The sequence below is a fragment of the Notolepis coatsorum genome (assembly GCF_963971535.1).
Source record: "Notolepis coatsorum genome assembly, chromosome: 11".
In the NCBI taxonomy this organism is placed as follows: domain Eukaryota; kingdom Metazoa; phylum Chordata; class Actinopteri; order Aulopiformes; family Paralepididae; genus Notolepis; species Notolepis coatsorum.
The window spans coordinates 45,661,771-45,733,859 of NC_140175.1; the positions used below are offsets into that span (position 1 = coordinate 45,661,771).

At 43.1% G+C, this 72,089-nt stretch overlaps 1 protein-coding gene across 1 annotated transcript; it reads left to right on the forward strand.

Annotated features, from left to right (window-relative positions):
* Positions 1–1,656: 1,656 nt before the first annotated feature.
* Positions 1,657–54,126, forward strand: fkbp6 (FKBP prolyl isomerase 6; the record flags this gene model as incomplete). The annotated part of the gene is made up of 7 exons (XM_084324920.1): positions 1,657–1,777; positions 2,583–2,700; positions 9,407–9,496; positions 20,660–20,862; positions 21,081–21,200; positions 34,278–34,475; positions 54,013–54,126. The coding sequence occupies exons 1-7, from the start codon at positions 1,703–1,705 to the stop codon at positions 54,124–54,126; spliced, it is 918 nt and encodes a 305-aa protein (XP_084181046.1). The 5' UTR covers positions 1,657–1,702.
* Between the last annotated feature and the right edge of the window lie 17,963 nt (positions 54,127–72,089).

The window sequence follows — 72,089 nt, forward strand, 5'->3', positions numbered from 1 at the left end:
ACGCCCTACCCAAAGCTGTAAAGGAATGTGAATCCCTGCCCACATTCAAAACCGCCCTTAAAGAGCACCTACGGGAGGCTGCAATTCGAAACTGGCCACCGTAAATGCCCAAAACCCCCACCACCTCCTAATAGACAGTCTCCTCCCCACCGCATGTATATATTCCCTCCCCGCCGTATGTATATTTCCCTCCCACCCACCCACCCCCTCCTAATGTACAGTCCCCTCCCCATCATATGTATATACTCTGTCAGGATCTAGGGGTAACAGTACTGTATATTTGAATACCGCCTATGTCACAAATGTATCAGTACTAAATACCTATATGTCCCTATGCCATAAATGTCATGTATGTTGTGTATGTCATAAATGTCTATATGAATTGAAAATGGGGGACCCTGATGGAAACAAGACAAACGTCTTTCTCAGGTCTGCATCCCCTTAACAATTGTATGTATTGAGCCGTACTGTATTGTACCCATTCTGCAATCTGTTAAATAAAGTTTTCATTCATTCATTCATTCATTCATTCATTTACTGGTGGTAGATGGCACTAATAAGCGTGATTACGAAACCTAGCCGCATTTATCGGAGACGCTCTCTGATTGGCCGACGCCTGTTTCTACACTGGTTAAGTTTAGGCACTCTTCGAAGTTGGTTAAGGTTGTTAGAGTTTGTCTTGATTTAGAGCATGGCGATAGAACGCCAGGTAGTTTGCAGGCTGTTTGACGTGGAAATGGGCAAAGACGAAAGTCTTTCTCTGGTCTGCATCCCCTTAACAATTGTATGTACTGAGCTGTACTGTACTAGTCTGTACCCATTCTGCAATCTGTTAATAAACTTTTCAATCAATCAATCAATCAAGACGCAGCTCGTCACGAATTGGGCAAACGCGTCAGTGGCCAATCAGAGAGCGTCAGTCAGTGCCAATCAGAGAGCGTCTCCGAGAAATGCGGCTAGGTTTCGTAATCACGCCACTAATAATCTGAGCGTTCCATTGTGGGAATAGGGAGTAAAATGCTACATTCGTTTATGGTCGGAGGTGGGAAGTTGGAAGTGGTAAACACGTCATCTCCAACCTATTTGGCTATTATTTTCTTACAAATAGTCTTGCATCAACTACAACTCACAAATACAGTTTACAACGACATATAGCTAATACAGTATACTTATAAATGAATGAATGAAAACTTTATTTAACAGATTGCAGAATGGGTACAATACAGTAGCCTACGGCTCAATACACACAATTGTTAAGGGGATGCAGACCAGAGAAAGACGTTTGTCTTGTTTACATCAGGGTCCCCCATTTTCAATTCATAGTGACATTTATGACATACACAACATACATGACATTTATGACATAGGGTCGGGACATACATACAGGTAGTACTCTTACATTTGTACTATTAAAAAAGCTAATAACAACATTCACATACATGATGTCAGTCAGTGGCCATGTTGAAATTGTAAAATAACGTTGAGGCTTGAACTGGCGATTGAGAAATCAAATCCGTCTTGTAGATTTGTCCTAGTAAGAAGTCCGAATTTCCGACCTCCGAGTTATACTGGAATGCACCATAGGATCATCCACGGCACGTCACGTGCTGCTGAACCTGAACCTGCCTGGATATTTTGCGCGAAGCCAATAGCAAAACTTTAGCTAGAAAAACGAACAGTTTGATACTTGTTTATTATAACTATGACGGGAACAAACGGAATCGAAAAGTCTTGGGACACTGCTGAACAGCTAAGGGCACTTAGGGCAGGCATTCAGGTACAGTAAACTAGAGGTAGTTAGTTACCCAATTAATCAATCCACTCTTATTCTTAATTAACACAAAATGGAAGCTAGGATGGAAACCTAATAGCATGCTCAGGGTCACTCCTCTCTTCATATCTCCTTTGCAAACCACCTATTCTCAGATAGTATGTAAACATGAATTGTATATATTTTTTTGTTAGCGTTATATTTTGCAGAGCCTTGTCAACATTTACGTATTTTGACAGTCAAAGACTAAATTGGTAGCTAACCTAATATAGCTCACTAGTTTGGTATTAAGTCAACAATGGTCACAGTGGTTTAGTGAGCAGTCCCGTGTACAGCAAGCCAAGGTATTTGTTGGAAATGTACTGTAAGTCTGATAACTTCACGGACAGACCAGTCTTTAAACTAATCATGTTCATAATAATAGCCTGATGCATGTTTGGAAGACATGCAGGGTTTGGATTATAGTATCTGCTTACTTTTCAGTCAAGTCAATCCCTGCTGATGACAGGGAATTAATATCTTTGACCTCAACCCTGAAGACTGTTTATAAAAAAAGCTTTATAAAAAGCAATTATCTCTTTTTTGCTCTGTGTGTGTGTGTGTGTGTGTGTGTGTGTGTGTGTGTGTGTGTGTGTGTGTGTGTGTGTGAGTGTGTGAGAGTGTGTGAGTGAGAACTTGGTGCATAGTTCCAGATATGGGGTGTTTTGTTAGTTGTTACCCAATGCTTTTATGTAACCTCTGGATGATTTCCATGCAGTGTGGCACATACTGTAACGGTGTGGAATGAATGGAAGGCTGTTCTCTTCTCTAGAGCCCTTTCCTTCTGATGGGTCGATCGATGGAGGACATCATGGGAGATGGAGGGATTCTGAAAGAGCTTGTCCACCGTGGAGAAGGCCCACCTGTACCCAGAGACGCTTCAGTAGCAAGTAGGTAGAGAGCTGGTTCACCCTCAGGAGAAGGCCCATATGTACCCAGAGTTGTGTCAGTATCAAGTAGGTCAGTGGTCCTCAACCTGGTGTTCCTGGAGGGCAAAACTACAGAAAAGTATATAGCATTACCAACGTGTTCGGTAGCATTATATTCACTGAATGCCTTTCACTTGTGTAAGGATGTTAGGCTATTCAGCCAGTGGGCCGCTAGGCCAATAAGAACCCCCACACCCCCACCAGGCCAAAACCTTTTTTCATGCCTAAAATAACGCCAAATATCCATTCATTCCGAAATCAATAATAATTTGCGCTAAATATATATAATGTATTTATTTTTTTACCAATGTTGTTCAGCTACCTGATTATGGCAAAAGACATGATTATGGCAAAACTTAACTTAAATAATATTAATAATCACTATTATGGGTCCATATAACATTTATTCAGCACTTTTGAATGCATACATTAATTCCAGACTGACTGCTGAAAGATTGTACAATATAAACATTTTCTCTTTGCATACAACAAAATGGTCATTAAAGTCAAGTGCATTTTCTTTTCTCTGTAGGATAACTACAACAAAGTGCATTCAGAACAAAGTGCATTCAGAACAAAGCCAAGGTGCTTTAAAACTGCATAAAGATCTAGGCCAGACCATTAGATTATATAGAAAATAATATCTCTTTTCAAGTCTTACTGGACAAAATTAGGTTTGAGTTTTGAGCTTCCTAGTTGCCGTAGTTGATGATGTCACACTAGGATATCAACACACAGGTTTGGAAGCTGGAGGAGCTCGATCCATGCAGCAATATAAAGAAACGAATAGCCAATAAATGTGAAGTTATATTTGAACCTCTGTTGTTAAGCCTTGTCAATATAACCCCCCCCCCTTCCCCTTTCCTCACTAATGGAACTGGTGTCGTGGAGTCACTCCGCTGTCTAGGGTACGGCTAACGTTAGTTAGCTTGGCGGCTCGCGTCAATTCAATTCAATTGTAGGTCCGAGATGGTCTGTGTCTAATGAAATGCGTTTTGATTACGTCATCACAACAACACGTTAGGTTACGAACGTAATAGGGGTGTAAAGGTACACGTATCTGTACTGAACCGTTTCAGTACTGGACTAGGGATGCACCGATCCGATATTGGTATCGGTATCGGCTGCCGATATCAGTAAAATAGCTGGATCGGGTATCAAAAAGAAAATATATATATATATCGGATTTTTTCTTTTTTAAATAAGAAATAACCATTCAGTACAATTTATATCTGTGTTAATTTGTTACATTTAGTTTCACTAAGTTAGGAAAGTAATGTTTTAAGTCAAGCCTAGGGCTGCCGCGGTATTGATTTTTTCCTTACCGCACAAATTTGCGAAGCTATTCAAACCGCAGCAATAACCGAAAAAATAAAATAAAAAAAGAAAGTTTGAATGCATTTTTATTTTTTTTAGTAGTCTATTCTTTATAGTATATAGCCTGCCTCTAGTCTAAATGTCTATCTTTAGAGGATGACTTTGCAGCATGAATATTGTTTGGGATTCGGCAAGCACGCATTCGTTATTGAAAGTGAAACAGACAACATAGGCTACTGAACAGTGAACACTGTTTATTGACGCTTGCAGTGAGGTACAACGTGAGGCTCACTCGAGTGGACGGGTCTGTTGAGGAGCTGAGGCACGCGCCTCTCTCCCCTTCCCGTCGACCAAGAGTGAATACCTGTAGTCCCCAGGGCTCTGTCCCGACCGGTGTCCGGATCACCCCCGAAAGGATGGGTGAGCCACGGCCGGGGAAGACCGGGCGAGCCCGACTTAACGAGAACCATAAAACCTGAGCGCGGTGTGGCTCCGGCTCCTCGCGCGCCGCCGCGGTTCCCAACTCCCCTCTCCCGTGACGGGGAGAGGCGGGCCGCGGGGGGGATTCGAAGTCTCCCCTCTGGTCGTGCGCCGTTCACTCGGTGTCGCGGGCAGGGGTGGTAGCGCCCGGCGGTTACTCCCCCTGACCCTTTCTTCTTCTTCTTCTTCTTCTTCTTATTATTATTATTATTATTATTATTATTATTATTATTATTATTATTATTATTATTATTATTATTATTATTATTATTATTATTAAAAACAGTGGTGATGCGGTATTCAGCTTAACTCTGCGGTGGGCGTGATGTAACAGCGAGACCGCGGTAATGCGGTAACCGCGGCAGCTCTAGTCAAGCCTGATGTTGCCTTGCACAAAAGAATGATCCCAGTCTCTTCCACACAGTGACAGTGAGGCATACAGTTTATTAATTGAATAAATTAAGTTTATGTTCTGTCTTTGTTTACAACAAATCAAAAACACACTTGTGATCCTTTACAATTCTAAACAAATATATATATTTGAAAAAAACTTGGATTAAATTATTTTTTCTTTAACTTTTTTGGAGAAAAAAAATTTGACTATCGGTATAGGGAGGTGTAGTCTGACGTCACTGGTTGTTCCACCCGTATAGGGTTTTATCATTGGGAAAATGCATTATCGGTTATTGTAACAATTCTGCCGCATGGAAATTGAAAAGCTTTCTATTTTTGCACAAAATGAGTTCCCTTCTATCACTAACATTATTTTTAAAGCATTTTTAGTTGAAATAAAATATGGCGATTTCTTTCTAATGATTAATTGCGAATATTTTCATGTTGAGCTATATATTGTGGATGAATAAGCACAGAAAGGTACAGCATGCCAATGTTAATGCTTTATTTGTTTTAAACGAGACAATCTAGAAATGGGCAATGGGGAAATACATTGTGTTCCAAAGAGGGTGGAACACTAAAAACGACAATAACGTAACCACTACACCTCCCTATTGGCCGATACCCAAACCCAGGTATCGGTATCGGGACTGAAAAAGTCGGATCGGTGCATCGCTATACTGGACCTAAGGTTCAGTACGGCTGTGTACCGAACGAATACAACGGTACGTTAACCACTAACGAACGTACGTGTTTTTTGCGCGCAGAATTGAATTCAAAACTCGATTATTAATTTCAATATAGAATTGACAGCCATACAAGTACAATTAGTTACTGCACACAACATCACCCCTGAATGGAACATGGAAAGCCAAACTTTCCCCCACTGTACCGAAAACCCGTACCGAACCATGACTTCAAAACCGAGGTACGTACCGAACCGTGGCTTTTGTGTACCGTTACACCCTTGGAACGTAACCCTGTTCTTTGACATTTTGTGATATTTTTTTCCGTGCTAAAACTCCGCTGTCTAGCGGCGGCTAACGTCAGTTAGCTTGGCGACTCGCATCAATTCAATTTAATTCAGTGCATCCCTGCTGGGAACCTCTTGATGCTGTGACAAAATGGCATCCAATGTAATCAAAAAAGTCAACCAACGAACTAGATTCCTGTACCGGATCTCCTGTCTGGTAAACAAGAATACCCTGAAGACTCTGGCAGGAGCACTCATTCAAGGGTACTACGACTATGCTTGCACCTCATGCCATGGTACCAAAGCACCTTTTTTTTCTTTTCATGTCAACGTTCACACGCACAATATATGCTTACCTAGGATTTGACTTGATTCAACAACAAAGCAGTCGGAGCAATGACAAGCCGAAAACTGTTGAAATTGTAGTTATTTGAAGTTTGGATTTTTTTTTTTACGACTGAGGTAGGTAAATAAAATTTCTTGAGACTAAAGTACCGAAAAAAGGTACCGTTGGGTACCGGTATCGATTCACAGGTACCGGTATCGGTTCAAATGTGAAAGGTACCCATCCCTAGTTAGAGTAGACGACAGAGTACAGCAACTTGCAATGGGCCTGGTCTACAAGATACACTACACCACTAAGGTACCCATGTACATGTCAAAATACTTCCCAAAGGTCAGTGAATACCACGACCACAACACCAGAGGGAACTCCACAAATCATGTTAAACCCAGATTCGGCTCAAACAAGGGACTAAACACGTTTAGCAATTATGCCACATCAATGTGGAATGCCCTACCCACAGCTGTAAAGGAATGTGAATCACTACCCAGTACCCACTTTCAAAACCACTCTCAAAGAGCACCTACGGGAGACTGCAATTCGAAACTGGCCCCTGTAAATGTCTAAACCCAACCCCCTCCCATGTACAGTTTCCCCCACCCCGCCTACCCAACCCCCCCCCCCACTCCACCCACCCAACCACCTCCAATGTACAGTTTCCTACCCAACCCCCCCCCACCCCACCTACCCAACCTTCTCCAATGTACAGTTTCTTCCCCCTCAAATGTATATACTCTCTTTTTAGACTCCTTTTGTACACATAAACAGTACTGTATATTTGTAGATCTGGTATGTCATAAATGTCTAGATGCAACAGTACTGTCTACCTGTATGTCATAATATATGTTATGATGAATTGAAAATGGGGGACCCTGATGTAAACGAGACGAAAGCCTTTCGCTGGTCTGCATCCCCTTAACAATTGTGTGTATTGAGCTGTACTGTATTGTACCCATTCTTCAATCTGTTAATACAATTTCCAATCAATCAATGAATCTGTGGAAGTGCCACTCGTAAATGACTGCGGAGAGAGAACATAAGTGTATGGATGCAGGACAATTGCAGGTAATGATGGAGTGGACCGGAGATTAGGGCTGTCGCTAACAATTATTTTGTTATAGATTAATCTGTTGATAATTTGTATCGATTAGTCGATTAATCTTAACGATGCATTTACCAGAAAAATCAACAACAATTGATTGTATTTGCAATTGAATATTTCATGTTTTACTAGAGTCCTCGGGTCACATGGGTAGTTGCCTCTTTGACACCACCTACTGAATACCCAGAGTAGGAGATGAGCCATGACATTTATTTTGTCTATAAATGCTGTGTAGTGTAGATGCTTACTGTACATGAGTAGGGTGAGTAACCTACATGCCATTACTGCTTTTTATCTATTGACTCATATCTACATTATTATCTTGAAATAATATTAACACCTGCCTTAGTGATGCACCGATGTGAAAATTGTGGCCGATACCGATAACCGATATTAATATTGCTGTTCTGGCCGATACCGATATTTACCGATGTCGATATCTCTGTATAGAAAACACTTTTTTATGATAATCAAATAAAGAGCTATTTTCCAAAACGCATAATTTTTTTACTTTTGTAACTTATTTTCAGAAATGACTGATATTTTGAAACTATTTAAGGCCAAAACATGTAAAAAGAAAAGATTTTTTTTTTTTTTTTTTTTTTTTTTTTTAATATCGGCCCTATCTTGATATCGGTCCGATACCGATGTGTAAAAAAACGGCCATATCGGCCGATATTATATCGGCGGCCGATATATCGTGCATCACTAGTTACTATGACATTGTTCATCGTTAACATACAATGCATTCATGCCTGTAGCTAAATTCTGACACAGGGAACAAAATTAACTTTCTAGCTTTTAGATTAAAAAACGACCAGCCAGAGAGATCCCCCCCCCCCCCCCCCCCCCCCATTTCCTCACTATTCCTAGGGATGCGCCGATCCCGATCCCGTTTTTTGCCACCGATACCGATCACCGATCGTCTGAGTCATATCGCCAATACACTGCCGATACCGATCGTTTTTGGTTTTCTTATAGCAGCTGGCAGTATGTAGGTCTAACACAGGCATTCTCAAAGTCCGGTCTAAATGATCTAATCTAATCTTAGAAATTAAGTAAAGTGAATAGTACTGGCTGTTAAGCATAACAGTATCTAAGTTAATTTACTTCTGACCATTATAGTCAAAGTATTTTCCTATGAACTGAAACTTATAAGATGTTCTCAGTGTTCAGTTACAGCTATGAAGCACGATAGCTAATTAGCCAACAGCTGCAAAAACGAATGATGTCAAAAGACATTGATATCAGGAGCCATCTGTAGCTACTGCTAGCCAGCTAGATAACGTTAAACAACGCCTCATGTATTAAACTAAAGTGAATAGTTTACTGGGTCATTTTGTTTAAACGGTAATGTTAGCTAGATAGCTAACGTTAGCTCACGGAACGATATAGCTAGTTAGCCAACAACTGCAAAAACAAATGCCAAAATGATGATATCAGACGTTGATATCAGGAGCTATCAGTAGTTAGCCAGCTAGATAACGTTAGACAATGCCTCATGTATTAAACTAAAGTGAATAGTTTACTGGGTCATTTTGTTTAAACAGTAACGTTAGTTAGGTAGCTAACGTTAACTCACGGAACAACGATAGCTAGTTAGCCAACAACTGCAAAAACGAATGCCAAACTGATGATATCAGAGGTTGATATCAGGAGCTATCAGTAGCTAGATAACATTAGACAACGCCTCATGCATTAAACTAAAGTGAATAGTTGACTATGCCATTTTGTCAACAAGCACACACTAACTTCAGACTTGCCCAAACTATTTGGATATTTCAACTTTGATATTTTGGAAGGCATCATTTCATACTTTTTTTTCTGTCTTTAGTAGTCAGCTTTTTCTCAATTTTAATTGAATTTCGGGACGGTGGTGAAAAAAGTTAGTTTTGAGCCCTGGTACCACCAGGCCTGAAGAAAATTCTAAACACTGCTATCTATACAATCTCTATCTCTATTTCTATCCATCTGTCTATCTGTCTGTATGTCTGTGTCTGTCGAATTAACTACAAGTTATCAATCAGTGTGTCACTTAAACCTCTCTCTTCCAACACAGTTCATTTCTCTGCGTTTCTGGAATACTATGCCCAACCTCTGATGACCACCAAGAACCAGAAGCACCCTCGGATGATGAAGCTAGGGAGAGGTTAGTCATGTCTTACACAGCCTTTATCTGAGTGGTCATTTTCTTAAGCAGTCGCAACAGACCATGTGCATAAAGATGGCGGGCTCCTGGGTTGTAATGTATGCCCGATGAAGCTGATATAACTAGGTATGCACCTGCAGAGTATTCAACTTTTAGTATCGGCCAATAATGCGTTTGCTGATCCGATTCATTGCTTTTACTTACTTTAGTTTTTTTTTACACCAGCATCATCAGGGTTCCCACTCATCCTGGGAAACCTGGAAATTCAGAGACTAGATTTCCAGTCATGGAAAACCTGGAAAATTTACAAATATATCCTGGAAAGTATTTTAGCCCCTCACTCGCATCGCAATTACATTTATAAATATATACCTGAATATATTACTTGCCCAGGGCGATCGGGCAACAGTGTCAAGGGCCATGTGTAGAGCTGCCGCGGTATTGATATTTTCCTTACCGCACGAATTTGCGAAATATTTCCTACCGCCGCGGTAATTACCGCACAGTGCGCACAAAAAAAAAAAAAAGTTTGAATGCATTTTTTTTTTTTTTGGTAGTCTACTCTTATAGCCTGCCTCTAGTCTAATGGCGCTTTTCCACTGCATAGTACCTACTCGACTCGACCCGCTTTAGGCACCTGGTACTTTGTTCCTTTTCCACTGCAGCCAGGTACTACTACTCCGTTTGTCTCCGTGTGGGGAATGGGGATGCAGGCGGGGCCGCCGCAGCTCGCTTGTGTACACTGAAAGCTCCGTGGGCATAGATGTCCGAGGGCTTGCAGCAAGCCAGAGTTTAACACAGTTTCAATCAATCAATCAATAACAACATTAACCAGACTCTCGTTGCGTCTATTCTGCCAACGCTAACGTTACCTCTCATTGTGTATTCTACCAAGCAAACCCGGGTTTAACGTTACCTCTCTCGTGTATATCGGCTGACTGTAGTAATAACAACAACAAACTTAACACATCAGCGATCTTGTTGTGACACTAAACTCTCCGCTCGGTGGTAAATTGGGTTGATGTCGGTTTTGTTTCATCAATAAATAAGGCAGAATACACAGTGAATCCATTCTTTTTAGTTTATTGCACTTGGTTCTGTCGCAAACAAATCCTGAATGAAATGCATCCTTAGCGAGGCAGTAAAGATGGCGGCGCGGCGTTCTGTTTTCGTTCAGAGGCTACAAAGTGTGACGCGTCGAGTAGGGGGTATCTGCAGAGCCGCAGAGCCAGGCTGGACCAATAGGGTCGCTTGGAACCGAGTAGGGTATATCTGCAGAGCCGCAAGCCGCAAGCCAACTTTATTATTATGATAAAAAACAGCGGTGACGCGGTATTCAGCCTAACTCTGCGGTGAGCGTGATGCAACAGCGATACCGCGGTAATGCGGTTATCGCGGCAGCTCTAGCCATGTGAGTAATGTAGAGCTTGGTGCTCACTTTTTTCTTTTTTGAAAACATTTAGAAGCACACAATGAAATTTAGGAGCACAGTGAAACGTTTTCATACCATCACCTTTTTCAGTATGGTTGGGTATCGTTTGAATAAAATTATGGACCCCAGTTCTTATTGAATCTCTGTCAAGAACCAAAACTATTCTACCTTTCATTCTTGGCAGATTTAGGTTCTAGTCAGTAAATTGTGAACCATGACATTAATGTTTTTATCTTAATCTGCTGTAATTTAGGGTCATCTGTTTTTGCCATCCGTTTCTGATGCATTATGACTTATTAAATTCATTAATATTTCTGTATGATAATGCATTTTATCTCATCTTGTCTATTACCTAAGGAAGGAGACAACTGTTGGAATGTAATGGAAACAAGGAGTGTAAAATAACTTAAATCACTGCTCAGTGATATTCATCCACTCTTTCTGTGCTTTTCCCTTCATAGCTAAAGTGAAAGTTTTCTTTAATAGGGGGTGTCTCTGGGGATGAACTGGACATGGTAGGGTGCTTTGTGAACTTGCATTTAGGATTATCAATTAGGGATGCTCGATATTGGCTTTTTTACCGATATACCGATATTGTCCAACTCTTAATTTCCGATACCGATATCAACCGATACCGATATATGCAGGGTTTCCCCCCCCCAAAAAACTGAATAATTTCAGGTAATTAACATTACATATCTCTTGTCGTGTAATTAACACAACATTATGCATACTTTGACAATAAATAAAATAATAATTTGTTCTTACTTGCCTGGGTAAATAAAGGTTAAATAAATGTAAAAAAAAATTTAAGAATTTGTAAACCGATACCGATATTTTCCGATATCACATTTTTATGCCAATATCGTCCGATAATATCGGTAGGCCGATAATATCGGACATCCCTAATTATCACAGGCATTACAGCGTTCCGTCTCCAGGCGGATTTCCGTCAATTTGATTGGGAGATCCGTCAATTTGATTCGCAGTCTGACGGAATTGGCTACCTTGGTATAATATGATTTGTAGATGCATACAGATTGAAACAAAATTGAGCCAATCAGAGGCGCCAAATATCATGAAAAAGGGCATTTTTTTTTCTATTGCGGCCGCGCCAAGCAGTCATTGTCACTCAGCGACTCGAGAGACAGGATCAGCTGCTTGCTCCGCGGTTGCAGCTGGAGGCTATTGGGCGAGTGACATTTGCGAGGTCTGAGAGGTCTGTCAGCCACATGGCGGCTAACAAAATAGTCATGTAAAATAATTAAAACTGCAGTGTGTTTTGGTTTTACGAGTCGCCTTTTTTTCAGCCTCGCGCATCAACTCTCCTTGTTTACCGACGTCACAGCCACCACCTGCTTAGTAGCTGCTTGCACTGTAACGCTGCTATACCAATTAGCTAACGTTAGCTTAATAGCGTCGGTTAAATGGAAGGAGTAAGCCGGCCACTAAAAAGAAAAACCACCGCGGTTTTCTCAGACGAAAAGGATGAGCAGCACCACCCAACAAAAGAAAGTTTCGAGAGGAATGGAAGTTTGAAGATAGCGGTGTTTCAAGAGACTGGCTAGGCTACTGGGGGCTGTAGTGGTGAGTTGTTAACTTGTTCTGTGTGCCGCAACTATGTCAAAAAGAAAAACAGAAACAACACATTTGTCATTGTCGTGTTAACAGTTACTTCACAGTACAAATACGTGAGTCCCCTGTTGTGGTTGTGAGCTTAACTCCGTAGCAACATCACACAGGTGTATCTGTGTAGACAGTCTCCTCCCCACCGTATATTCTCTCCCCACCGTATGTATATATTTTCTACCACCCCCTCCTCCTAATGTACAGTCTCCTCCCCATCATAATGTATATAATCTGTCAGGATCTATGGGTAACATTACTGCATATTTGCATATCATATATGTCACAAATGTAACATTACTATATACCTGTAGTATGTCATGTATGTCCCTATGCCATAAATGTCATGATGTCAATGTTGTGTAATGTCATAAATGTCACTATGAATTGAAATGGGGGACCCTGATGATGTAAACAAGACAACCGTCTTTCTCTGGTCTGCATCCCCTTAACAATTGTGTGTATTGAGTCGTACTGTACCCATTCTGCAATCTGTTAAATATTGATTGATTGAACATTTTATTAACACTTTGGATGCCACACCATGTTTTCCTTTTTACCCCCTTGATGCCCAAACCCACTCCAATGTTAACTTAATAACGCCTAATCTATGTTTTAAATTATGGCTATGTGTCTAATCTGCCCATCGCTTATCAAAGACTCATTTTCCAGTCAACATTGTCAAGGCAGATTGTTTTTTTATCGCTTCATTTCCGTTTGATAGCATTTTGAAAATCACTCGTTTTCGCGGAAAAAACAACCCTATGAAGATAATAGTCTTTTACTGGAATATTCCAGAACGTTGTCATTTGTCGACAAGATGGCGCCGCTATGCCCGGCCGCCTGTCTGTGCGCTCCGTCGAGACTGTGCTTACTTTTGCTAATATTTATAGTTTTAAGAGTTTTGTCTGTACCAACAGTAGGTGCATTTAATGTGTATGACCGTCAGTCACTTATAGACATCGGATTACGGGAAAATTACCGACTAGATTACTCCCTGGATCAGCTTTCTGAACCGCAGCAATGGCCTGTTGAGATCTTGAGGACACCAGGACCAGGTCTTGACCCCAGGGACAAAGGAACCATCAGACGGCGTGGGAAGAGAGCTGGGATCCGTAACAGACTGAGAACCAGACGACACCGAACGCCACTACCCAGTATATTGCTAGCCAATGTACAATCGATTGACAATAAATTAGACGACATCCGAGCAAGGATTAAATTCCAGAGAGACGTTAGAGATTGTAATGTTCTCTGCTTCACTGAAACGTGGCTGTCGCCAGAAACCCCGGACCACGCCATCCAACCGGCCGATCACTTCTTCATCCACCGCAAGGATAGAACAGCTGAATCAGGCAAACAGCGCGGAGGTGGGATCGCCTTCATGGTGAACAACAATTGGAGCGATCCAGCCAACGTGAAGGAATTATCGAACCACTGCTGCACCAACCTGGAATATATAACAATCAAGTGTTGTCCTTTCTTCCTTCCGAGAGAGTTAACGGCGATCATCCTTGTAGGAGTGTACATTCCACCGCAAGCCAGCGATATTGTCGCGCTCTCCAGACTTCACGATGAGGTAAACAAACTCCAAGCCGCGAACGTTAACGCGGCCATTGTAGTAGTGGGTGATTTCAATAGCGCCAATCTGAGAAAGGTTGTGCCTGACTTCTATCAGCATGTGACTTGTAACACCAGAGGCGGTAACATTTTAGATCACTGTTACTCGCAATTCAAGGGTGGCTACAAGGCTCATTCTGCTAGTGGCTTTGGGAAGTCTGATCATGCGGCCATATTTCTTTCTCCAAAGTACAAACAAAGAATCAAGAGCACACCTGTAGTCTCGCGAGAGGTGCAGAAATGGGATGTGGAGTCGGAGGGGACGCTCCAGGCTGCGTTTGAGTGCACAGACTGGAGCGTGTTCCGCGACACAGATAACATTAATGTCTACACGGAGACAGTGCTGGACTATGTTCGTACTTTGGTGGAAGAAACAATCCCCACTACCACAATTAGAGTTTACCCAAATCAAAAACCCTGGGTAGACAAATCTGTCCGTGAAGCTCTGAAAGCGCGCACCAAAGCATACAACGACGGCCTGGTGGCAGGCAACATGAATGACCACAAGGTGGCGCGATACAACGTAAGGAGGACAGTGACAGAGGCCAAACGGCGCTACAGAGATCAAATTGAACTCTAGCTTGAACAGGCTGACTCCAGAGCTATGTGGCAGGGGCTCAAAACGATGACAGACTACAAAGGCACCTCCCTCAAACTGAACAGTGACATCTCCTTAGCAAATGACCTCAATACCTTCTATGCGAGGTTTGATGCTGGTAATAACAACACCAGCCCACAAGCCACGGCAATGGGGGGGGTCTGCTGCTGATGGAGACTCAGTGTTCAGGGTAACAGAGCATGAGGTGAGGCGGACCTTTAAAAAAGTGAATATCAGGAAGGCAGCAGGACCGGACGGCATCCCCGGCCACGTCCTAAAAGTCTGTGCCGACCAACTGGCCCCGGTATTCACTGACATATTTAACCTGTCCTTAGAACAGGCTGTCATCCCCACCTGCCTGAAGAAGTCCACTATTATCCCTGTACCCAAAAAATCCAAGCCTGCTTGCCTCAACGACTACCGCCCTGTAGCTCTCACCTCCATAGCCATGAAGTGCTTTGAGAAGCTAGTAAAGGGCTACATCTGCTCATCCCTCCCCATCAACATGGACCCCCTGCAATTTGCATACCGCCCCAACAGGTCCACGGAGGACGCCATAGCCCATGTGCTGCACACAGCAGCATCACACCTGGACAAGAGGAAGGGGAACTATGTGAGAATGCTATTCATTGACTACAGCTCGGCATTCAATACCATAGTCCCCTCCAAACTCATAGCCAAGCTCAGGGACCTGGGCTTGAACTATGACCTCTGCCAGTGGGTCTTGGACTCCCTGACGGGCAGACCCCAGGTGGTGAGAGCAGGCAACTGCACCTCCTCATCCATCACCCTCAACATAGGGGCCCCCCAGGGCTGTGTTCTGAGTCCCCTCCTCTACTCCCTGTACACACACGACTGTGTGGCTCAGCGGAGTAGCAACACAATCATCAAATTTGCCGACGACACAGTGGTGGTGGGCCTGATCTCTGCCAACGACGAGAGGGCCTACCTGGAAGAGGTCAAGGTCCTGGCGGGATGGTGCCAGGAAAACAGCCTCTCCCTGAACGTCAGCAAAACAAAGGAGATGATTGTGGACTTCAGGAGGTCGGGGGTCAAGGACTACAGCCCCCTCAGCATCGACGGGGCACCGGTTGAGAGAGTCAACAGCTTTAAGTACCTCGGAGCCTACATATCCGAGGACTTGACATGGACCACACACATTGACAGTGTTGTGAAGAAGGCACGACAACGCCTCTACTTCCTCAGGCGCCTAAGGAACTTGCCTAAGGAAGTTCCAAGTCAGTCAGAAGATCCTTAAGAACTTCTACTCATGTACAATAGAGAGCATCCTGACTGGCAACATCACCTCCTGGTTTGGGAATAGCACTGCACAAGACCGAAGCAGACTACAAAGAGTGACACGTTCAGCCGAACGCACAATCGGAGGGGGGCTCCCCACCCTCCAGAACATTTACAACAAGCGGTGCAGGGGGAAGGCTAAGAGAATTATTAATGACTCGAGCCACCCGAACAACTGCCTCTTTGAACTGCTGCGGTCAGGCAAGCGATACCGGAGTCTCAAGGCGAGCACAGAAAGACTCAGAAGAAGCTTCTATCCCCAGGCCATCAGGCTGATTAACGAACAATGAACACTACACAACAACAACCATCAAACGCACATAGCACACACATCCACACGCACACACTCACTTTAAACAAACACACTGTAGCACCCACTCCCCACACTTTATAGCACACATTCACTTTAAACAAACACACTGTAGCACCCACTCCCCACGCTTTATATTTATTGATGAAGGATTGCACTACAACTCGTACACCTTACTGTAAATTGTACCTAAATTGTACCTCATCCCATTTCTGCTTTGCACTATATAATATTGTACATTAGTACACTGCATAGTATTGTATATTATATGGTAACTCAGTTACGTCTATTCTGCATCGAACATTGTACATATGTCTATACTGAACACTGTGACCTCATTTTCTACTTCTAATTTACATGCTATACTATGTTATTTGATACTATCTTGTCTAGCACAGTCTCTGGAGCGTAACAGTAAGAAGCATTTTGTATGAAAGTATTCTGTACTTCTGTATGACAACTATTAAAGAAACTTGAAACTTGAAACTATTTATGAATCGTTTTCAAATAAACGCTAGATGACCGATAGTATATGTGTGCGCACGCACGCTCGTGCCGCGCGCTGATAATCGCTGCTCTTATTTCCTGATGGCTTTTACAGTGAAGCAATATCACATATAGTGGAAACGCTTATATCTCTGTGAAAACGAGTCTGATTGTCCTAAGACTGATAACATAGATTCCTTACCTGACATCAGATGGTATCCAAATGGTTTATTCCAATTTCCGATCGGCATTCGAAAAAATCGATAATTGTATTGATCCATCGTGTGTACAGTAGAACACATATTCGCCGTGGCACCAAGGTTCCAGAATGAACTCTGGTAGACCCCGGTTACATCAGTGGGAAGTAAAATGTGGAGTCAGAAATCCGTTCTCCCATTCACTTTCATTGAGTCCACTCCAAAAGGGTGATTTACCATCTGGGAGACGATATGGGGTGCTTTTTTCACATCTGAGCGCCGGCGGTGCCTGGATATCCAACGGTAGGCTCGCTTGATGCAATATGATTTCAGAACGTACATTGGATTATCGACAAAACCTTACTTGGTCCCAAGAAGAGGGTCTCGTGTATTAAATAAAGTTTTCATTCATTCACTCTGCATCTGGTAAATTCAGTAGCAATACACACAATTGTTAAGGGGATGCAGACCAGAGAAAGATGTTTGTCTTGTTTACATCATCAGGGTCCCCCATTTTCAATTCATAGACATGTATGACATACACAACATACATGACATTTATGACATAGGGACATACATGACTTACAGCCGGTATATAGTACTGTTACATTTGTCACATATACGATATGCAAATATACAGTACTGTTACCCAGAGATCCTAACAGTAAATATATACATATGATGAGGAGGAGACTGTGAGGGGGTGGGCGGGTGGTAAAAAATATATACAAACGGTGGGGAGGAGACTGTCCATTGTTGTTGTGGCATAATTGCGAAACGTGTTTAGTCCCTTGTTTGTATGATAACAAGCCGTTTAGTTCATGGTTCAAAGTAATGGGAAAAGGGTGCTAGCTCGCCATCAATCAGAAGCTAGCCACAAGACTTGCATTCACGCTCTCCAGCACACAGCCTCCCTGCCTGGCACAACAACCACAACAGTAGGGTCTATACAGTCACAGTCAGGACAGTAGGCTCTACAAGTAGGCTCCCTTAAAACGCTAATTAAAAAAATAAGAATATGACTTGGCCTGAAAAAAGGTTCAGTCAGGAGAATTTGTTTTGCTTTAATCCCTGTTATCATTCATCTGGGTACCTCAAATATAAAAGTCAGCTGTCGGTATATTCTTACACTTGAGTGTCCTCTCTCCACGTCCATATTGGAGGTGCTTCCTTGCTGCACAAAATACTCTTGCTGCAGCCTGCAGGTATTGCGTTTTTGTTAAGTCAAACATTCAAGCGTTTGCTGCTGTTAGCCACGGTCCAGCAAAAGTAAACGAGAGCCTCTGCTCACACAATGTTTTGCTGACGCAACCTACGTAACCAGTGAAATGACTTGAAATGACTTGAAATGATGGTCCAAGCAACAGATAAGATAAGATGATCCTTTATTAATCCCCTTTGGGAAATTCGAGTGTCAAAGCAGCATGGGGGGGGGGGGGGGGGGGGGAATGGATACTAGGGGTGGGCATCGCCAGTGACCTCACGATACGATACTATCGCGATACTTGCGGCACGATACGATAGTATCGCGATACTAAATATATCGTGAGTATTGTGATTAAAAAAATAAATAAAAAATGTTTGATCAAATTTTATTTATTACCTTTTTTTTCAACTGCAAGTTAAACTTTGTCAACATGTTTTATCTAATAAAATAAAGTTCAGTCTGTTCATCTCACTTCGTTCATCTCACTTCACACAATAATTTTTATTGCAGAACATGGTATTTTCTCAAGCAGACAGATGTAAACACTGTAATCTGTGTTGCATGTACCTGACAAACTGAACTGTTTGTATTACAGCCATATTCCAACTTAACTGAATGCACATGTGTGTGTGTGGACTACTGTACTATTACAGGTATTGAAATGAACAATGCAACTTCCTTATTAGGGGTGTAACGGTACGCGAATACGTACTGTACCGCCTCAATGTGGTCCTCCGGTACAGTACGCGCTGTGCACCGAACGATTGCAACGGTACGGAACCTTTTTTTGCGGACCTTAAATCCCCCCGGCCCTAATATAACGTGCACAACTAACCGGATGTTGTTTGTTCATCCCACGCAGCCACGCAGCCTCACTGAACGAGAGCTGTAATTCAGCATAGCATATTAGCCTTAGTATGGTGGGTGCAATACTAACTGACCAGCCAGAGCTAGAAGATGCTCCCACAACATTCAAGTCTCCCGTTTGGGATCATTTTGGATTCCCAGTTAACCACAGTAATGGACAAAGACGGGTGGATCGCACTAAAGCTACGTGCCGGCTAGCCCCTTTCGTGACTGTGATGCAAGCCTTGTGATGCAAGCCTTGCATCACAGTCACGAAAGGGGCTACGTGCCGGCATTGTTCAACTTTATTGCAAACTTTATCACGCATTTGAAACGGCATCACCCGAATGTGAATGTCACTGGTACACGGAAGAAGCAAACCCAGCTCCCTGTGGCATTCAAGCAGCATCTCGCTATTAATTCAGACCGGGCCAAAGCAATAACAAACGCCATAGGTGTTTTTATAGCAGCAGATCTGCGACCATACTCCGTTGTCGAGAACACAGGGTTTAAGCACATAGAGCATAGAGAGTAATAGAGCCCCGCTACCTAGTTCCCTCTCGTCCGTATTTCAGCCAGCAAGTCATACCACCAGCTCTGTATAAACAAGCCCCTTCCGTGACTGTGATGCAAGCCCTGCCCCTGTATTCAAGCAGGGCTTGCATCACAGTCATGAAAGGGGCTCTGTATAAACAAGCACACGCTACAGTTGTCCAAGGCATCTGCTATATAATAATCTTCAGATTTACTTTAAGTGTTATTAGTAGGTTACAGCAGTAAGCATAAGTTTGCTCAGTAAATTATGGCCAATTCGTTTTATATTGTTTAAGTATGCTTAGTATCTTAGCTAAGTATCGCGATACTACTACTTATCGATTCCCCCCCCCACCCCTAGTGGATACAGGGTGGGGGATCCATAGCTTCACAGTCCTATACAGTCCAGTATCTATATACACTATAGATACACTTAAAGTATAGATACAAATACAATATAATATAAAAAAGTACAAACACAAGATAGTCCAGTGATGAGAGTCCAGTGATGGGAGTCTCTAGTTCTCAAGTCCCGAATTCTGACAGTGATATTCTGGATTCTGGCAGCAGATCCGGCCGTCCGAGCCCTTTTTTGTAGAGCCTGATGGCTGCCGGTATAAAGGACCAGCCCAGACGGTTTGTGGTGTGTCGTGGGGGGGTATGAGTCTTAGGCTCAACGTGCTCTTCATTCTGGCTAGCTCCTCGTAGAGGGGGTGAGAGGGGTTCTCCAGGTCTTGGTAGTTGAGTAGATGTTTGTGCTCAATGCAGCCACTGACCTGTATATGCAGCGGGGAAAAGGATAATTGAACTGTTAGCTTGTAGGATATAATCTTTACTTTCAGCTTGTAGGATCTTTACTCGCACATGTATTCCTAAAAGATTTTTCTGGTTTGCACACTATTTGCATCTATTTTAGTCGCAAATGCAAGTGACACACTCGCACTGGCGAGCCCTCTAGTCTAATGGGTACTTTTTATTTCTTTTTTCCAATGACCACTGGGCCTACAGATGTATCACTGTATGGTCTGGAGCTGGGTCTGCTGACCATGCAGAAAGGAGAGTTCTCCCGGTTCCTCTTTCAACCCGAGTATGCTTACGGGGAGATGGGTTGTCCTCCACTCATCCCACCTCACGCCACCATACTGTATGAAGTGCAGGTTCTTGACTTCATGGACTCGGCACAAGTGGACGAGTTCGATGCACTGAGCCCGGTAGGTAGTCCAGCGATGCCCTTTGGTTGAACAGTGTAAGTATTGGCGTGCCGGCTTTCTGGTGCAGGAAATTACACGACATACAACAATCTGTTGGGAAAGCTCACACTTGGCATCATGGACTACCTGGAGAAGAGTTGCAAATGTGTTGTTTCTTTAATCGTTTTATTGGGTAATTTCTCCTCTCCTCTCTCACCCCGGCCTCTCTCTCTCCTCAGGAAGAGCAGAACACTGTGTCCCTGTCCACGCTTCTCCAAGTGGTCGACACCCAGCGCAGTTTTGGCAACCGCTGCTTCTACCAGAGCCGTTACGACGACGCCAAAAATCGCTATAAAAAGGTTGCTATAACAGGCCCTGGACTTAGTGTTCACTTGACTCCATATATCTATTTTCAGAATGGTGTTACATAAAGTAACAAAGTGGTAATGAATTCACTAGAGAGAGAGAGAGAGAGAGAGAGAGAGAGAGAGAGAACTGATTTTTACAGTCTATGGAACGCACTCAAGAACGTCAATATTGATAGGATGACAGACATCCTTTTATTCGTAATAGTGGATATAACTCCAGTCCTTGGACATAATAACTGCTGATACCAAGTACTGATCCAGTCCATAATGAACTGTATAGATTTAGACCATCAGTTTGGAGTCATTGGAAAAAGATGATTGAGATATATAATCAATGTTTCTCCATTAGAGAGATCTAACATGTTAAGAATGCCGCAAATCAAAGTCTGGACACTATTGTATCACCATATGTGTCTTCAGGGCTCCAGACTAACTTTTTACATTGGTTGCACCAGTGCACCTAACTTTTTCACATAATTTAGGTGCACCCAAACATTTTCACTGCGCCCACTTTGACTACCTAGGATGGCTTAGAGTAGACGACAGAGTACAGCAACTTGCAATGGGCCTGGTCTACAAGATACACTACACCACACAGGTACCCATGTACATGTTGAAATACTTCCCAAAGGTCAGTAAATACCACGCCCACAACACCAGAGGGAGTTCCACAAATCATGTGCACAAACGAGGGACTAAACACATTTCGCAATTATGCCACAACAATGTGGAACGCCCTACCCACAGCCGTAAAAATATGTGAATCCCTACATTCAAAACATCCCACCTACGGGAGGCTGCAATTCGAAACTGGCCACCGTAAATGTCCAAACCCCCCCCTCCTAATAGACAGTCTCCTCCCCATCATATGTATATATTCCCTGTTAGGATCTATGGGTAACAGTACTGTATATTTGCATATCGTATGTAACAGTACTATATACTAGGGATGCACGATATTGATTTTGACACCGATACCGATAACTTTATGCTCCTCAAGCCGATATCGATAACCGATATTTATTTTATTATAATTTTCTTTTTAAATGTATATATATATATATATATATTTTTGATACATTTTTTTCTTTCTTTTTAGTATTTATAAGCTCCGACGTCATCGGTACTGCTATCGGTACTTTGAGGAATTTAAACGTCGCAAACTAATCTTGTTGGCCGTTTTCTATATCTCTCCTGCCTCGGTGTCTCTGCCTGCGCGAGGAGCGGGCTGTGCTCACGCACGCACGCACGCACCGCACGCACGCACGCACGCACGCACGCACGCACGCACGCACGCACACACACACACACACACACACACACACACGGGTGCTGCCGAGTACAGACAGCTCTGCTCTCATCATGGCGGACAGAACGAAACGTTCAAAAGTCTGGGTCTATTTTACTAAAGTCGATGCTGACAACGCTCGTTGCCACAAGTGCAACAAGACATTTGCCAGTAATGTATAAGCGCTGGTACTTGTCAATGTGGCTGGCGGGGAGCTAACGTTATTAGCCTGAGCTCCGAGTAGAATAATGGCCGACAATCCGGAGGTAAATAAACGAACGAGAGCTTCTGATTGGTGGTAAGAAGAAGAGGTGGGTGCAAGCGGTGGGACGTAATTGGCAGATCGACTGTCTGCCTCCGAATGTAACGTGACTACATCACAGCCAAGAAAGGGAGCGCTGGATTTGTGAAAAACTCCGTTCCTAAACCACACGCTGTCAGTCGTACCACAGTACTGGCAAAACGGGAGGAGGCTATAATAAAAACAAGCGCCCTTCATCCAAATCCACCCACACCGGATTTCTTTTAACCAAAACATTTATTATATATTATCGGAGCTATCAATAACGTTATCGGGATGACGTCATAATTGCTGATATCGGCCCGATAATTATCGTGCATCCCTACTATATACCTGTATGTCATGTATGTCCCTATGCCATAAATGTCATGTCATGTATGTTGTGTATGTCATAAATGTTGCTGTGAATTGAGGGTGGGGCACCCTGATGTGGACAGGGCGGGCGACGGGCGTCTTTCTCTGGTCTGCATCCCCTTGACAGTTGTGTGTATTGAGCCGTGTGTTGTGCACATTCTCCAGTCTGTTGAATAAAGTTTTCATTCATTCATTCATGCACCTCCCTCGGGTATTTTATGGCCACTTCCGTCCGCGCCTCACTTGACTTGACTTACTCGCATTTTCTTTCTTTTTTTGCAAGAGTCTTGACTTTAGGCACATAGCGAATGATTGAAGGCTTTATTTGGCAGATTGCAGAGTGGGTACAATTAGTGTTGTCACGATACTGGAATTTCGACTTCGATACGATACCTTGAAAAGTATCGATACTTTCGATACTTTCAATACCAAAAAAAAAAAAAAAAAAAAATCTTTTTATTATAATTTTTCTTTTTTTTTAACAAATTTTGCTTTTGTTGCTGGTTGATTCTCCTCAGCTTCTCTCTGGTACTATACGAGAAGATAAATACACTTTTAAAACCCTTTGTTTATCTTTAGATCAGAGAGAGAGAAAGAGAGAGTGGCTGCTGGAGATTTTAGGTCTACTGAGCGCACCTTCCTAGTTATGACGAGAGAGAGAGAGAGCGAGAGAGAGAGAGAGAGAGAGAGAGCGAGAGCGAGAGATTTATCCGGAGCTATGCTCGGAGCATTTATTAGCGTTACGCGTGTACTGGTGTAGGATGGGCTCCGGCTCCGCTCGACCGAACGTTAGCAACGGGGTAGTTGTGTCGAGTTCATGCGTGTACTGGTGTAGTGGGCTCGGCTTGACGTTACTCCGTTTCCATGAAGTGATAGGTGGCCAGCTAGCTAGCATTAAGCTAACGGAGGAACGACAGCTAACGTTAGCTAATAATAGCGTTGTTTACAAACTGAAGACAGGGCTGCCTGCCCGGCTGTGAGGGGGAGGAGGAAGAGAGAGAGAGAGAGATTTCTTCGGAGCTATGCTCGGAGCATTTATTAACGTTACATAGCATAGCATAGCTCCGGAGAAATCTCTCTCTCTCTCTTCCTCCTCCCCCTCACAGCCGGGCAGGCAGCCCTGTCTTCAGTTTGTAAACAACGCTATTATTAGCTAACGTTAGCTGTCGTTCCTCCGTTAGCTTAATGCTAGCTAGCTGGCCACCTATCACTTCATGGAAACGGAGTAACGTCAAGCCGAGCCCACTACACCAGTACACGCATGAACTCGACACAACTACCCCGTTTCCAACGAGGAGGCTGCAGCAGGCAGCAGCTTGTGTCTGTTGCTCTGAGCGAGGAGGCGGAAGGGCAAGGCTCTGGCAGCGCGTCTGTCTGTCAACAACTTGCGGGAGCAGCCAGCTGGTACCGATACTGCAGAAAGTATCGGTACTTCGGGAAATGAGTATTGAAGCCGTTTTAAATATTCAGTATCGATATGTATCGATACTTCGATATTTTTGACAACACTAGGTACAATACAGTGCGGCTCGGTACGCGCAGTTGTTGGGGGGGGATGCAGACCGGAGAGGGATGTTTGTCTTGTTTGCATCGGGGTCACCCATTTTCAATTCATGGTGAACATTGCTGCGGTTGAGTAGTAGTACCTACTTACTGGTCATGGCGGAGGCTTCAATAACGTTTGAATGATAATCCATTTTGTGAATCCATTTGTTGAAACAACTTTGTTGGCCGACAGCTCCTGCTACCTTAACGTTAGCTGCGCTCTAACGTTACATAGCTTAATTAGCGTGCATAACATACCACTGTAACTAGGGATGCTCGATATTGGCTTTTTTACCGATATTCCGATATTGTCCAACTCTTAATTTCCGATACCGATATCAACCGATATCAACCGATACCCATATATGCAGGGTTCCCCCCCCCCCCCCAAAAAAACTAAATAATTTCAGGTAACTTAAATAATTTCACTGGATATATATATAACAAATATTGTTATTGTTTTATTTTCTTTTAAACCGATACCGATATTTTCCGATATCACATTTTACTGCCGATATCGGCCGATAATATCGGTCGGCCGATAATATCGGACATCCCTAACTGTAACGTTAAGCAGCTTGTGTTCCGCTGGGAAAGCATCACTGACTGCATACACTTTGTTTAATCCAAACGACCATTCAGAAACGTTGTATTATGAAACCAGTATGATTGTTCTCTTCATTTTTATTTTATTACGAGCTACTAAACTAAACATGTGGTGTCGCACAATGGAAGTGGACACGGTTTCAGGTTTCACAGTCGCGCATGGCTTTTTTTGTTTGTCCCGTCATTCAGTGAATAACGATCAGAGCCAATCAGAGGCAGATCGGCGCTGGTCTTTGCATAATGCACGTGTTAGAACTAGGGATGCTCGATATTGGCTTTTTTACCGATACCGATATTCCGATATTGTCCAACTCTTAATTTCCGATACCGATATCAACCGATATCAACCAATACCGATATATGCAGGGTTTCCCCCCCCAAAAAACTGAATAATTTCAGGTAACTAATAATTTTACTGGATATATATATAACAAATATTGTTATTGTTTTTCTTTTTTTTTAAACAGATACCGATATTTTCCGATATCACATTTTACTGCCGATATCGGCCGATAATATCGGACATCCCTAGTTAGAACCAATCAAAGGCAGAGTTTTTTTCAAATTTTTATTTTGACCGCACATGGCCGGGAAAAAGACGCTACACACATACACACAGACAGACAGACCTGCTGGGAGGTGCACCAGTGCGACGGAAAACATCCAGTCGCACTGCACTGATATTTGTGACCAAAACAGGCGCACTCTGCAGCCCTGGGCCCTATTCCCCGTACCTGGTTCAACTAAGTCGATCAAGAGTCCCATTATCCAGATTCAGTTAACCCGATGTTTGAAGCCGGGATTTTCCTGTTCCTCAAACGCTGATTCAGTCTCGTTAACTCGAACCAGACTTGAGACTCTGGATAATTGCGCGCGGCCGCTTCAGTTGAAAAGACAGCAGTGTCGATAGCAGAAATCCTGACCTTCTAACGGCATTGATTGATTGATTGTTTTAAAACTTTATTAACAGATTGCAGGCGGCTCAATAGCCTCGCCGACAAGTTAAATGCATAATCTATAGGCTAATTTTAAATCCCTCATTACCCCAATCAATCAGATTATATTTCTTTAAACTTGCCTGCTGGCAGTAGGTTTATGGAATGGATAATCAAATGAGATCTTGCTAGCGAAAATAATTAGTTCAACTGTTTCAGAATAAGGATACGGCTCTCTTACCCATTGATTGATGTATGGTGGATGTTTTACTCATCTGCACTGTGGTGTGACGGTTGGTCGTTTTGACTTTCACGCAGACGACCCGCGTTCGAATCCCCCCTTCTTCTAGTCTTTTTCTTCTTTTTGCAATGTAGGAATAATTCAATTTGGTGCACGTTGAGAGCTATATAAAGAATGACATCCTCAATGCATGTAGATTTATAATATTTTAACTTAAAACTAGGCTACTTTTGCGTATAATCATTAATATTATATTCCAAAAAAATTATATTGGAAACGCAGGGTTTCGAACTCGGGTCGCCCGGTTGACAGGATTAAGCACTAGCCGTTGGACCACTGTGCCAGACGGGATATATCCATTGTGTATCCATCAATGGACAAGAGACCCGTGTTTCGAATATTTTTATTTTTAATGAAGTTTTATCTCTTTATTCTCAAATGCATTAATGTGACGTCAACGGCTCATTCAATTTCTCAAATCCGTCAAACAGCGCATCTCATCAGACATTTTAATCCCAGTTACAATATCACAATAACGTGTGAGTGATGATACAATTCAACAATCCTCAGAGTCCTCGTAATTCATAATCCACAACCACAATCCACGCATAGACACTTCAATTTTATGCTTGAATGAAATACAATCCGGGCTCTCCGTTAAGCAAATCTACAGCGGAGAATATATGAAACTAATCAGTCATTAAAAATATCCCCGCGGGATTCACATTTGCAATGCACCGTTATTAAAATAACCACATGCAGCGTGTATCGCACTCCGAGCGCCGTATATGACGTGCATTATTTTATTTAGGACAAAGTAAATCTATAGGCTGAATATGATTTATTATCAGCATTTAGTTCTATTATTATACATTTCAAAAGCCCCCTCTAGGAAAACGAAGCACAGAAACATAATTCAGAATGGTATAATGCAGATCTAGACTGTGAGAATCATTTCAGGAAGCGAGCTGGCATTTCTTTGCGGGGGCGTGGCCATGGTTCATCCAGCTAACTGAACTTAACCCTGCTCTCGACCAGGCTCAAACTTTTTGATCTGTTGTCATGGTGATTTAGACAATCGAGCGTCGGGGAACAGAAAGGTCCGGCTTAAGTCAGGCTATGCTGGAAATTATCCGGCTAACTCAGTTAGCCAGGTACGGGGAACGGGGCCCTGGTCTTTGGTTTGACAGTATCACCATATTTGACTATTTTGTTTAACGGTACAAATTGCAACATGATATGATTTTTTTTTATTTACGTCATTAGCTTGGAATATAATTGTCATGGTGCTATTTTATTCAAAATGGTTAACTTTTTTTAATACTATAGCAAGAGACGCTTTTTTTTTTTTTTTTTTTTACTTTGACCAGTCAGCTGGTTCTTTTAGCGTTTATCGCTTTTTCTGGTCAAGCATGACCGACAGAAACAGGTTGAATGGGGTATAGATCGGGGGAAAGACACTCTGAGAAAATACGGCGAGTCCGGGAGTCGAACTCGTGTACCCCAGATCCGTGACACGCACGGTTGTCCCCGACGCCGAAATAGCGTCCGAGGTACGCGGTGAGCTACTGGAGCTCCCCTCAAGAGACGCTTTTATATATAGTATGTATATTTTTTTCATGTATATATTGTGGATGACTGTATAGTAAAAATCCATTCCTTGGCATGGATGCATGATGGTAGACCTCCCAGGCCCTTAAATCAAGTAACTTTGCTTTGAGTTCTAGTATAGTACACATTTATTGGTATTGGTAGTATTGGGGAGATTCTCTGATAACGATGCCCTATTTTAGCCTGGTATCGGACTGATATCTAGTACCAGTATGGGTGCATCCTTAGTAAATGCAGCGGGTGTTGTTCTCATGACCTCAGGGATTAAAGCGCTCCGCCTTGAGACGGATTTCCGTCAATTTGATTCAGAGTCGTGATGGATTTTCCGTCAATTGGCTACCTGGTATAATATGATTTGTAGTTGCATACAGATTGCAACTAAATTGAGCCAATCAGCGTCTTCAAATATGATGAAAAAAGGATATTTTTTTCTACTGCAGGATATTGGTGTGGGGGTGCATGGACTGATATTGACGAACAATAATGGACGCAGCGACTCGAGATACAGGATTCCACTAATAGTTCGTCGTCGGAAATGTATAATAATCGCAGGATACATTCAGACAGTGTTCGATCTAACTAAATGGATTTATGGACACATTTATGCCCGGACCACAAAGCTTATCGAAGGGTTAGTGCGACGCCTCTACCGGTGAGTCTCAGCCTGTAGTGCTGTCAGACCCTGATACGGGTTGTCTTTTCCTTTTAGCTAACGCTATTAAATAAAAAATATACAGTGGAGGTTAAAATAAGAATATGACGGGAGATGTTTTTTACATGACGCACCCCCGCGGGATTGACTTTACCATAAATCATAGGCTGATATACGCTACATTCTCTTTAAACATATAAATGTTACATGACAAAAGTAATAGATTTAATCACTTTTATTCTTTTAAACTTGGTCTGATCGACCTTCAGCATACATAGACAATGAACAAGCAGCTAGATCCAGTAGCTGAAACGCATTCACATCATCAGGCTGTCAGAAAACACATCCTGCATTAGGCCTGCTTTAGTGGACACAACCCAAACCAAACAACTTATTTCTCACGCGTTGATCTACCTCTGATACTCATCGGAACCCGTATGAGCGCGGAAACTTGATTTACGTTTAGCTAGTAATGCTATAAGCATGGACACGCGCAAGCTAGCCACAAGACTTGCATTCGTGCTCTCCAGCACACAGCCTCTCTGCCTGGCGTGACAACCACAACAGTAGGGTCTATAGTCAGTCAGGACAGTAGGCGCTACAACACAGTGGTCTATAGTCACAGTCAGGACAGGCTCTACAACACAGTGGTCTATACTAGTCACAGTCAGGACAGTAGGCTACAACACTGGTCTGTAGTCACAGTCAGGACAGTAGGCTCTACAACAGTGGTCTATACTAGTCACAGTCAGGACAGTAGGCTACAACACTGGTCAGGACAGTAGGTGCTACAACACAGTGGTATACTGTATAGTCACAGTCAGGACAGTATGCTACAACACTGGTCTGTAGTTACAGTCAGGACAGTATGTTCTACAACACAGTGGTCTATACTAGTCACAGTCAGGACAGTAGGCTACAACACTGGTCTGTAGTCACAGTCAGGACAGTAGGTTCTCTGGAGCGTAACAGTAAGAAGCATTTTGTATGAAAGTATTCTGTACTTCTGTATGACAACTATTAAAGAAACTTGAAACTTGAAAACTACAACACAGTGGTCTATACTAGTCATAGTCAGGACAGTAGGCTACAACACTGGTCTGTGGTCACAGTCAGGACAGTAGACTCTACAACACAGTGGTCTATAGTCCAAAGACTAGAGGAACCTCTGGATGCAGAAGACTTGTGGATTAAGTACAAGACACATACATTTGAAATCTATATTTTATGTTATGCGTGCATAAAACCCAGAATTATGATTTTTCTGTATGTAAGTTTCACTTTATTTTTTGTAAAATTGCATTATGTATTAAAGCACTGTTTCCCTTGTTTAGTTCCTTGTTCAAGTCATAAGCTTGTTCAGTTGTCACAATGTAAACGTGCACTGAAAAGTTACAGTATGTAGATTCAGTTTTATATGAATTGAAAACGGCATTGATATTACGTAAAAGCAAACTGGCAATAGAAAAGATGTTCAAAATAATCTAGTTCCCTTAACACTTTGAGCGCCAGACCCGAGTATAGTCGGGTTTTGGTCGTTATTTCTTTTATTCGCTATTCCCATTCATAATCCATCCAGGAAGACTGTGCAGGCTGTCCTGAATGGGTCTGAGATCGCAAACGTCCAATACCGCCGCCTGCCGCCTTGCAGCCGGTATTGCCCGTCGATCTAAAAAGTCCGGTCCGGGCTTTCCTAGTCGGGCAGGAGTAACGTTTATAACACATGGATTGAGGATAATCAAGCACTTCTGGTTCATGTTCTTTGGTGGATTATGTTGGCAACACGATCAACATCAATACTTGGAATGGCGATCGGATAATTGGAATATTCTTTTTGGAGCTCATCCTAGTCAAGGTAAGGGCTATATGGTATCAATCTTGCGTTGATCGAAGAATCCCTTCCCCGTGATCGCAGCTTATGTTTGTAATGTACTGTGTAACATATTCTGTTGGTGACGATCGAAGCATAGAACCCCCCCCCCCCCACCCTTTCATGCATGCATGATGAAACATAATACCGATAATATAGCGTTGATTTCAGATTGATTGTTGATCCAGGCGAGGAACGCCACGGTTTCTAGTGAAATGCACTATGCTGCGTTTTCTGGGATTACACAGGATTACTCTAAAACTATACTCATATTCACCACGGTATAAAACGGGAATGTATGGATGAGAAAATAATTTCTTTTTCACAAATTGAACGATAGATACTCAATGTCAAATGGGCAATAGTTTTATATCCATAGCTATGATATTTAATATAGTTTTAGCCCTGCAAACACCGCCATATATCCCTATTCTTTAAAGCGCTGGCATTCTTACTACACTGCCCACAGCGACCTCTGGCGCTGAAAGTGTTAAAACGCTAACGCTATGAAAAAATATATACAGTGGAGGTTAAAATAAGAATATGACTTGGCCTGAAAAAGTTCAGTCAGGAGATTTTTCTTTCTTTAATCCCTGATGAGTTGTCCTTCCGCGTTCGGTTTGCGCGGCCTGATTGGCCACTGACTCTTCTCTCAGCGCCCAATCGCGTTGCGCCTAGCTTTCAGTTCCACAGCCCAAGTCATCGCCCATTTCCTCGTATTGTTTCATCTCTCTATATTAATGTAACGCGCTATTCATATCAATCGACATCACATCAATATATAAATAACGTATTGTTTTCATCTCTCACATCAATAGTCCTCGCCCATTTCCTCATATTGTTTTCATCTCTCTATATTAACGTAGCCCATTTCCTCGTATTGTTTTCATCTCTATATTAACGTAGCCCATTTCCTCGTATTGTTTTCATCTCTCTATATTAACGTAACACGCTATTCATATCAATCGACATCACATCAATATATAAATAACGTATTGTTTTCATCTCTCACATCAATAGTCCTCGCCCATTTCCTCGTATTGTTTTCATCTCTCTATATTAACGTTAGGCTGTAAAGATCTGTTCTATAGGCTATATTTAGTCTAGTTTATTAGACATAAAGCATTTAAAAATACTTTGATTAGTCTACATCAATAGCACATTGTCAAGGTTGACAGAATAAAGTTCCAGCACGGTAGCTATTGAGTTAGTATATTGTGCAAGGCGGTAGCAGTTTTAGTATATTGTGCACGGCGGTAGCGAGTTGAGTGATAGTGAGTTGAGTGATAGTTAGTTTTAGTATATTGAGCGAGTGTATTGAGTGAGTAGTTAGGCGATAGTAGGGCTAACGCGATTGGGCGCTGAGAGAAGCGTCAGTGGCCAATCAGGCCGCGTAAACCGAACGCGGAAGGACAACTGCCTTGGGGAAAGTATTCACGCAGCCTGGCCGCGTGAATATTAAAGGCAACCAACTTGTGTTCGGCTTTTCTCTGATTGGCCGCGCCCCCCCGCCCCCACGCGCAGGCAAGCGCAGCCGTCCCACGTCCCAAATGAAATCCAAAGAGCAAGCGCGGCAGCGCGGGCAACCAACTTGTGTAGTGTTGGGCTGCTGTTCCAACGCACTTGTGTTGGGCTGCGGTAGCAGTGGAGCGCTGCTGACTGATTATTATGTTTCGCGTTTTTATACAGTTATGAAATAATAAACACTGTTAGGACTCGCAATAATAAACACTGTTACGACTGTCTGACTCTTAATAATAAACACTGTTAGGACTATCTGACTCTTACTAATAAACACTGTGTTAGGACTATAAACACTGTTAGGACTATCTGACTCTTAATAATAAACACTGTTACAGTGTTAGGACTATCTCGAGTCACGCGTCACTACTGTAACTAGAAACTCTGGGTGTCACTGTACATCAGTAACGTTATTTCGCGTTTTTAACGTCAGCGGGGCGATGCAGTGGTTTGTCCCCGGCTAACGTGCACCGCCGCCGGCTCTACTCGGTCCAGCTCCAGCAGCAGCGGCCGTTCCTCCGTTGTAGAACGAAGCCCTTCAATGACCGCGCTCTCATATTTTGCGAATGCATAAACTATATCTTAAATTATGGCTATGTGTCTAATATGGCTGTCGCTTATCAATGACTTCGCGACAGCCATATTAGACACATAGCCATAATTTAAGATATAGTTTATGCATTCGCAAATATGAGAGCTCTGTCATTGAAGTGGGTGGTGGCAGTGTAACAGCGTTCACCCTGATGTAAAGTAGCGATTTTTATTGTTTTGTCATGACAACCCAATTACATAATCCAACATATGTGTAAAGAAACAACATATTCCAGTTAACGGTATATTTTTTAATGATTCATTACGGTATAAATTAGGTTAACTGGAGCTGTGGAGGCTTCTTGCTGAAGAGCCAGCGGGGCGACGCGGTTGTTTTTTCCGCGGCTTGTGCGCCGCCCGCGGCTTGACTCGGTTCAGCGTTCACCCTGATGTAAAGTAGCGATTTTTATTGTTTTGTCATGACAACCCAATTACATAATCCAACATATGTGTAAAGAAACAACATATTCCAGTTAACGGTATATTTTTTAATGATTCATTACGGTATAAATTAGGTTAACTGGAGCTGTGGAGGCTTCTTGCTGAAGAGCCAGCGGGGCGACGCGGTTGTTTTTTCCCCGGCTTGTGCGCCGCCCGCGGCTTTACTCGGTTCAGCGTTCACCCTGATGTAAAGTAGCGATTTTTATTGTTTTGTCATGAAAACCCAATTACATAATCCAACATATGTGTAAAGAAACAACATATTCCAGTTAACGGTATATTTTTTAATGATTCATTACGGTATAAATTAGGTTAACTGGAGCTGTGGAGGCTCCTTGCTGAAGAGCCAGCGGGGCGACGCGGTTGTTTTTTCCCCGGCTTGCGTGTGCCGCCCGCGGCTTGACTCGGTTCAGCTCCAGCAGCAGCAGCGGCCGTTCCTCCGTTGTAGGAAGCCCTTCAATGACAAGCGCTCTCATATTTTGCGAATGCATAAACTATATCTTAAATTATGGCTATGTGTCTAATATGGCTGTCGCTTATCAATGACTTCGCGACAGCCATATTAGACACATAGCCATAATTTAAGATATAGTTTATGCATTCGCAAATATGAGAGCTCTGTCATTGAAGTGGGTGGTGGCAGCTTACTAACAGTAGCGATTTTTATTGTTTTGTCATGACCAAACATAATCCCAACATAGATAGGAGGTGTACTGTATGTCAAATGTCGGTCATGTGGTGGAAGAGTTTAGCACAGTCGCACAACAGAACACCAGTGTTTCTAGTAGATATGTTTATACATATACATACATATATGCGCATGCGCAGCCACTCTGCCGCGACTGCCGCGTCTCTCTTGTCTCTCTTGTCTCTCTTGCCGCAAGGCCGCGTGCTAGTGGATTGATTGATTGGCCGTGTGGCCAATCAGAGAAACGCTGAACGAAAAGCTGAACACAAGTTGGTTGCCTTTAATATTCACGCAGCCTGGCCTGCTTCTATAAGTTCAGTGGCCTGACTGCATAAAAAAAAACGTTAACGTGTTAAAACGCGACTTGGCCTGAAAAAAAGCAGTCAGGAGATTTTTTTTCTTTAATCCCTGTGACCTCTTCCAGGCGATGACCTTGCTGAACAGCTGGGAGACGGAGAGTGAGGAGGACCTGCAGACCATTAAAGGGGTACAGCTTCCCATCTACCTCAACCTGGCTCTGATCCAGATCCGTGTCCACAGGCCCCAGAAAGCCCTGGACTACGGCCGCAAGGCCCTGGACATGGACCCCAACAACACCAAGGCCTTGTACCGCTGTGGACAGGTCAGGCACATGAGAACTAGAACAGAATCAGTACATATCTGTACCGCTGTGGACAGGTCAGGCACATGGGAACAGAATCGGTACATATCCATAGGAGGTAGTTGACTTGATCCTCACATCCATTTACCCTATTATTCCCTTGGAGAAGGAGGGTGAGGAGTCTTATTAACCTTGTAAGCACGTCACAAATAGATCAATACAGTCCGTATTAAGTGATGTTGCACTTTTTCAAATGTAGCTAAGAGTAAAGACCCTAACCCTATCAAAACAGCAGTCAAATTGTATCTTTTCAGCACTATGTTTGTTTACCAATGATTTTAAGTGTTATTAGCAAAACATGAGCTTGTAAAAATCTCTGTGCATTGCACCGGAAACCGGATGATCCAGACATGAGGACATGGCGCGGCCATGAAATGTCCTAAGAAAGAGGAGACCCAGGGCTTTTGGTGGACGTTGAAATTTCATAAACCTACACTACAGCTGCAGCCGCTTGATGTGGAGAAAAAAAATATTGACTTGAAACCTCAACGTTATTGCCATAAAATACTTTCTTTACCTTTCTGTGAACGTCTAGGAAAGAAACGCGTCTCAATCCAGTAAAAAATGGCGGAGCTATTTGTCATGCAATTTAACACACACATGCGAGATGGGCGACACACAATCTATGGCCGGCCGCCGCCCTTGCGCGCACAGGGAGGGGTGGGGGAGGGCCTAGGAGGGGGGAAGGACATGTGGCACAGCAGGAGACAGGACATTGGACGAGAGGAGGAAAAGGGGAGGGATTTGCAAGTTCACTCACAGTATCCCCACATGAAGCTAGTTAGGGTTTCATTACTAGAATGAAATTGTGAAGTTGATTTATGAGGGGTGGAATGTTCTCTTTGACTGTGTGTGTGTTATTAGTGGTGTTGGAGGTTATGGTTCACTGCCTTCCATCTATATAAGGCTCATGCAGATGGGTACATTGCACCACTTCTGAATACAGTCTATGGTTAGTTTATGTAAGATGGCAGATGTCTTCTAATATGACCTCTTTGACATGCTGACGTGGCCTTATTAAATGAATGTTATTGTGAATAGGATACAGACGAATACCTTTGCGTTAATTATTCTTAATTGAAGGACAATGACATATTTATGCAGCCCATTACGGTGTGTGATTTTACATTATTATATTGCCATCTTGGGTCCTGTAATCTGATATGGCCCTCTTTGACATGCTGACATGTCTTATTAAATGACTCTTATTGTGAATAAGATACAGACGAATACCTTTGCGTTTAATTATTCTTTATTGAATGACAATGACATATTTAGGTATCACATTACATTGTATGATGTTACATTAATATGTTGCCATCTTGGGTCCTGTAATCTGATTATCCTCCCAATATTTTACGTTCTGGCGGACGATAGATGGAGGTTGACCGCCTGCACCTAGGTACAGACCCCCCGGTCCCGGGGTATTGGGAATGTAACCTGCCCAGTTCTGTTTTGTGTGAGGCGTCTTTTTGATCTTCCATAATATGGATACCTTTACTGTGCAGCTGACAGTTTGTGTCATCTGAGACATACCATCTACACCTAAGGTGGGGAGAACCCGAAAGAATACCTGTGGAGGCGGGCGTCTACATACTGGAACCCCCAGATTGGAACATGACACGTCACTGTTGGCAGGGGCCGGTTTGAATATAGGTCTGTTCAAGTCTATATCTCTGGTATCGGTATTGCCCACTCTACCTCTTGCACCGTCGGTATCCGCTGACCCATACGTCTTTACCTGGCCCACATCGACCGTCCTCTGTACCCTTATTGCTTGTGTGAGCCCTGCGTGATGGGATATACGTCCAGAGAACTGTGGATTGATACTATAGTTTGCGTTGGTATCGTCTGTGGTACGTGCATTCATCAGAAGTGTTCTGTTCTGGAACAGCATGGGGAATTTTGTCTTGTCGTCTAACTCCCCTACTACAGCGGTCCCTGTGCCCATCATGCCAATGCACTCTGAGGGATTAGCCCTTCCCGGTAGAAAAGAGCAGAGCTTCTGCTGGTCCTCTGTCATGATTTTATTGAGGTTGTCATCACTACATCTGTAGGTGTGATCGGGCTGCCATGGGGGCATGGTGTACATATTATTCTGTACCCATTCACAGTCCAAATCGTACCGCACCTTGATGTTCCCCTGCTGGTTGATAGCTTCCACTACACCTGCCTCTATCACTGGCACGCTACAGTCCATTTGTCTGGCCTTCACAGATGTTACGGGTGAATTCCACCACACGTTGAACATCCTTTCGGGTAGGTTGTCTGTGATGTTATCGGGCCAGTTCTTTTTCTTTTCCCATTCCCTAGTATGCTCATTATATTCCATCTGGTACCCTGTCATGACAAAGGGGAATTCGTCATTAGTTCTTCTGGCAACGGCGATGAGACCCGTAGGCATAGGGTTTGTAACCTTGGTCCCACCTATTTCGGTCTCCGTCACGGACTGGAAGTTTGCATACTCTGCTTCCACCATCATAGGCTTGTAACAGTCATAGTCCATTAATAGCTTTTGTATATCATTGGGCTGCCATTGTCCCTTCATGTTGTTATAGTCCGCATAGTACCAGTCATACTTCACAGATCCCTGTGTATGTACGGCTCCATTGGGCTGTTTGGGGACGGTGTTTGATTTCCATGACTGCATCGTGCTTTCATTTAAGAGTCTTTCATTGTGGAAGAAGAACCTCCTTGTGGATGTTGTGATCACCTATCCTCTACAGTGGGACGGTCGGTGGAATGTATCATGTCTTCTAAGATCCCGGACACTAAAGGAAGTATCCCGCAACTCCTATCTTTATACGGTTCCTCCCTGCGATTGGCCTATCCTGTACAGGGGGACGGCCGGTGGAATGTATCATGACTTCTAAACTATCTTAAAAACGATCACCCAACAGAGAACCATGATAGTCAAAAACAGTACACTATTGATGATGAATGTAACAGTCTGATATAATTATATCACACAAAACAGAACTGGGCAGGGTACATTTCCAATGCCCCGGGCCCGGGGGGTCTGAACCTAGTTGCAGGCGGTATCACCCCCTCTGTCGTCGCCCAGAACGCACAATACTGGAAGAGGGATCAAATCACAGGACCCAAGATGGCAACATATTAATGTAACATCATACAATGTAATGTGATACCTAAATATGTCATTGTCATTCAATAAAGAATAATTAAACGCAAAGGTATTCGTCTGTATCTTATTCACAATAAGAGTCATTTAATAAGACATGTCAGCATGTCAAAGAGGCCATATCAGATTACAGGACCCAAGATGGCAATATAATAATGTAAAATCACACACCGTAATGGGCTGCATAAATATGTCATTGTCCTTCAATTAAGAATAATTAACGCAAAGGTATTCGTCTGTATCCTATTCACAATAACATTCATTTAATAAGGCCACGTCAGCATGTCAAAGAGGTCATATTAGAAGACATCTGCCATCTTACATAAACTAACCATAGACTGTATTCAGAAGTGGTGCAATGCAACTAGCTTCATGTGGGGATACTGTGAGTGAACTTGCAAATCCCTCCCCTTTTCCTCCTCTCGTCCAATGTCCTGTCTCCTGCTGTGCCACATGTCCTTCCCCCCTCCTAGGCCCTCCCCCACCCCTCCCTGTGCGCGCAAGGGCGGCGGCCGGCCATAGATTGATGGGGGGGGAGAACAGAATCAGAACATATCTGTACCGCTGTGGACAGGTCAGGCACATGGGAACAGAATCGGTACATATCCATAGGAGGTAGTTGACTTGATCCTCACATCCATTTACCCTATTATTCCCTTGGAGAAGGAGGGTGAGGAGTCTTATTAACCTTGTAAGCACGTCACAAATAGATCAATACAGTCCGTATTAAGTGATGTTGCACTTTTTCAAATGTAGCTAAGAGTAAAGACCCTAACCCTATCAAAACAGCAGTCAAATTGTATCTTTTCAGCACTATGTTTGTTTACCAATGATTTTAAGTGTTATTAGCAAAACATGAGCTTGTAAAAATCTCTGTGCATTGCACCGGAAACCGGATGATCCAGACATGAGGACATGGCGCGGCCATGAAATGTCCTAAGAAAGAGGAGACCCAGGGCTTTTGGTGGACGTTGAAATTTCATAAACCTACACTACAGCTGCAGCCGCTTGATGTGGAGAAAAAAAATATTGACTTGAAACCTCAACGTTATTGCCATAAAATACTTTCTTTACCTTTCTGTGAACGTCTAGGAAAGAAACGCGTCTCAATCCAGTAAAAAATGGCGGAGCTATTTGTCATGCAATTTAACACACGCATGCGAGATGGGCGACACACAATCTATGGCCGGCCGCCGCCCTTGCGCGCACAGGGAGGGGTGGGGGAGGGCCTAGGAGGGGGGAAGGACATGTGGCACAGCAGGAGACAGGACATTGGACGAGAGGAGGAAAAGGGGAGGGATTTGCAAGTTCACTCACAGTATCCCCACATGAAGCTAGTTAGGGTTTCATTACTAGAATGAAATTGTGAAGTTGATTTATGAGGGGTGGAATGTTCTCTTTGACGTAGGTCCTCTCTCTGTCTCTCTGTCTCTCTCTCTCTCTCTCTCTCTCTCTCTCTCTCTCTCTCTCTGTCTCTCTCTCTCTCTCTCTCTCTCTCTGTCTCTCTCTCTCTCTCTGTCTCTCTCTCTGTCTCTCTGTCTCTCTGTCTCCGATGAAATCTCTCTCTGCACTTGACCCATCCCGTTATCCTTCCCCCCAAGGGCAGCCAGTAGCAGATAGGTGCTGCGGCGTGGGCCCGCCCCCGGGGACCAATTAAATTGCTCCTGTCTGTCTTCGTCAGGGAACGCGACAGCGTTACCGATCTGTTGTGCATGTTTTTCCATTGGGTTTATCTTATCGGGAGGGGAAACCCTTGCCAGCACGGAGAGAACATGCAAACTCCACACAGAAAGGCCCAGGAGATACCCCACCTGGGTACCTGGCAACGCGGAAACCTGGTCCCCAAGCGGGAATCGAACTCTGGACCTTCTAGCTGTGAGGCAACAGTGTTAACCACTACACTTACAGTGCCCTGTACCTTCTAACTGTACTTACAGTAGATTTCATTCACAGTCTTTGCTGCCCTGTACCGGACGCCTGGTGGTACTAAATCCAGATTTGACTCTGCTATTGGAAAGAGGAGAGTTGGGCCGATCCATAGATGTATGACTGATTTATAGGCCTGATATTCTATATTCATATTGCATGTGTCCGGATGGCAAAATTCAGTACTGTATCTACAAAAAACCCTGTAAATCATCTGCCCGTTGTTCATTTGCTTAGATATGTTGTACACTTGATCTCAAGAAGGTGCTGCATGTTTCAATTTTGGTCAATGTTAGCATGGTGTTATTCACCATCAAAGATGGAAAGAAACCCTAATAATAATAATAATAATAATTGATATTCTCCTTTTGGTTCATTACAATTTACTCAAGCATAGTAATGGAAACAATTTAGCTGACACTGGGAATACATTCCCTGAGGTCCATATATGTCCCTACAGTAGATACCAAGAACATGCACATGGACCTTGGAGAAGCGGAGCAATCTTCCATTTACTTTTAGGCGAATCTTCTGAAAATATGGCTAGGGCTTATATTACGTAACCATTGACTACAGGAAGGCTCGTTATCTGGTCAATGCTACATAATAAAGATATGGCAGCCAAAGTACCTAAATAAAGAATATTTAATTTATAATTACCATGGTTTTGTAATGGAAATGAACATCAAATAATAAACAGACAAACACAGAACTATACAGACAGGATCAGCACCAGACAGAAGGGATGACAGACTACTTATACACAAGGGAATGACGAGACAACACACACCTGGGGGAATGGTAATTGGGTACACCTGGGGGAGAACAATGGGGACTACACACCATGACAGAGGACTACATCTAGACATGACAACTCACATTAGGAGCGCCTGATCAGGGCACAAACATACCCCCACATAACACCCCCCCCCCCTCAAATTTATGGCTATAACCCCAAAGTGAAATGGGGAAATGGACATAAACAAGGAAAACCGTACATAAATAAATAAAGGGGAAGGAAAGTATAGCGGTCGATAAATGGGGAACCCCGATGCAAACAAGACGAAAGTCGCCCTCCGGACCGCATCCCCCCAACAACCGTGCACATTGAGCTGCACTGCACCCCGCAATCCGTCAATAAAGTCCTTGATCAACCAGGTAAGGAGAATGGGCAGCCTCAGCCTTACTCCTCATCACTCCCGACTCCTGGAACACAGAGCAAAATCAACAAAAAGCAAAAACAATACAACACCTCTCACACAACCACCCCCCCCCCCCCCAGAAACACAGCACAAACCCCACACCCCACCACTGACTACTAGGGCTGCAACGATTAGTCGACATAATCGACGACGTCGATTATAAAAAATCGTCGACGAGAAATTGTTGCGTCGATTAGTCATAAAAAAAAATTATTTAATTTTTTTTTTTATTTATTTTTTTTGTGCACTACCTATCTTTGTGAGAGTGGCTTCTCAGGGTTCCAGACAACATCATAACATGATGATACCATAGCAAATTTTGGACATTGAAAACATTGTTCCCCTGCAGGAGATGATGATCAGACTAGACACACAATACATTACACACGCACTCCTCTCACTCACACACAGCGATTAGAGTAAGACACACACATACACACTCCTCTCACTCACACTCAGCGATCAGAGTAAGACACACACACATACACACTCCTCTCACTCACACACAGCGATCAGAGTAAGACACATTCACACTCCTCTCTCTCACACACAGCGATCAGAGTAAGACACACACACATTCACACTCCTCTCACTCACACACAGCGATCAGAGTAAGACACACACACATACACAAATTACACAGTACACACCTCTCACTCACACAGCGATCAGAGTAAGACACACACACAAATTACGCAGTACACACACTCCTCTCACTCACACAGCGATCAGAGTAAGACACACACACATACACACACACGGACTCCTCTCACACACAGCAAACAAAAGTTATTTAAAGTACACTTCCACTTTAATTTGTATTATTTAATTTATTTATCTTGTTATGAGTGATTGCTGTATTGTTCTTCAAATTCATTTTCATTTAAAGTGGCTTAAAGATCCAAATTCAAATGTTTCATGAGTCATTATTTTAATTTGCTATGGGATCATCATGTTATGATGTTGTTGTTTGGTCCTGACAAGAGTCTCAAAGTCTGGGGTGATGGTAGACAAGCAACTCTGAGGTCATGCTCAATGTCCAATCTGTTCCTCTGCTCTGTCTTCAGCTGGACCAGAGCTGAGAAGCCACTTTCACAAAGATAGGTAATTAAAAAAAAAAAAAAACCTTTTTTTTGTTTTTTTGTTGTTGTTTACATTGGTTTTCGATTAGTCAACTAATCGAAAAAATAATCGGCAGATTAGTCGACTACCAAATTAGTCATTAGTTGCAGCCCTACTGACTACAGTCGTGACAACGCGTCGGCCAATACATTGTCCTTGCCCTTGACATGTACCACCTCCACATCAAAGGCTTGCAGGAAGAGGCTCCAGCGCATCAGCCACTGGTTCGAATTCTGCATCCTGCCTATAAAGACCAATGGGTTGTGGTCCGTGTAAATTCTAATCGGTGATTGAGAGGAGCCAACATACACCTCAAAGTGGGAGAGGGCCAGAATCAAAGCCAATGCTTCCTTCTCGATGGTCGAGTAGCGCCTCTGGTGTATATTAAACTTCCTGGAGAAGTACGACACCGGGTGCTCAATACCCCCGTCATCATCCTGCAAGAGCACTGCGCCAGCGCCCAACTCGCTAGCATCCACCGCCAATTTAAAAGGCCTCGTGAACACAGGCGCCGCAAGGACAGGGGCACTGACCAGAATGGACTTCAACTGTTGAAACGCGAAGGAACACCTAGGCGTCCACTGAAACGGGATCTTCGGGCTCAGCAGATCTGTAAGGGGAGAGGCTACCGCTGAAAAGTTCTTACAAAACCCCCTATAATACCCCGTCATCCCCAGAAAACACCGGAGATCCCGACGTGTAGCTGGCTCTGGGAAACCAAGTATAGCCTCCACCTTAGAATGGACAGGGCGGACCTCCCCCCGCCCCACTACCTTACCAAGATAGGTGACGGTCGCCCTGCCAAACTCGCACTTGGCCAGGTTCAGTGTCAAGTTCGCCCCAACAAGCCGTCCAAACACCTCCCGCAAACTAGCTATGTGCCCCTCCCAATCGTCAGAGTAAATGACGAGGTCATCGAGGTAGGCCTCACAACAAGCCACGCCCGACAGCACATGATTGACCAACCTCTGGAAGGTCGCAGGCGCGTTGCGCATCCCAAACGGCATCACCGTGTATTGCAGGAAACTGTCAGGGGTCACGAATGCAGAAATTAGTTTAGCCCGGTTCGTAAGTGGCACCTGCCAGTACCCTTTTAGCAAATCCAACTTAGTTACAAAATAAGCGCCCCCCACCCTGTCGACACAGTCCTCCATCCTGGGCAACGGGAAACTATCTGGCCTAGTCACATTATTTACCCGACGAAAATCAGTGCAAAATGTCTTATCAGATTTATCCACCAATAAGCACGGCGAGCTCCACGGGCTGAAGCTGGGCTCAGCGATGCCATTAGCGAGCATATATTCCACCTCTTTTTGTAACCGTGCGCGTTTGTGTGGATTCACGCGATACGCGTGCTGTTTAATGGGCACTGCCTCCCCCACATCAATGTCATGGTACAAGATACTCACGCGCGAAGGGATATCAGAGAAAAGTTCGCCATGAGTCCTAACCAGGCCCATGATATCAGCTTGCTGTAGCTCTGATAAATGGCCCAGACGACAGCCAAGAGTGACCAAAGACTCCACAACCGCCTTAGACGGGATAATCACATCATCCTCCAGCCCACCACCGCGTCTGAAAGAGAGAGACTGTCATTACTCATATCGACACTAGATGGGGCCAACACACAAGCCGACACCGGCATAGCGGCCACCACAGTACTGGCCACAGGACCCCTTGTATGAAACGGCTTAATCATATTAATATGACACAGGCGGGTCTTCCGCCCACGATCCGGTGTCTCAATAAGGTAATTCAGCTCCCCTACCTTTTCCCTAACCCGATACGGTCCACTAAACCGAGCCTGTAGACTGGACCCTGTTACCGGAAGTAACACCAAGACCCTCTCCCCTGGCACAAACGTCCTAACCCGAGCCTTCCTATCATACCACCCCTTCATCCGTTTTTGTGTGTCGATCAGATTTGTTCTCGCCAGATCACATGCCCTCTTCAGCTTTTCCCTAAAGCCACAGACGTAGTCCAACAGGTTTGTCGGCTCGCTCTCCCCCAACCACTTCTCCCTCAACAACCTGAGCGGCCCCCTCACAGAGTGTGCAAACACCAACTCTGCAGGGCTGAAACCCAAAGATTCCTGTACCACTTCCCTTGCGGCAAACAACATCAAATGCACCCCCTCATCCCAATCATCCTCTGTATCACGACAGAACGCCTGAAGCATAGTCTTTAACGTGGAGTGGAATCTTTCTAACGCCCCCTGTGACTCCGGGTGGTATGGACTAGAGAAGCTATGTGATATATCCAGCTGTTTCAAAACCTGCGAGAAGATACGAGATAAGAAATTCGTCCCTTGATCGGATTGGACCACGCAAGGTAAACCGAACACAGAGAAGAACCTCACCAAGGCCTGTGACACTGTTTTGGCCGTTATCCGCTTCAACGGAATCGCTTCAGGGAAACGTGTGTTGGCACACATAATGGTCAAAAGAAAGCTATTACCTGCCTTAGTTCTAGGGAGCGGCCCCACACAATCAATAATAACCCTCTCAAAGGGTTCCCCCATTGCCGTGATAGGATAGAGCGGCGCCCGTGGAATGACGTCATTGGGTTTCCCCACCATTTGACACGTAGAACACCCCCTGCAGTGCTGCGCCACATCCCGTTTTAACCCTGGCCAAAAAAAATTACGCAGCACCCTATCAAATGTTTTGTTGACCCCCAAATGCCCTGCGAGCCTATGATCATGAGCCAAACAAAGGATATCATGACGGTACTTAAACGGAACCACAACTTGCGTCACCACATTCCAGTCATTCCCCAATGACGCATCCGGATCAGGGGACCATTTACGCAGCAACACCCCGTCTCCCAGGACATAACAGCTTTTAAGGCCCTTACTCTCTCCCTCCCCCACAGCGGATGCAAAAAGCCCCGACAGGCTTGAATCCCTACCCTGTTCTGCGATAAGTTCCTCACGAGCGAAAGAGAACCCAGCCGCGCTACTGGCAACTTCAGCCGAGGGAATAGTAGGCAGCAACGAACCGGCTGAAACGGAAGAAACAACATCATCAGACTCAAGTTGGTCAACTGTAGGGGCAAGCTGAGACAATAACAACGAGCCAGGCTGCCCCTGGAGCGCCCCCTCCCTCTCAGGCTCCTCGCCGTCAGCCGCTACTATGGTATCGAACAAGTCCACATCGCCCTCTTCCTCGGCCCGAGCTCTAACCACCATGGCTCGCGTCACCGCACATGAAGAGAACACCCTCGGATACACCTCTGCCAGGGTGTCTACAGCACCAGACTGTGCTGGCACACAAGTCACATCTGCCTTCACGAGGACCCTACCCCCTGCCAAATCGTTCCCGAGGATTAATGACACCCCTGCAACCGGGAAACAACTTTCTACCCCAATGACGACCGGGCCCGACACCAACTCCGATGTCAGGTGGACAATGTGAAGCGGGACTTTCATCACATGCATCCCAAAAGACCTAACTGTTATCCCAGCATCCACCTCTGAACTACTGTCGAAGGGCAACACATCCCCCCGAATAAATGACTGGGATGCAGCCGTGTCCCTTAATATGGTCACAGGAACCCTCACCCCATCACTAGCCAAGGATACAAAACCCCGCTGATAAACGGTAGGTAAGCTTTAATATCCTCACCCCTTTTGTCGTACTCAACTGATGTGCGTGTGGGTGCCATCACCAACGAAATCTGCTTACTGGGACGAGTAAGGGCAAAACAATTTTCCTTTTTTATATGGCCTCTTTTCCCGCAGTTAAAACACTTGCGTGTTTCAGACCTCGCGCCCCGCTCAACCGTCTCGCCCCCACTGATACCACCAGTGCCCACAGTCCTGTCGCCGAAACCCCACCTCGGCCTACTCTCCACATTGCGTACAGGGTAACTTGGCCTGTCAAAGAGTGTCTTGTGCGTCAGCACAAATTCGTCCGCCAGGCTCGCAGCCACCGAACACTCAGTCCCCTTATGCTCATTCATGTACATAGCAACATTATCGGGCAAACAATACGATTTGAACTCCTCAAGGAGCACGAGCTCCCGCATCTTAAGCAGGGTGTTCACCTTCTCCGACGCGCACCACCGGTCAAACAACAGCTCTTTCTCATATGCAAACTCCACATAAGTCTGCGAGCTGCCCTTTCTCCGAGCCCTGAACCGCTGTCTGTACGCCTCAGGCACCAGCTCATACGCCCTGAGAATCGCAGCTTTGACCGCCTCGTAGTTTTGGGTATTCGGGCACAGTGACGCATATACATGCTGGGCTTTACCCGTAAGAGCACTCTGGAGCAGCAACGTCCAGTGTTCGGCCGGCCACCTCTGTGTCGTGGCTACATTTTCAAACATGGAGAAATATTTATCCACATCCTTCTCTAAACTGCGGTACGAGACGTAGATATTTGGTCACATCGAATCTATCCTCAAGGTGTGGGCGCACCTCTGCCCCAAGCCTCCTGAGTTCGAGCGTGTGCGCGTGAGTGTGCGCCGCCTCGGCTTGGTCACGGCCAACCCGCTCCAACTCGCGCGCATGCACCCGTGCCGCCTCCGCCTGCTTTAGCTGTTCAGAGGCTCGGTCTGACTCCTCATCGTCATCGTCATGCAACACCTCTTGAGTGGTCAGAGCCTCTACCAATATGCCTCGCTGCTGTGCCTTCCTACCCGGGGGCAGCTTAACCCCATAATGCTCTGCTATCCCCGCCAGCTCATCTTTCGTGCACACGCCCAACAACCCTACTGTCGGCCTATGCACAAAGTCTGTCACTGTCACTGGCATTTTTTAACAGGGGAAGAACAGGGGAGGAGAAAGAGAGATATCTATAGCCACCATATATAAAAAACGAAACAATCAACCCCTAAAGAACAACAACAACAAAAAAAAAAAAAAAAAACTGCTTCACCCTATGTCTGTATAGTCCTGGTCCCTACCTACTTCGGCCACCGCTCCACTACCAAAACACTGGTACTGTATGTAAGAGATATAAGTAGGGCTGGGGGATATAACGATAACGATAAATATCGTGATATAATTTAATAATCGATATCGAATATCAATTTTTTTTTTTTTTTTTTTTTTTTTTTTTTTTTTGACCTGCAACAGGGCAGTTTTAAAACCAGAGGTGGTGGACAGACTTGTCTTTCTTGCCTGCAACTTAAAGTAATGGCTTTGCTTGTCCAAATGACAATACTGACCAAATTGAGATTTATTTTTCTCTTGTCCATTTATTTTGTTTGCTTTCTAATTTAAAATACAGTTTGAAACCATCTGTACACAGTAGGCTATGTGTGCTAGCAGAACTAGACTCCAGTCACGAGTCACGGTGCACATGTGCGGTGGTTTGTCCACCAAAAAAGCGCCAAAAGATCGGAAATAAACGAGCAGAGCCAGAACTGTTCAACTCCTGGAGCCACAGCCAGCAGAGAAGGTTTACTTTCGCTTTTAAACCAGCTGCAGCCTGAGAACTGGAGTGTGAGGGGATGTAACACTAAAGATGGCGGCAATGACAAAGAATTGCTGCAAAATAAACATACATCTGTTAAAAAAATATATATATATATATTTTTTTTAATACTTATAACAATTCGATAATTATCGATATCGAGAAATATGATAACATTATCATATCGTTATCGCAATATGATTTCTTTCCATATCGCCCAGCCCTAGATATAAGCGAGCACTGGCATGACCGCCTAACGCCTCCACACCTAGAGATATTTGCAGATCAACCACTGTCATGTGTCAAAAAAAAAAAAAAAACCCATCCCCAAACGTTCTCAACCCTCACTATAGCACCCCTATATAAGTAAACACTATACATTACACACGCCGGCCTAGGAAGAGCCTGACAGGGTCCTTCTAATACCCCGACCGCATGTGGTGTGTCCCCAGGCGATGGAAGGCACCATATATAAAATGGTCCGACTGCCCTAGCTGGTTGAGAACGCTCCCTATTGGAGAAGTATTTGCCAAGGGGGTCTAAAACATGGGTCACACACACAACAATGTCAACCATACCTCACAGTGTGGATCCAGCCCAGCGGCCACCACCAAATGTTTGCTCCGAGTCGTTTGGCCGAGCCCCCATATTACGTAACCATTGACTACAGGAAGGCTTGTTATCTGGTCAATGCTACATAATAAAGAGACGGCAGCCAAAGTACCTAAATAAAGAATATTTAATTTATAATTACCATGGTTTTGTAATGGAAATGAACATCAAATAATAAACAGACAAACACAGAACTATACAGACAGGATCAGCACCAGACAGAAGGGATGACGGACTACTTGGGGCGGCGTGGCTCAGGGGTAGAGCGGGGCGTCCAATGATCGAAGGGTTGGTGGTTCGAATCCCGCTCAAGCCCATATCCATCCCATTGCCGTTGTGTCCTTGGGCAAGACACTTAACCTACTTGCCTCGTATGAATGTGTATGCATGTGAATGAATGTTGGTGGTGGTCGGAGGGGCCGTAGGCGTTGATTATTCGCCACGCTTCCGTGAGTCTGCCTCAGGGCAGCTCTGGCTGCAATTGTAGCTTACCACCACCGGTATGACTGTGTATGAACGAATAATGGACTCTGTGAAGCGCTCTGAGTCAGAGCAACAGTCAGTCAGAGAAGAGCGCTATATAAATCCAATCCATTATTACTTATACACAAGGGAATGACGAGACAACACACACCTGGGGTAATGGTAATTGGGTGCACCTGGGGGAGAACAATGGGGACTACACACCATGACAGAGGACTACATCTAGACATGACAACTCACATTAGGAGCGCCTGATCAGGGCACAAACATACCCCCACATAACAGCTTAACATGTTAAGACATAATGATATTGTGTCCCAGGCATGCAAGGCCAAGACCTGTTTTTATTTCTGGTACAGTACATTCATTTATTTATTTATTTCTAAAAATAGTTTTCTCCATTCCCTTACCTTGGAAATTGATTGATTGTTTATTTGATTTGATAAACAGAATAGTAGATCACAAATCAAATAGCTGATTCCACTCTGAGAACAGTAAGTCAGCAGAATTGAGAAAGAAATAGTAATAATAGAAATAAAGGAAGAAAAAGAGCAAAATATACTCGAATTCTTTATTCAACGTGGAGAATAAAAAAAAATAAACAAGATAAATGAAACGAACAACGATGACAGACGAACAATATGTGCTAAATTACTTGTCAAACACATGCCAGTTCGATGCCTTCAAATGGAACTTGTGTTTTCCATGTTCATGAGAAGAGTCCATATGAATGACCCATTATTGTGGTATTGACAACGATGTAAGTGGAAAATTGTTCCTGGCCCCCCCCTCCTACCTACCTTCCTGCTCTCTCCTGGCTCCTCCCGCCTACCTACCTTCCTGCTCTATCCTGGCCCCTCCCACCTACCTACCTTCCTGCTCTCTCCTGGCTCCTCCCACCTACCTACCTTCCTGCTCTATCCTGGCCCCTCCCACCTACCTACCTTCCTGCTCTCCTGGCCCCTCCCACCTACCTACCTTCCTGCTCTCTCCTGGCTCCTCCAACCTACATACCGTCTTGATCTCTCCTAGCCCCTCCCACCTACCTACCTGCTCTCTCCTGGCTCCTCCCACCTACCTACCTTCTTGATCTCTCCTGGCTCCTCCCACCTGCCTACCTTCTTGATCTCCTGGCACCTTGCACCTACTGTACCTACCTTCTTGATCTCTCCTGGCTCCTCACACCTACCTACCTTCTTGATCTCTCCTAGCACCTCCCACCTACCTACCTTCTTGATCTCTCCTAGCACCTACTGTACCTACCTTCTTGATATCTCCTAGCCCCTCCCACCTACTTACCTTTTTGATCTCTCCTGGCAACTCCCACCTACTGTACCTACCTTCTTGATCTCTCCTAGCCCCTCCCACCTACTTACCTTCTTGATCTCTCCTGGCAACTCCCACCTACTGTACCTACCTTCTTGATCTCTCCTGGCACCTCCCACCTACCTACCTTCTTGATCTCTCCTGGCTCCTCCCACCTACCTACCTTCTTGATCTCTCCTAGCACCTCCCACCTACCTACCTTCTTGATCTCTCCTGGCTCCTCCCACCTACCTACCTTCTTGATCTCTCCTAGCACCTCCCACCTACCTACCTTCTTGATCTCTCCTTGCTCCTCCCACCTACCTACCTTCTTGATCTCTCCTAGCACCTCCCACCTACCTACCTTCTTGATCTCTCCTGGCACCTCCCACCTACCTACCTTCTTGATCTCTCCTAGCACCTACTGTACTCTACCTTCTTGATATCTCCTAGCCCCTCCCACCTACTTACCTTCTTGATCTCTCCTGGCAACTCCCACCTACTGTACCTACCTTCTTGATCTCTCCTGGCTCCTTCCACCTACCTACCGTCTTGCTCTCCTCTGGCTCATCCCACCTACCTACCTTCTTGATCTCTCCTGGCTCCTCCCACCTACCTACCTTCTTGATCTCTCCTAGCACCTACTGTACCTACCTTCTTGATATCTCCTAGCCCCTCTCACCTACTTACCTTCTTGATCTCCTGGCAACTCCCACCTACTGTACCTACTTTCTTGATCTCTCCTGGCTCATCTCACCTACCTACCCCTTTGCTCTCATGGCCCCTCCCACCTACTCCTGCTCTCCCCTGGCCACACCCACTTACCTACCTTCCTGCTCTCTCCTGGCCCCTCCCTCCACTCTCCTCTGCTACTCATCCCTTGATCCCATCCCACTCTTGAATATTTTCTCATTCTCCTCACTTCTTTCACCCCTATTAACACATTGTGTGCCGGCAGGGGGTGCGCTATTTATCGCTTGGATGCCACCACTCTAGTCAATGAGAGGGCGAGCACATTTGCGAACGCATAAACTATATCTTAAATTATGGCTATGTGTCTAATACGCCCATCGCTTATCAATGACTTGCTTGCAGTCAACATGTACGACACGATGTATGTATGTAGTTTTTTCATCAGTACATTTCCGTTTTATACCATTTTGAATAAGAGTATAGTTTTGAAGATTTCTAGTGAGTCCAGAAAAATCCGTGAAAATAGCCATTTACTGAAATACACAACATGTTGTAATTTTTTGGCCTATTTATGAATCGTTTTCAAATAAATGCTAGATTATCGATAGTATATGTGTACTTATGCACGCTAGAGAAGCGGGCTGAAAAATCGATTATCCATGACCTGGTCAGCGCTAACGTCATACACGCTAGGGCTGAACGATTAATCGATTTAAAATCGAAATTGCGATTTGGAATGATGCAATTAGCAAATCGCTAAAAAAATAAGATCTCAAAATATTTTTTTTTTTTATATTTTATTTATTTTTTTACCAGGACGTTTGGGAGAGGGAGGTAAGGGGTTTTAGATTGTGTGTTGTGAAGTTTAGACTTCAGAGAGGGAGAGTAAAGTACAGAAAAAAAGGTACCGTTGGGTACCGGTATCGATTCCCAGGTAAAAAGAAAAATTTTCAGGCTCGGTGTCCCGAAAAGACCCACCGCGTAGGCCAGATGCAAGCCGCAATTTACAATAAACCTCTGTGGCGCTGCTTACATTTAAAAAAAAATTTAAATCGCAAATTTTATCGCAATCGCAATATCTGTCAGAAAAATTACAATTACCGTAATTTTCGCACTATAAGCCGCACCTGAATATAAGCCGCAGCAGCTAAATTGAATGATGTGTACTGTACATATATAAGCCTCACACTACACTATACGCCGCAGGTGTTTTAATGTTTAATTACCATATGTAATTAGCATTGGGACACAATACTGTCGGACAAATAACAAGAATTAACTCATTTACAAGTTGTAATAACACTTTAATCGCCGGGAACGCCGTAACTCGTCTTTGCTCGCCATGCTCATTCTGCCGAAGACGCCGTAACTCGTCTTTGATATCAATATTTCAAAAATCTGTGATCGAAATCATATTTCTCCTCCGGAGACATGAGATGTACTGGTGAGCTCCACTCAACTGTCTAACGGTTCAAGAGTGCCATCTGGTGGCAGATTGGCCAACAGGACGTGACGCGCCAAACGGGAAGTGCTCATCCATATTTCGTCCGCGCACTCGCGATCGTTAGCCGGACTCCATCTCAACACACTGGATAATCAATCGCTCGCCCTAACTCAATAAACAACGTTATTTGGACGTATATAGTATTATACAACCTGGAAATGGTTCATCTATATCAACATCCCATAATCGAAAACTGTCTACTCCAAGCTGATCGTCCAACGGCGCGAGGAAGATATGGTAAGATCCAGCGTTATTTTCTAACGTGTTCCATATAAACTGCTCTGATGACCATATGACCCACACTAGACGAATGATATAACGTTGCCCACGGAATTATAAACGACCCCCCGCCCATCCGGTCAATATCAGATGATACGTAGTAACTTCTAGAAGTACCTCCAGTTGACATTTTTCATCTGGCACCGATCGCTACCAAACTGTATTTGATCATCAATATAATGCATTTGGGGCTATAAATCAAGTTCTGGAGAAAGCTGCAGAAAACGATAAAAACATACTTATACTTTAGACCATATTTTAGTATGAATATGTGAATGAAAAAGTATAACGTTGCTACACCCTGAACAATGGATATAGGACATTGAATGGGCCATAATAATGTCAATTTAGCAATAGAATTTAAAAAGTTATAGCCCTGCAAAGAAGGGGAACTTCTCCATAGACAAATAGAGCTGGCTAGGGATGGTAAATTATGAATGTAACCATGGCGATCAAAGTGTTAAGTTTAGCAAATAAGGGAACAGATAAATAACATTTCAATGCAGTCAAAAAAGCAATATTTCGATTTTTACATTTTCGGGTTTGGTCACGTCGAGTCACATATAAGCCGCACCGTTATATAAACCGCAGGGTCGAAAAATGGGGGGGAAAGGCGCGGCTTATAGTCCGAAAATTACGGTAGATTATATCCCAAAATCGTGCAGCCCTAATACACGCACACACAGCCGCACACACATACACGTTGTGAATTATGTGAAAAAAACATCTGATTACCCCAAAACTGGTAAAATAGATTCCTTACCTCAGATCAGATGTTCTGCAAAAAGATGATTCCAATTCCTGATCGCCATTCCAAATATCGATTGCGTTTATTAATCCAACGTTGGACCTCGAAACAGATAATCCACGCTGCTTTCAGTTGCCTCAATGAATGCAATAGTCTCAGGTTACATGCCTGAGAAGTAAAATGTGGAATCCGGAGGTTTTTTTTCTCATGCATTTCCATTGAGTCCATTCCAATGGGTGCATTACCATCCGGAAGACGATATGGGGCGGTATTTACCCTTTTCGAGCTCAGAGACAATCAAACGATCATTATTTTTGTTTCTTTATTTACACAAATAAACATTAAATAAAAAAGAAGATGCGGAAAGTGTGGCAAAAGCAGCAGGATTAATTCTGAAGTGTTTTGGACAATACTATCTGCTCATATTCAGCCAAATGCTTCAGAACTCATTGAACGGTGCTTCACAGTGCAGATTGGCAATGACCCGAAGCATACTGTGAAAGCAAGGCAAAGCGGTGAAATGTTATGCAATGGCCAAGTCAATCACCTGACCTGAATCCAATTGAGCATGCATTTCACCTGCTGAAGACAAAACTGAAGGGAAAATGCCCCAAGAACAAGCAGGGACTGAAGACAATTGCAGTAAGGCCTGGCAGAGCATCACCAGGGACGAAACCCAGCATCTAGTGATGTCTATGGGTTCCAGACTTCATCATCATCAACCTTTTATACTCGAAAAGACAATAAGGTCACCCTCATTTTCAATGTCGTCGAGACTCCACAGACATTTCAATGCACACATTTCTACAATATAACAATAATAAATATGAATAACTATCTATATAGTATAAAATTAACATAGGAATAAAATCCGATGCTAATTACTAGATTGTATAATGGAGCTAATGTGCCATTATAATTCCATTGCGAGGGGAACACCTTGAGTGTATTTCCTGTCAGCAAACCGAAGTCATGTGTATTTGTATCATTTGTAGAAGTCATGTGGTGTGGTCAACAGGGGTCAGTAAAGGTTTATCTCATCACTGATATCTTTCTTCGCAGGCCTGCCTGGAGATGCATGAGTATGAGCAAGCCCAGGATTACCTCATGAAGGCTCAAGCTAATAAGCCCTTCGACACGGACATTAACAACTTATTGAGGACACTGGCCTTGTAAGATGATACGTTTCTGTCATTCTCAGTGATTTTATAGTAGGTTCTGTAATGGGCTTTTGTAAGAAGATGGCTGAGTGCTTCAGTGGGAAATCTGAGCCAGCCCCAATATTGCTTTTCAGGCTTTGGATGTTTTTAGTTTTTATGACCGAATATCTAGACATTGGTTTACAAAATGGCCATTAAACAATGACGCACTTTGTGATGGATTCAAAACATTGTCGCATGAATTGAACTTACACAAAGTGCCATGCCTGTGAGCTCCCACTAGGGTCAGAGTGGATGAATGAATGTGGAAGTGAGTTAGTGATATTGCTTCACATCTAGACATATACTGGTAGCTAAAATATCTATATCTAACTCATGTTTGCATGTTGGGCTATGTTCAGTTTTTCTGTCCTGTCTAATCAATGGCAGCTTACTTTCATTTTCACTCTCAAGCTGCATTGTTCTCAGAGAAACCTTATTTTTATATGCAAAGCATTTCTATGACCAGCAATGTCTCTAACTCACTCACATTTAGCCGCTCTGCCCCCTAGTGGTGTCCCACAAGCATTTGGTTGACATTATCGTCAATCACACTTCCATAGATGTAGACACAACGACCCTGGTATGAGGGCTCCTGGCAGGAAAACACCATTACATTTTATTGACATTCTGGCCATGTGTTTATAGGTGTAGCACATTTTTCCATTTGCCCAAAACCAGGGGTGATGCACACTGAGTTTAAGTTAAGTTACTGACATTCTGAGCCGTGTTCATACCATAGCTATGTTGGCTAAGAATTTAATTAAGTTACTGAAGTGTTGCATGCTAAGTATTGAAGTTAGACATTCTGAGCCGTGTTTATACCGTAGCTACGTTAGCTACGAATTTAATTAAGTTACTGAAGTGTTGCATGCTAAGTATTTAAGTTAGAGATTCTGAACCGTGTTTCACTATTGGCTGTTTCATGATTTGGAGGGGAGAGAGGGAGCAAAGGGCTCAGCCTCTTGCTCATGTAGGGCAGTGATTTAGAAGAGAGAAAGGGCTCAGCCTCTTGCTCACGTAGGGCAGTAATTTAGAAGAGAGAAAGGGCTCAGCCTCTTGCTCACGTAGGGCAGTGATTTGGAAGAGAGAAAGGGCTCAGCCTCTTGCTCACCTAGGGCAGTGATCTGGATGAGCGAGAGAAAGGGCTCAGCCTCTTGTGCCACTGTGTGTGTGTGTGTGTCAGGCATGTGAGTGGAATGGAGGAGTGTGAGCAGTGCTGTGATTGGAGCATCCAATAAGTTAAACTGTGCAAAGAGCTCATTTTAATATCAGCCTCTCAAACCGCTCAAGGCCACTCAAATGCTCTCCATTCTACTCATGATGCTGCATTGCCAAAGCCCATTTATTATCCGGCTACTATGGACAAGTTAATGGCATATTAATTATAATGTGTGGGAAATGTGTGTGTGCATGCTTAATTTTTACATTGGTATTCCAATATTAAGATCACGACCAAGATCATATTGCTAGCCTACATTTAGCCTTTGAAGTGGATACATTTCAGGACAAATGGTCTTGCTTAAGGGTTCAAACCACAGACTGGTCTGATTCTAATTAATTAAGCAACATTCTCCCTGTGTCGAAGAACTCCAGAGTGCAGGCAGACGTAGATTAGTATAGTATAGTGCTTTGTTTCACAATGGGCACAATTACACACCTCAGCCACTGTAGCGACACAAGAAATCACTATCATTTTAAAGACATTATTTAAATAATTATAATTTTAAAGAAATTATTAGGGGGATGCTACCCATTTAAAATAGGAGCTTTTTGTTCCCCCAGGGCAGTTGAGTGTTAATACACACCATAGTCTCCTTAAGCCAGGAATCAGACATCTGTGATGTGCCTGGGATCTGGGGCTGCTTCATAGACAATGAATGGGGCTCTGACTTTATGAGGCCATAAAAGGTTTGTGTGGGTTCTTACACCCAAATATTTCTGGTAATGGACCTTCAAGCAATGCTATAATATAAACCTAATTTGGGTGTAAGAGCTCACGCAAACATTTTATGTCCTCATAAAGTCAGAGCCCCGTTCATCATTTATGGAACAGCCCCAGATTTTGCATCCCCGTCACATCACAGATTGGAAGGTTCTCTCTCTGATGTCTAGCTTTAGGAGAGAGTGGTGCGTGTTCACAAATACTGACTTGACTGTCCTGGGGCACAGGAAGAACATATGTGAATTCTTAAAATGGGTGACATTACCTTTTAATAAATCATCATTGTTGTTAATAAATCATTAGCATTTTAAATGAATTATCTTAAATAAATGATCATAAGAAATGAATGAGAAATCATTCTAATGAAGAAAACTTAATTTTGCAGAAGCTTTCAAGACTTCTTGGACAAAGAGAAAGACATGTGCTCCAAGATGTTTACAGAGTTCAATAGCCTATTGAAGAAATGAAGGTAAGTTAAAAAATAAAGATTGCTGCCCATGTGATGTGAAGGTTACTGGCTTCAAATCTATCTGACAATGGTTGTGTTGCTGGTGGTACTTGTTGATAGACAACGGGTACAGTACCACCCGAATTCGGTTACACGTAACCGACGAGAAATGTATTGGCTTACAAAACCCTCCTTGGTTGACCTTTCCTTATTTCATACACCTGTTCAAAGGGGGCCACGCCCGGGGACCAATCCAAGTGCTCCTGTCCGTCTTTGTCAGGGACGCGACAGCGTTACTGATCTGTTCTGCATGTTTTTCCATTGGGTTTATCTTGTCGGGAGGGGAAACCCTTGTGAGCACGGGCAGAACTCCACACACAAAGGCCCGGGAGATACCCCACCTGGGCAACTGGCAACCTGGTCCTTAAGCAGGAATCGAACCCTGGACCTTCTAGCTGTGAGGCAACAGTGTTAACAACTACACCACCATGCCGTGGTGGACGTTAGGGGTGTAAAGGTACACGTAGCCGTACCGAACTGAACCGTTTCAGTGTACCGTACCCTACCGAACGGCTGTGTAGTGTACCGAACGAATACAATGGTATGTTAACCACTAACGACCGCCCCACCATTCGATTATTAATTTCAATATAGAATATTCATTGACAGCCTTACAAGTACAATTAGTTACTGCACACTACATCACCCCTGAGTGGAACATGGAAAGCCAAACTTTCCCCCACTGTACCGAAAACCCGTACCGAACCTTGACTTCAAAACCGAGGTACGTACCGTACTGTTGTTTTTGTGTACCGTTACACCCCTAGTGGACGTACTCAGGAGAGATGTGGGAGCAGAAAGCACCGGCGAGCTAGCCAGATGCATGGAGGATCGGTATGACTGGAAGCACCGATGGAGGGCCCGTCCGAGAGACGACCTACTGTAGATAGATGCTCACCATATATCGCTAGATGTTTCCCGTGTTAACACTTCCTTTGGTCAATCTTTCCAATTTGCTGCTCCCAGTTGAGATGCAAAATACTTTTTACATATTATAAATTTACAAATTGACCCCCCTCACTGTTTTCAAGTTTACACACACCTGCAACTATCACCAAGCCTTTTAACTGACGTGTAAATTGTCTGTTCTGCTTCAGAAAAAATATGTAATTTTATTTGGTTTGTTTGATGTGTTTTAATTATTTCCCTTACCTCTGTGATGTACAGTATGTATAGTCTGTCTCTTTTCTATTTCATGTTATAAAAAATAAAAATGTGTGTGCCATTTCCCTGTTATCCTTTGAGAGGCCCTTTTGTCCTCTCACCAGGCCGTCATTGTAATAAAGAATTTGTTCTTAAAGGAACACCAATTTTTGGGTAAATTAGCTTATTTACCATCTACCCTGGAGTTAGACAAGCAGATACATACCCTTTTCTTCTCTGTGCATGCATTAGGCTTAGGGAACAGCCGCACCATTAGCCTAGCTTAGCGTCATTCACTAGAAGTAGTTGTGCCAGTGTAGCCTAGTTCCCAACAGTCACTCAATACAACTCCAAAACTTTTCCTGTAAACATGAAAGTATTTACCACGTGGAGAAAATGTAATTTACATTTTCGTTTTCTAAGCAGATACTCTGGGGAAAAAAATTGCCGAACCACTGCTGCTTGGGCGCAGGGATTTCATCACCTCAAAAGCCCCGTTGTAACTTCCATCAATAAAACCAATGTGACTAAGTTAGTAGCTAGTGACTAAAGATCCGGACCGGTTGAAGCTATGGCTTCTTGCTCTGAACATAGATTCCAACACACCAATAGATACAGTACTGCATTTTGCAATGCAGCACCTTCTTGCGATCAAGTGTACTAAAGATCTAAGCAAATTAATAAACCAGATATACAGGGGTTTATATACAGTTTTTTTTGTAGACATAGTACTGCATTTTGCAATGCGGACACATGCCATTTGAAATATGAATATAGAATATCAGGCCTAGGAGCAAAACACGATGGTTCTTGATTTGCTCCTAGGCCTGATATTCTATATTCATATTTCAAATGGCATGTGTCCGCATTGCAAAATGCAGTACTATATCTACAAAAAACCCTGTATATAAACCCCTGTATATCATCTGGTTTATTAATTTGCTTAGATCTTTAGTACACTTGATCGCAAGAAGGTGCTGAATGATCTCTGGCAATCTTTCACTTCTGGTCAATGTTAGCATCGTATTATTCACTGTCAAATATTTTAAAAAAAATATATAATTATATTCTCCTTTGGTTCATTACAATTTACTCAAGCATAGTAACACACAATAATTCTGGTTATAATATAATACATTCCCTGAGGACCATAGATGTCATGAACATGCAAATGGACCTTGTAGAAGTGGAGCAATCTTTTAGTTTTTACTTGGTTATGTACTTTTAGGCACATTTTCGACTAGGGCTTAAGATGTTTGATTTGATTTGATTTAATTTTATTGACAAACATATACAGATCACATGTGTATTTGCCTTGTCAGGGATTGAACGAAAAGTCCAGGACTTATTTCCATCGTTGTCCCTGTTGTCAAAGGATGCTTGGTTCATACACATAACTCATTATAGTAATATTCCACAATCATTACATTTGATAGTAATAATGGCACACAGTCATAAATTCACCAACATGCGCATTGATACATGCAGGACTAGCCTTGAGATATGTTAAACAGCGATATGGAGTTTATCATTAAATGCTAATCATTAGACTGTTTAATATTGAGATATTGTGTTGCAGGTGATGGGGCAGAGAGCGAGGTACCGGGTCGACACCAAAAGGCTTCTCCAGGATCACAAGTTTTATGTAACAGCTCTAGTCATGTTCTTTTCAATGTTACGAAGGCCAGAGCTGTTTTAGTTAGTATAACTTTTTGCACATGTTCTTGTGCTACTAAAGAACTAAGATACATGTAGGCTTTTGTGTTGCACCTACATGACCTGTATAAGTGAGTGACCACATGTGTCCATGTATAGCCCACTGCAACAGTGGGGGAAACCAAGGGATTGTATACTCTGAGGAAGTCATGTTTTCTATAAATTTTATATTGTAAATGTTTCTTTTCAACTTTGATATAATGGTGCACTTTGTGTAGAGACTACATCTTGTGTATTAAAGTTGTATCACTTCTTAAATCCAATAGGTGTATATTATTATTTCAACCTCCTTGGTCCTGATTATATGAACAAAATCAAATAAACCCATGTTACCTCTTACTGATACAGTTCCTGTTTTTCTTTATAAATAGTGGTAGTCTGTAGTCATTCCTAATGAACCCTTAGGAAACGGAAGATAATTAATTTTAATGATCCAAAAACAAATGATCCAGTCATTTGATCCAAGGTGTTTGAAGTAGGATTTGTCCTGAACACAGTTGTCAATGTTTGTTGTGCTTTCAGCTTTTAGAGTTTTCTATAGGATTATTTCATTAGTACAGTCATCGTGATGGATAGAGTGATGTCATAGAGATGGATACAATGACAGAGTGATGCACTTATGAAGTGTCCTGTTCCTCACCACATGTTACCATTTGAGTCGGACGATATTCTACAACATGCATTGTGGAAATTAGCTGTACTCCATTGTGTGCATAATGTGTATATCGCCACCTAGAGGCTACATTTATTCTGTATGTAGGTTACTGAACCCCATCACTCGTCATTAACACTTTCAATGCCAACAACGAGATATCCCGTTTGTTCATGGCGACCGTTCATTGCCAACGACGATAGATCTTGTTTCATATGTTTCATATTTCATCAATCTAGTCTCACGTTAGTGCTGCAAACTCTCTCTGAGCTCCATTGGGAAAATACCGCCCCCTACCGTCTCCCTGTGGTACTGCACCCCTTTGGAATGGATTGGATGAAACACATGGGGGGGGGGGGGGGAAATCCAGCGTCCTCATTTTACTTCTCAGGCAAGTCATCCGAGAGGATCGGATTCATTGCCGAGCCCCAAAACAGCGTGGAATACATATTTCCAGTACCCAGCGTTGGATCAATAAACGCGATCGATATTTGGAATGGCGATCAGGAATTGGAATAATCTTTTTGGAGAACATCTGATCTGAGGTAAGGAATCTATTTTACCAGTCTTAGGATAATCGGATCTTTTTTCACAGAGATATCAACGTGTGCCCTATGTGTGTGTGTGTGCTGATCAGGAAATGAGAGAATAGATTTTCAGCTCGCTTCTATAGCGTGCATAAGTACACATATACTATCGATAATCTAGTTTTTTTTTTTTTTCACTTTTTCTCCAATTTTTTTAAATTTTTCTTCCATCCCAATTTCGTATCATCCAATTCAACCCTCCCCTGTCTTTGAACGCTGTTTCATGCCTCCCACAAGCCGGCTGCAATGTGGACTAAGTCACCAGCCTCCAGTATTCGTGGTGAGCGCCTTGCCCACTGCACCACGTAGCCGCCCTGTTCCACTCGACGGGGTCGGTACCGACCCCTTTTGACCTTATTAAATTATAGCCATATTTTTATGAAGATGCAAAATAATTTGTGATTTTAAAATCAACCGTTTTCAAGTATTAATATCACTACTATGTCACAAATACATGTAGAATGTAAAACGTTAGGTTGGCAATAGTTTAGCAATAGGTTAAAAGTGTACTTATATAATTTTAAGTTTTCTATTTGCGATCGTCTATTTGACCCGGAACCGGAAATGGAAATGTTGAACCATCGGAATTGTAGTTTTTTTGCGGCCATTTTGTAGAGGAGATCGCTAGCTATCGGCCTGAGTTGGAATTTCTCCGATCTACACTTCCTGTCACATACTATGGTGGTTCAAAGTTCAGCGTTCTGAATGAATCATATCAATAATTGTTATGATTCGCGATAATAAGCTACAAAAGGTAACGTTTTTGACAAATATTGAAACGCAGTCAGTTTCTCCACACTATTGTTATCATGTAGGAAGTTAGTTTAGAAATTAGTTTCAAAATGGTTACACTGTGGGGGAAATAAAATAGTACAGTCGATTACAGTAAATATCAGTATCTGTTATTATGCAAGCCTGGTGATACTATATCCAAATTGAACTCGGCCATTTGAAAGATACTATATGTATATATATATAAATGTGCGAATTGGCTATAATAAGGTAATGTATAAGCATATTCTATAATAATATTTCAAATTGCATTGGTCCGGATGGGAGAATTCAGTACTGTATATACAGAACCTTCAGTTTGATCATTTTCCCTTTATCAATTTCCTTAGATCTTTTGTACACATGATCTCAAGAGGGTACTGAATGAGCTCAGTGGCAGTTTTTTAAGTTTGGTCATTATTATCATGGTTTTATTCACTGTCAAAGATGAAAAGAAAAATCATAATTCATATTTTCCTTTGTTTCATCACAATTTAAGCAAGCCTAGTAATAGACACAATATTTCTGACACTGAGAATACATTCATTGAGGTCCATAGATGTTCCTAGATACCAAGAATATGCAAATAGCCCTTGTAGAAGTGGAGCAATATTCCATTTACCTAGGTATACATTTTATGCAGATTTTCACCTGGGGTGGAACAGGTTAATCTAGCGTTTATTTGAAAAAGATTCATTAATAGGCCGAAAAATTACAACCTTTTTTGTGTATTCCAGAATATTCCAGTAAAGGGCGATTATCACAGAATCTTTATATTTTCCTGAAACTTAAAAAAAACTAGCGTTTTTCAAAATGGTATAAAACGGAAATGAACCGATTAAAAAAACAATCCGTTTTGACAATGTTGACTGCAAACAAGTCATTGATAAGCGACGGCCAGATTAGACACATATCCATAATTTAAGACATAGTTTATGCGTTTGCAAATATGAGAGCTCTATCATTGAAGTGGGTGGTGGCAAGGAAGCACTAAATCGTGCACAGAGCTCCGGCAGTGAAAGTGTTAAGTGTCAGTAATGCATAAAGTTCAGTGTTTGAACCGCGTGATTACCAAACCAAGCCGCATTTCTCTGAGACGCTCTCTGATTGGCCGACGCCTGTTTCTACACTGGTTAAGCTTAGGCACTCTTTCGAAGTTGGTTAAGGTTAGAGTTTGTCTTAGAGCATGGCGATAGAACGCCAGGTAGTTTGCAGGCTGTTTGACGTGGAAATGGGCAAAGACACAGCTCATCACGGATTGGGCAAACGCGTCAGTGCCCAATCAGAGAGCGTCAGTCAGTGCCAATCAGAGAGCGTCTCCGAGAAATGCGGCTTGGTTTGGTAATCACGCGTTTCAACCACCACTGAATGTCTTCTGGGTAGAAGATAAGATATACCGTAATTTTCGCACTATAAGCCGCACCTGAATATAAGCCGCAGCAGCTAAATTGAATGATGTGTACATATATAAGCCGCACTGGACTATAAGCCGCAGGTGTTTTAATGTTTAATTACCATATGTAATTAGCATTGGGACACAATACTGTCGGACAAATAACAAGAATTAACTCATTTACAAGTTGTATTAAGTTTAGCAAATAAGGGAACAGATAACGGAATTGTTATATTGTTATATCACATGAGGATACTCACATGTAATGTATCGTGTGTGTGTGTGTGTGAATAAATTCATTCATTCATTCATAAATAACATTTCAATGCAGTCAAAAAAGCAATATTTCACATTTTTACATTTTCGGGTTTGGTCACGTCGAGGGCCGGACTGGGGAAATAATTCATACCGGGAGATATAGCGCGAAATATAGCCCCAATCAGGCCAATTTTTAAGCAGGGGGTCTGGGGGTCCCCCACCCGGAATTTTTTTGTTACAAAGACAGCATTCTGGTGAATTTTAGTGCATGTGAATCACAAACTAATGAGCCAACAATTGTTTAGTACAATGTACTCTTATGAACCTCAAATAAAACTACTCTCTCCACCTTCAAAAAGAAAAAAGCAAGCGCACAACATATTTTTCTATTTACTATTATAATACAGTTAACCACTCTCTCCACCTATTCAAACAGAGCAAGAGCACAATACCATATTCACTTTACTGATGCACTACCCATCAACAGTTAAAATAGCCCTTTACACAAACATTAAATAACATACCTTTCATTACAATACTATAATAACAGTAGCCACTGCCAGAATAGTGACACATGCACAACAAAGACAGAAGATTGCGTTGTCTCAATCATTTTAACTATAAAATGAGCTCAAAGTATGAGCTCACTGACTGAAATTTCCAACAAAAAGCATCAATTGTCAAATAATATTGATCACATTAACTAGACTAGATGTTTTTGAGGAAATTAGAAAGGGAACAACAACTTAACCCTTGTGTCTGATCAGATTCTTATTTTTTTGATAACTTTGCAGTGATTATGTTTGTAGCCAATGTGGCAAAGGTGTGTAATCTTTGAATTATCTTTGAATTATTTTGACTCTCTTTATCTGCCATTCCATTCGCCGCCTCCGCTGTCAATCAGTTGTATCGCCTGGTCCCGCCTCCACCAATCACAAGCGGCAGCACGGCTCCATTTCTGTGTGTGATCCGCGTGAGGGAGAGAGAGAGATAGTTCTCCAACTCTGTCGCAGACAGTGAAATCCTGGTTGTTCCCCACTCACCTAGGTTATCTAACTATCGCGCCGCGCCGCCGCCACAACTAGAAACAATGGCCTGGCAAATTTTTTTTTAAAAATTATAATAAAAAAAATATATATATATATATTTTTTTATATAATTTTTTTTTTGTATCTGTGCAGGCCAGGCCACCGGGAAAACTCCCGGTGCTCCCGATGGCCAGTCCGGGCCTGCGTCGAGTCACATATAAGCCTGCACCGTTATATAAGCCGCAGGGTAGAAAAATGGCGAGGAAAGGCGCGGCTTATAGTCCGAAAATTACGGTACCCTAGTTGCTATTGCATGCACTTATTTGTGTTTCATTACACGTATATGTGCATGCTTACCAACCTGTTTTATTGCAACACTACTATCACCGACATCGAAGAAGGGAGATCCCCCCTTGAACGGCCCTTCTAAGGTTTCTCTCCTCCACATTGCCACATTTTTTCCTACTGCTAGGTTTTAGTGAGTTTTTCCTTACCTTCGCTTGGGGTATATAATATATATAAAAAATGGACTTCATGGTGTTTTTGTTTTTTTCTTGATTTATTGTGATGTTTCTTCTTGACTTTAACACTTTGAGCGCCACGCCGGGTTTTCCTTTTTACCCGCTGAATGCCACCATCGGCACCAATGTTAACGTTAATATCGCCTAATCTATGTTTTAAATTATGGCTATGTGTCTAATCTGCCCATCGCATTATCAAAGACTATTTTCCAGTCAGTGCTGTCAAGGCAGATTGTTTTTTTATCGCGTCGTTTCCGTTTCAGAGCATTTAGAAAAGCACCCGTTTTCAGATAAAAAACAGCCCATTATGGAGCATTCTATGAAAATTGTCTTTTACTGGAATATTCCACAACGTTGATATTCGTCGGCCTTTTTATGAATCGTTTTCAAATAAACGCTAGATGATCAATATTATACGTGCACGCAAGCACATTCGAGCCGCGCACGGATAATCGCCCCGTTGATTTCCTCTCGGACTTTTACAGTGAAACCGAAAGAAGGCATTTCACAAAACAGCTTATAACTTCATCAAACTTACTCTGATTATCCTAACACTGATAACATAGAGTCCTTACCTGACATCAGATGGTATCCAACTGGTATATTCCAATTCCTGATCACCATTCGAAAAAATCGATAAGTGTATGGATCCAACGCGATACAGTAGAACTCCATGATCAGCGGGGCTCTGAGGTTCCAGAATGAACTGTGGTAACCCCGGCTGGATCAGTGGTCTGGAAAATGTGGAGTACCGGATTTTTTCCCCCATTCATTTTCATTGAGTCCATTCCAAAATCACTTATGTCATCTGGGAGACGACAGGGGGCGCTTTTTTCCACAATGATCGCCGGCGCCGCTCGGCTATACTCGGGTAGGCTCGGGTGATGCAATATGATTTCAGATCGCTAAAAAGAAAAAAATAATAATAATTCCGAGAAATCTCGTGAGTGGCTTTCAACCACCTATAAATAAACCTGAGTATTCGAGTGTGTGGCACGGAAAGTGTTAAAGAAGATGTGTCCGGCCCATGGGGACATTAACGTGTGTTGTCGGGCCTTACAAATAGATTTGATTTGATTTGATTTAGAAAACAGGTGCCTCTAATGGCGCAGTACCTGTGAGTGACTGTACTGTGTAGATGGGAACTGTGCTGTGTAGATAGGAACCAGCTCAATCTAGCTTCCTAATCTCTGTTGAGTATGATGAGTGACAGGAAATATGAGGCGAGACGGGATGACATGCAACAGAGGTCTCAGGCCGGATCCAAACACACAATGTTGCAATTACATGGTATGTATCCCCTCAGCTGTCATCTCACTGAACTCACTGTACCACTGTCTGTACCCCCCAGTCTCAATCTATCTTCTTCTCTCTTCTCCCGCTCTCCCACTCTCGCTCCCTCACTCTCCATCACTTGTTCGTTCTCTCTGTCTTTCTCTCTCTCTCGCTCACACACACACTCCATACTATATAAACGTGCACGGGAATGCTGCCCCGGTCGCGGCATCCTCGCCACCATGAGGAAACCAGCGAACCCCACGCCCCCACTCCCAAACTCCACGGAGGAATGAGAGGTCACGCGCCCCAGGACCTGCAGCCAAGCCAAAGGAGCCATGTAGCAAGGCAACGACTCCAAACACTCAAGCAGACAAGACACAACAGCGGTCAAATGAGAAGACATGCAGCACCACGGACGATCCGAGACGACACCGGGACACCCAGAATCACAGCAGAAGCCGAAGAGCCCCCCATGCAAGGAATCCCCAAAACGCCAGCGAAGCGAGGGAGCCCAACCATGAGAACCAACCAAAATCGATCAAAGCACATGTAGCACTTGTGTCACTAACAGTAACAGCTGTTCGCCACGGACCAGTTCTAGGTTCGAATGAGGAGAGGAGTAATATTCCTTCCCAGCCCTTCCCAGAGACAGTCGCATTTCTCTCCTCTCCCCAGGCTCCTCAAGGCCGTTCCTACCGCTGCCTCTACTGCTCCATGGAGCCCGACGCTGCTATGCTCTGCTTCGTGCCGGTGGCCGGACTATACTCAAATCAACTCTAAATGGATCTAATCAGTGGATTGCATATTTTCTTCAAGAAGCAGAATAAGGCTAACCCTCTCTGCCTATTGGGACATCATAATCGGGCTACCAACTTGAAGACGTGGTCATTTTTGGATTATCAAAGCTTTTGGACTACAATAAGAAGATTTTGGATCTGTTTACCGCGCACAGGACCTACCAAAATGAACTGATTAAGACACTTGGACACTTGGACTAATGCATTCAGTCATTTGGACGGAGTTGTTAAAACTCACTCCACTCAAATCAATAGAGTTATATTTCACTCTATTCAAATCAAATTTAAAGTGACGTGGCTGGGATAAAAAGTCAGTCAGCCAAAACAAATTCCTGGACCAAGGTCGAACCAGAGAGCTGTGGAGTCGAAGGCCCTCTGGGAGATAAGAGTGGCGAGCGGCTTCCCCCACCCCCAATCCCTACCCAATCCCCCCTCCCGCGTGTACGCCCAGCGCCACTCCCATGTGATGGTGACGGCAGCCGACTAGTATGCATGCTGGAGGGGGGGGCCTAAGACTGTTTCATCACCAAAGTCCTATCCCCCAGTCCATGCCCCCTCCCTCTGGACAATCTTTTCCGCCCTCCCTCCCGCCACCTGGCGCGACGACACTTTGTTTCAGACACTTTGTTGTTGTTGCAGCCGACTATCACATATGGCGTCTCAGGCATTCTGTAGATGACATGTGTCAACAAATGTACATGTCTGCGTGAATTTATGTTGTGCCGTTGTTACTGTAAAAATGTAAAATGATTGTGATATGTTGTTATTAATGAGACGATGAGCTGTATGTGTGTGTCACTGGAATTTCCCCAAGGGGATTAATAAAGGAATATCTTATCTTATCTTATATATACAGTTAAAGGAGTAGTAGACCAAAGACAAGGTTATAACAGTGACCGGTAGTTTATTCACAACAGCGCTAGCTAGACAATTACAATACTACAAACGTAAAGTGAAGTATCCCTTTTTGGTTATTTTCTTAACCACTCCCTCTTTCAGGAAGGTTAATTCGATATCAAGTCCTATTGATTGGATCAACACATTAGGTTTGGTTCAGACGTCTCTGAGGTTGTCACTAGCTAAAAGCTAGGTTTAAAGTTGGACATTAGATGTATCCTTTTTTCGTGAGTAACTCATTATCTTTCTTCTGCAATTGCAGATCAGTAAACTCTATAATAGTTTATCGTTCAGTAAACTATATCAGTTTATCATTTCAATAGGTAAGTGTTTAAACATATTAATTTAAACCTTTAAGTGTGCAGGGAATGCAAGTACCTTATTAGGTGAAATTACCCTTTAAACTATTCCTTTGCAGGTATAATACGAACAAAGTACCAATAGAAATATTCAAGGTTATAGGAATGCAAATACCTTATCAGGTGGAATGACCCTTTAAACCAGGGGTAGGCAACCCTAGGCACGCGTGGGCATTTTCATAGGCACAGGGGGCAGCATATTTTTTTTTTTTTTTTTAATAAATTTTTTTTTTTTTTTCTTTTGCTTTGAACTACTATAGTGAAATATTTTGCACTGTTGTCGCATTTATCTTGTTGAAATCCTCCGACAGGTTCTTTTTACTACCACATATTTAATTGAGACCCTTTATTTGTTTATTATTTCAATTTAGCTGGAAATACATTGCTACATCATTCAGTAACATTTGCAGAGCCTTATAACAAAAACATTATTACGGTCACTATTGTGACCAGTGGGATTAATCAACAAATTTGATAATTTATTTTTCTATTTCATTGAACATTGCACATTTTAAAAGCCATTTTTTTACTCAAAATGTGAGTATTACCAAGTCAACTTGTGTTCTTAAAACAATGACAATAAACATAGTTTTATTAGGTTGAAATAATGTGGTTGTGTACTTATTTTTCTGTTAACTTATTATGGATTGAAAACTGAAAACCTTAATGCACAATAACTGAACTCAATATTTTTAAGTTCTGGTAACTTATTATTATTATTTTTTTTACAGTCTAGTCTTGCGATCAATCAAAACTTATTTACACGATATACCTCACATTCACCCTCCATTCACATCCTGGTGTTCTCCATTAGGCCTGTAGGTGGAGCTATGGCAGCACACGTACAGTACACACACCGATGGTGTGTGATGTGTCCAAAAATGAATGGGCAAATGTGAATGAAATGGTCACACTGTATGCAGCTGTTTGTCTGCATTGCACCCCCGCCCCCCCAACTCAGATTTAGGGTTGATACAACCATCATAATAATATTGTTAATAATAACAATAACAATAATGATGTAAAAATTATCATTAACACTTTAAGTGCCGAAAACGTGTTTAGGCGTCTTTCCTAGCCATGCTAAAGTTGCCGAGGACGCCCTAACTCATCTTTAATATCAATATTTCAAAAATCTGTGATCGGAATCATATTTCCCCTCTGCAGCCTTCACACACAGTTCTGAGCTCCTCTCAATCCTCTAGCGGTTCAAGAGCGCCATCTGGTGGCCGATCGGCAGAAGTGCCAAACAGGAAGTCATGTGGATGAAGTGCTGATCACCCATATTACTTCCGGGCACTCGCTATAGGTCCCGGGACTCTAGCTCGACACAATACATAGCGATCCGTTGCCAATAACTCGATAAACAACATGATTTGGACGTATATACTATTATACAACCTGGAAATGGACCGGGTATTTCGACATCCCATAATGGAAAACTGTCTACCCCACGCTGATCGCCCAACGGCCCGAGGAGACTGGGGTGAGTTTTAGCGTGTAATATTACCGTGTTCGATACTAACTGATCTGATGAACATATGACCCACATTAGATGAATGGTATAACGCTGCCCACGGAATTATAAACGCCCCCTCGCCCATCCGGTCAACATCAGATGACGTGTAGTAACTTCCAGAAGTCCGTCCAGTTGGAATTCTTTATATCGCGCCGATTGCTATCAAACTGTATTTGATCATCAATATAATGCATTTGGGGCTATAAATCACGTTCTGGAGAAAGCTGCAGAAAGAGATGAAAACATACTTATACTTTAGATCATATTTTAGTATGAATATGTGAATGAAAAAGTTTAACGTTCATACACCCTGAACAATACATATAGGACATTGAATGGGCCCTAATAATGGCAATTTAGCAATAGAATTTAAAAAGTTATAGCCCTGCAAAGAAGGGGAACTTCTCCATAGACAAATAGAGCTGGCAAGGGATGGTATATCATGAATTTAACCTTAGGCAATCAAAGTGTTAAAAAGACCTGATTATGAGAAAAAAAATGTACGATGCATGGAATATTGTTGAGGCACACTAGTTACAACTATATTTCAAACAGGCACTCCATGTCAAAAAGGTTGCTGACCCCTGCTTTAAACCATCTTTCTTTACAGGAGAACCAGCAGTGATTCAACTATAATCAATATATTATCAGTGAGATTCAAGTATCTTACTGGGTACATTGACCCTTTAACTCGTCCTCTTTACAGGAGAACATCAGTAGTTCAGGTATCTTATTGGGTGCATTTACCCTTTAACTCTCCCTCTTATAGGAGAAATATCAGTGGTTCAAGTATCTTACTGGGTGCATTTACCCTTTAACTCTCCCTTCTTATAGGAGAAATATCAGTGGTTCAAGTATCTTAATGGGTGCATTTACCCTTTAACTCTCCCTTCTTACATTTACATTTAGTCATTTAGCTGACGCTTTTATCCAAAGCGACTTACAAGTTCTGTACTACAAGACAGCAAGAAGGGTACAACTCTATCAGCTGAGTAACAATGTTCATCAAGTGTTGCGTGTTACAGTGTAGGTTAGGTTCTTATAGGAGAAATATCAGTACCCATATATACAATGTGCATCAATCAAATACAAAATACAATATCAAAATACAAAAGGTGAACGGGCTCAAAGCCCTTGGAAGTCCTTGTGTTCTCGTTCAATCAGTTCGTGTCATAGAAAAGGATATGATGGTCCTTGGAAGTTCTTGTGACTCAAGTTCAATTAGTTCGTTAATTCCTGATCCACCTCCTCACTGGGAATGAGGAAGGCAATTTCACAATCCTACCAGGCTGTTGAGGCAACAGGGGTAATCAGATCAGGCCGGCATAGCCTTGATCTAGATCTGAGGTTCAGTGGGTTGGCTCGCCATCTTGTGTCGGTCCGGCACACCGCCTCGTCCCGCGTGGGCACACGTGCTGAATGGTGGTCGGCCGGGACTCCTGGGAACTTCTTCCCGGGGGTGGAACGGGGTGCTAGAAAAACCTGGCCTGCGTTATACAGGCATTCAGAAAATAAAAGCTATTTACCATCTTTTATCGCTTCATCATCTTTTCATTGCTTTTAGAATAAATAATCAATCAGGGTACTTTTAGCTATGCTAAGCTAAAGTAGGCTACCTTATCACAGCATGTGGGAATATCCATCTGTCCTATGCTAAGTTAGGCTAAAGTGCGCTAGCATATGGGAACATTCCTCACATTCCATATTAAACTCTCAAAAGCAGTCAAAATGTATATAGACCATCGTGCAGCATATCAATACAATTATAAGTACTTCTGAAATGGTTTCTTTCTAGTTTTCATTTAACCAAATTGAGCTTGGAGCTTCGCTAGCATGACTCAGGATGAAGCTACATTATTAGCTGATTAGCCTTGAGCTAGCGATTTTGTACATTCGACAATGGACAGCACAATATTGATGAAACTCACCAAAACCGCTTCCGGAAATGGTATGCTCTTTAACTGCAACAACTTCTTCGGTTTTGTAACTGGGGGAACCTTTTATGACTGTTTGATAACTATTTCGTGGTGCTAGTTATATTTCGTATGGCTTATCGCGTCCCGCTCAAGCCTATTGAGATACCCCTTATCTCCTGTACCTACTGTACTCCACCATGAAACAACTTGTACACCCACACCTGACCGGGTCCCGCCTCTATGGAGGCGTAGCCTATAAGACCATGGCCCTGGTCACCAAACACCCTTCCTCTATTTTCGTTCCATCATATTGGATGCTGTGCACCGTATGTAACTAGTAGTATGAAAAGATTAGAGAAAGTTCGTAATGTTGAAAGCTTACCGGAGGTTTGCTTTTCCCTGGCATCTTCGGAGCATGTTTCAGCGACACATTGGGCCTGTGCTGATGTTTCCTCGGCTGACGGCGGCAGACCGAGGGGCAGCGTACAAGGTTTGGCTATCAAGTCGGCTTGTACAAAGGTAAGGCCTGTGTCATTAGGCATCAATGTCAGTATTGGTAATGCTGTGGAGTATGTTTCGGCGCCAGGGCCGGGGCGGCTTGGTGATCGTTCCACTGCAGTGGACGTTTTCCTGGCAATCCTGGAGCACGCTG